Source organism: Cupressus sempervirens, chromosome 5, assembly GCF_028749045.1.
Source record: "Cupressus sempervirens isolate cs-2001-9-10 chromosome 5, ASM2874904v1, whole genome shotgun sequence".
In the NCBI taxonomy this organism is placed as follows: Eukaryota; Viridiplantae; Streptophyta; class Pinopsida; order Cupressales; family Cupressaceae; genus Cupressus; species Cupressus sempervirens.
In genome coordinates, this window is record NC_143122.1 from 404,816,854 (window position 1) to 404,888,942 (window position 72,089).

Genomic DNA, 72,089 nt, shown 5'->3' on the forward strand with positions numbered 1-72,089 from the left:
TTGGTTGTATGTTAGGAGCTAGGGTGGAGCCAAGGATCATTATCAGACTCTACTGCAACATCTTTGACCCAATTTGGAGGAAGGGTCTTGAACAAGCTGTCAAAAACATAGATGACAAGCTGTGTATTCCTCTCTTAGAGAAGTACATGGATCTCCCTCCAGGGTCTCCAGACTTGGAGGTAGCCTTTCATCGGCCCTCACTTGTAATCTATGAAAATTTAGCCTTTTATCGAGAATGACCCAAGATGGAGGCTAGTATTCAATTCCTCCTTTGGTAGAGGGGAATAGTTGAGGTGGAGAACAGAGCATGGCTAACCAACTACCTTAATGTGTTCAAAGCATACATTTATCCTGGGGTGGTCTTCAACAATCTTGAAGCCCTAAACTTCTACACTTTAAATATGGAGAAAACCTAACAAGGTAAAGTTTGATTTTGAATTCCCACCCAACTTTCATTTGGAGAATCAAAATGATATTTTTGAAGTCATTATGGTTTATTGGAAGTAAGTAGCCCTTTGGTGTTTGGTTGGGTAGTTTTCTTTTGATCTTAGGAAATTGAATAGGTTGCTTTCAGTATTAGGGCTATGTCCATTGATATGGTAGTTTCATGATGTGCCCTGCTATGGGCCTATGTAATGTTCATCTATTTATAGTTGCTCGTTGCATTTTGGTAGTAGTTCTGTATTTTTGGGTCTTCCTTGTTTGTGACTCTTATTAGATATAGTCGTATGGAGGTTTTTGGATGCATCTTCTATTTTGTATATATGCTTCTCTCCACTAATATAGATAATGCAATAAACTTTGTTATATTTACTTTTCTCATGGATGCTATGGCTTTGGAGGCCTTCGTGGCCTATCCTCTCCCCCCCCCTTTTTGCTGTTATAATTAAAGATGTTATATCTGTCTATATCTAGTTCATTTGGTGGATGTAAACTAATTTTGGTAGGCTTGCAACATTTTCCTATTTTTGGATGGGTAGGAATTTCATAGACACATGACTTTCAGGAACTTATGGTTATCTATTAGGTTTCAAGCTGCATCTCTTCTTTTTATGATAAAAGTGAGTGCCTTAAGTTTTGCTACCTAATACCATGGACATGTTATTATCATGATTATCTGTGAGTTGATCTCTATATTAAGATTCTACTTAAGTCTTTTATTATCTTTCCAAATAATATTATGGTTCGGGTTTCTCCTGTCCTCTTTTGGTTCCTTTTCGTCTCTCAAATAATATTCAAGATTTCTTAGTTCTTTCCTTTCTTGATAATCAATCATTTTATAGTTAAAATTAATTATTGACATCGTTATGATATATTCTCTTAAGGCTATCTAAAATGTTTATCATGATTGTGGACATATCAGATTATTTTTATATATTTCTAAATTGATATCTTGTTCTCCTCCTTATTTTATTTGATCTAAGTAATATTTTTAGTTTCTCCGAGTTTAGCTAGGTAGGGGATGCGAAGTTAACCTTTCTTTCAAGGATGGTAGATTAATTATTAATTTGAAGTAATTACATTAAATCAATGATAGGAGGTTGACTTCTCAAAGTATTTACTAAAATAGTTGAGTAGTACATTAGTAATTTTTAAACTTAAGAAATATTACTTAATTTCAGCTCAGGGCACCTGTCTCATTTTATCATTCCATTTTGGCTTTCCCCCTCCTTGTTTAGATTAACTACTAACTTATTGGTGTGGCTAGGTTGTGGTGTTTCTCTTTTTTTTGGCTCACAAGTTTCCATTCATCAAGCTCAAATTCACACATCAAAATTTGGAAGGGTTGCCTTCTTTTAAATTAGTTTCTCTATATACGGAGGAAATTATGTAAATTTTTTGAGATTCTTACTAGGGTATGCCCCTTTTATTTCTATATAATATAGGACTTTGGTCTTGGGTCAGATTGGAGGTTTTCTTCTTCGTTCTTTCCTACTAGTGCCCACCATGACAGAGATCATTGTATATTCTTATTTTTTTTAGTCTATTTTAAACAAATCATTAACTTTTAAATATATATATATTTTTACAACATGATTGTATTGTCATCCACATTAATGATAAGATTAAATATGAAACATGCAAATATAAATATTTTGAAACATGCAAATATAAAACTATTATGAAACATAAAAGTCTAAAACATGAAAACTAAAACCATTTTGAAATATGGAAATCTAAAACTAATTTGAAACATACAAATCTAAAACTATTTTAAAACATGCATATTAAGAACATGCAAATGAAAAGTATTATCAAACATATAAATCAAATAGATTTTGAATGCAATTCTAAATCTAAATGAAACTAATTGAAATTGAAATCTAAATCAAAGTAGAACATCAAAATTAATTTTAAAACTTAATCTACATCTACATCTAAATACACAACTGAATCTAAATCTAAATAAACAAATAAATCTAAATGAAAAACTAAATAAAAAATAAAAAATAAAAATTTCAAATCTCACTTGCAAAAAACTTTCTTCAAAACTTCAATCTACTCCTCTTCAAAACTCTCCATCTCTTCTTCCCTGGAAAAACACAAAATAAAATTAAGAGCTTCTATTTTATAACTTGTGAGGCTCCTCATATCCCCCAATGGATGTCTCTTGACATTTCATGAAGTTGTTTCAAATTTTCCCACTCTATACAAAAAAATAAGCATGAATTTGCATGCAAAATGTATTTTATAAAGAAAAAAAAGTTTCATATTTGATTTTTTTTTTATAAAAATGATTTTGAGTCCCAACCTTATTATTTCAGCTCCTATTCTTCAGGCCATATTATTTCACCCTATTTCTTGGGCCCTATTTTTTAGGCCTTATTATTTTGACCCTATTGTTTCAAGCCTATTATTTTGGTTTTGCCATTTGGCTTCCTATTATTTTGACCAACTATTATCTCAGGAATGTTCTTTTATTTTATGATTTTATACATTTGTATTGAATTAAATTGTTTATAGCCACTCACTTTTTTTAATTGATGGAGAATATTTTTTAGCATATTTTTGTGGTTGGATTTGGATTTGTGCTTTGATTATATAGAATGCCTCTCGGTGTAACAAAGAAAAAAAGTTACATATTCAAAAAAATTCAAAATAATAATTTCGAGCACTATTTTTCTAGGTCCTATTATTTTAGACCCTATTTGTTTGGCCCTATTTTTTTGGGCCTAGTATTTTGGCCTTGCCATTTGGTTTCCTTTTATTTCGACCAAGTATTATTTTGGAATTTTTTTGTATTTTATGATTTTGTAAATTTATATTGAATCAAATTGTTTGTAACTGCTCACGTTTCTTTTCTATTGACAGAGAATCTTTTTGACATATTATTGTACTTAGATTTGAATTTGTGTTGTGATTGCATATAACACCTCTTAGTGTAATTAAGAAATAAAAGTAAAACTAAAAACAAACTCAATTAAGAAAAATATTTTTTAAGAAGATAAATATAGTTATTAAAAAAAAATCTAAAGAAAATACCACTCCCTGTAAATAAAATTGGTAAGGGAAAAAATATTACCTTGTCATTATTTAAACAACATGAATCATATTGAAATAAACCTTTTCTACTTTGAACTTCTTTTAAAATTATATAAATGCAAGGTATTCAATTTTAGAAAAAAGAATATAATAATAAGTAGTTTAAAAAAAAAAATCAATTACAAATATCATTAAATGGTCTTGAATATATTTCATTTTATGTAAGCCCTACAACTATTAATTAAATATTGTTTTATACTTTTATTCAAGCCTTTGTACATGTTTAGCTAGAAGCAGTCGAACAATCACACTAAAAGTGAAACATGTTATATATTACAGGTGTCATACACTTGTCCATTTGGGCAATTTTTTAGATTTGGCTTTATACTTGTCAAATGCATCCCTTTAATATCACATAGAAATGCATCAATTTTTTAGAGTTGGTAACAATAATTAATATCAAAGATTTCTAAAATTATCTGAATGATGCAAGTGACAAAATTATATATTTATGAATTTAACTATGATATCAAGTGACAATATCACAAATTTCTAATTTTGACTAGTATTTATGTGTTGTAAGTGTGAATAGAGTTTTAAGATGTTTGAATTTGTCTGGAATAGAAGAAAATTTTAATGTTTTTTCAATCTTTATTGTTGAACAATTTTGTAGCTAATCATAATTACATTGATCATTTAATTGTGTGAAGGCGATGAGTTGTGAAATTATCCATGATAGCTAATATATTGGGGTTGAAAATGAATGTAGATTGATATCCATTTTATCAACGAGCATCAAGATTGCAATGAGCATGGTGTAAATTACTTAGAAGGGAAATTGTTATGCTTTCTAAGTGGTCTCTTGGTCATTTGTGACCTAGGACTCATTTCTTTTGCAACATCATTGGGAGAAACTGACCTCTTCATATTGCTCACAACTTTCTCAATTTACTCACTCTATAAAATGTTACAACATTTGAAGCTTTAATCCTTTAACCTACTCAAACCATTTCACACATTCTTTCATATACCATTAAGGAAGTTTGCAAAATGGGGTATTTTTGAGAGATCTATCTTTGCTTGGTTCTAAAATGAGTTATAGATTTTCTTTCTGCACATTTGTACAAACTCTTCCAAAGATTCCAATGTGTACTATTCTTGTTTGTGTATTTCAAAATCAAAATGTAATGCTCTGAAACAAAGTTTCTAATTTCTATTTGGTCATTGGTATTCTGTGTTTTAAATTTACCAAATTTTGATATACACAAAATTAACATTTTTCTTATAAGAAAACTACCTGTATATGCACTCTGAACACATTTGTAGTCTTTTAGAACTAAATTAGATTTAGCTTCGTTGCATATTGATATAAAATTTACATAGGATATATGGGTTCATTTAAGTAAATTGAGTGGCCATGTTACCTTTCAAGAGAGGCTTGATATCATAGCACAATTAGATGCCAAGAAATTTTGAACACTTTAGTTAGCATACTTATTATTAAAAAAGCACCTATTAAAAAAATAGGTATTGGTTTTAAATTTTTCAATTCAAAGAAGTTACTTATTAACACCAATCATTTTTTCCCCCAAGCACTCTGCAACGGTCTTCCCACCTAGTTTTTTTTTTCAACTTTGATGGCTACTTTCGAGAAGGATCTTTCCTCCCCCACAACCCCTATAGGCCATGCTACCTCTTCCCCTTCTACAAAAACTACTATCATTGAGGTGGTCTAGGTTCCTTTTGGGGAGCTTGTCAATATCGTCGATATTGATGTGACTAAATTGAATGGGGTGTGTGTTGGTACTATAGAACAAAATCACACAAAAAATGGCTAGAAGTTAGCTCTTGTGGGAGCCTCTAAAAATATACTTGAATCCATCCTGGTTGACATTACCACAATGGAAGAAGGAACGAGGATTGGACTCCCAGACTTTATAGTTGATAGAACTATGGTGGACCTCAATCTTTCCCTTGTTGGAAGATTTTTGAAATTTAGACCTTCTATGGATATGGGAGAAAGTGGACATTCGGCAAATGGAAGATGAAGGTAGGTGTCTCTACATTGGCTATGATAGGTGGCCTCTTCCTATTTTGTTTTATGGTAGTTGAGTACCTCTCATTGGCTCTTTTGTGTCTTGGTTGTATGGAAAACACCCCTTCACATTGACAAAATGGAAACTAGGGTTAATCAAACCTACTAATGACCTAATATACATGGCTCTAGTTTGGGTTAGGTTGTAGGGGCTCCCCCTTGAATTTTGGGATGAGCAGATCTACCAATGGACATGAGATTCATTTGGTAGCTACATAACCACTAACTTGATGACCCACTCCAATTCTAGATTGGTGTTTGAAAGGTTTTTTGTCAATGTGGCCATTAATAAAACCCTTCTAAATTTTTCATCCTATAATCTAGGTTTGGAAAATACACTAAGATGCTTGCTTTTGAGAATACTACTATGCATTATCAATAGTTTTGGAATAGGGGCCACACCAGTTATACTTGCCAGTTGAACATGATGAAGGAACATAAAGATAAGGAGAAAAATTACTCCCCTAAGGTCTCTATCATCACCAATGGTGAATTATCTAATCCCTATCCCCTTAGCAACATAAGCACCCTCACCTCAACTAGGAGTGGTACCATTATAACTACAAACATGGAACTGGAGGATGGAGAGATTCCATAATTGTCCATGGTGAAAGGTTATGAGGTGGTTTTCCTAGGTTGTAATGCAGATATTAAATCTTTGACCTTGGAAAAGGATACTAAGGTGGTGAGTCTAGGATCTTTTTTTATCTTAGGCCAAAAAAATCCTATTGTCAAGTGCTCTCTATGAAATTCAGAAGCTTTGGTGAACAATATAGTGGACTTGGTTTGTGGTGAAGACATCTTGTGGTCTTCTTCTCTCAACTCCCAAGGAGAAGGGTTACCTCAAAACATGACAGTTGTACAATGTATTATGAATACTACAACCAAATCACAAGGTGTTTTTTTGGCTGGGGTTGATTGGGGAGACTGGAAAACCCAAAAGAAAAAGAACAAAAAAAGAAACCTAAGAAGCAAGATGTATAACTTGGTTCAACAATTGGCTGACCCTTAGAGAGAATCTGAAGATAGAAAGTTATTGCAAGGGAAATTGTGATAGGAAGAGAACTCACTCTAGATACTAACCACAAAGGTAAGAAATGATTTTTCTTTCATAGAATATAAGAGGGCTCAATTGCCTAAGGAAATAGTATTCTATTAGATAGTGTAATGTCCCTGCTATTAGATTAAGTCAAACCTACAAAAACAATAATTAGAATCTTAACAATAATAAATCCTATTATACTTTTTTACCCTCTATCTTAAATCCAAACCTTAAAGATGTCTCTAGATCGGGTTCCCTAAGCCTTACTTATTTCATCATCTTTTCTAGAGTGCTCTCTTTAAGGCTCACATATGCATATGTTGACACCATTAGATATTCTTACCATTACACTTCCTCAGGCATGTTGGTCAAATGGAGATAAATCTCACATGCCAACATTATAGAGGTTGTATTCCTTTAATATGTGTTTTAGCCAAACAAGCATTAAACCCATCTTTGATACCAACACTTTACATATCCTTCCTTATGAAGTTAGCCAAATGGGTAGTTAGGCCCATCTCTGATACTATGATGGGGACACAACCCACACAAAATTCTTGATGGGGACACAACCCACATAGAATGGACACAATAGAAAAGGGGAAATTATATTAACTGAGAAAATAAGCTAGTACAAACAGTACAGAGAAAATAAACTTCAAAACATGCCCTAAGGGCTTACAATAGCATAAATCTGGAAATAATTTCTCCTTTCAGTACCTCCTCTCAAACTCGACCCTGAACTGCCTTTACAATGCCAGAAATATCCTTAAATAGACTCCGAAGGGTTAAGGACTAGGATTACATTCTAGAAAGTTCTAGTAGGCATCCACGACCAAATAGAAGGCTCCAAAAGCTGCGTTAGAAGTCAGCGCAAATCTAGAAGAATCCAAAAATGGTAATCGAACTTTTGAGAGGCATAACTTTTGAACCGTAGCTTGAATTGATGAACCATTTACATTTTCGAAAAGCTCTTGAAGCGCTCTATAGTCCTATGAACAACTTCGCTTGTCCCCCTTTTTTTGGCCCTTTTCAAGGTCAGTTAATGCCCCTAACCTGACTTTGAAGCATTCTTAGGAGGTCTCCAAAACCCAAAAAACTGCAATAACTTTCAAACCGTGGGGCCTTTTGACCTGATTCTTTTTCTGGAATGCTCTAAATCATAATTACATTCATCTAGCCAATTTACACCTCCTAGTTTACCAAAATGATGGCCCAATTGCATACTCCTATTTTTTCGAGATTTTTTAGCACACTGATAGTGGAACTGTGAGAGTTGGAACAGAAACTAAGTCTAAGTACATTTTTTTGGGTGACACAGGATTTCCCTTATACCTCTAGATGCTCCTGCATTAGACACCCAGGGTAGATTGAAAAGTGACCCTGTCACTTTATGAATGGTATAGGAAATCCCAAATGGGAAACCTCAGCTGCTAAAATCCAAGTTGAGTCCTCAATCGGTCGTCCTTTCCACTTCACCAAATACTCTTCATACTGCCTATTTCTGGTACTCCTACCCACACGATGATCTAGAATGTCTTCTATCTCCTCCTTCTTAGAAGCAAGAATTGGACATGGCTCTAACACCAGCTCCTCATCTGCATCATCATCATGATACTCTGTTAAGTCTGCAATGTTGAAAATAGGAGAAATGTGAATACCATCTGGCAGCTCCACCTCATATGCATTTCCTGAGTCTTGTTTCTTCAAAATTTTGCAGGGGCCAAATTTCTTTATTTTCAGCTTGTTGTAAGTACCAGCTGGAAATCTTTCTTTTCGTAAGTGCACCATGACTAAATCTCCTACTTGGAATTCCTTATGTCTTCTCCTTTGATCAGCCCTAGCTTTATACTCTTGATTCATCTTGGTAATGTGTGCTTGAACCTCCTCATGTAGATGCTTGATATGTTCAGAAAATTCCACAGCTTTAGCACTTGTCCTCTCCCCTTGTTCTATCTTCCTCAGCTCTGGTGCAGTCCTTGGGCTACTCCCATATACAATTTGGAATGGTGATTTTCCAGTACTCCTATTTACAGAGTTATTATAAGCAAACTCTGCCTGTGGTAGAATCAAATCCCATCCCTTGGGCTTATCCCCAACTAAACATCTCAGCAAATTGCCCAGACTTCTATTTACCACTTCTGTTTGGCCGTCAGTTTGTGGGTGATGCATGGAACTGAATTTCAAGTCTGTTCTCAACTTTTTCCACAATGTCCTCCAGAAATATCCCACAAATTTAGTATCTCTGTCAGAAACTATACTCCTTGGAAGACCATGTAGTCTTACCACCTCTTTGAAAAACAAGTCTGCAATATAGACAACATCATGAGTTTTGTGGCATGGAATGAAATGTGCCATTTTGGAGAACCTATCAACCACCACGAATACTGAGTCACTACCCCTTTGTGTCCTTGGCAATCCAAGAACAAAATCCATACTTATGTCCTCCCATGGCCTTGATGGAACATGCAATGGCTGATATAGGCCAATATTGTGACTAAACCCCTTGGCAACTTGACAAACCTGGCAACTCTGTACAAACTTCTTTACATCCTATAAAATTTGAGGCCAAAAATAATGTTCTCTAAGAATGGCAATGGTCTTATCTTGACCAAAATGTCCTGCCATCCCTCCACTGTGTTTCTCCTTAATTAGATTTTCCCTCATGGAACTCCTTGGAATGCACAATTGACTACCCTTGAACAACATGCCATCCTGAATCAAATAGTCTAACCACTTGGTTCTATCTACAACAATAGGTTCTTTACAAGCTTTCCATGCTTTAGCAAAATCAAGATCCTCGGGGTACAAATTCTTGAGTTCATCAAACCCAACTACTTCAACCTGCATTACTATAAGAAACAACTGTCTCCTACTTAGTGCATCTGCAACCCTATTAGATTTTCCACTTCTATGCTTCAACACAAATGTATAGCTCTGCAAGAACTCTACCCACTTCATATGCCTCTGATTCAGTTTACCTTGGCTATTTAGGTACTGTAATGCCTGATGATCAGTATACAAAACAAATTCCTTTGGCAATAAATAATGCCTCCATTTCTTTAAGGCCTGAACTATTGCATAGAACTCTTGATCATAAACAGAATACTTCTTCTTTGCATCATTCAAATTTTCACTAAAATATGCAATAGGCTTACCTTCTTGGCTTAATATAGCCCCAATAGTGCTACCACTAGCATCACAATCCACCTGGAAAACATTTCTAAAATCTGGAAGTGCCAACACAGGTTGTTCTATTACCTTCTTCTTCAGCAATTCAAAACTTCTCGTAGCTGCTGCAGTCCATCTGAACTCTTTTCTATCGCCTCTTATTGTATCAATTAGGGGTGCACATATGCCACTGAAATTCTTAATAAACTTCCTGTAAAAACTAACCAGACCATGAAATGATCTTACCTTAGTAGCAGACCTTGGAGTAGGGCATTCCAAGATGGCTTTTACCTTCTTTGGATCCATTTTGAGACCTTCAGGTGATATAACAAACCCCAAATAGACTAACTCCCCTTTTGCAAAGATACACTTCTTCAGATTAATTAACAGTTTCTCTTCCTTAGCCTTTCAAAGACACTACGAATATGCAATAAATGTTCTTCCAAAGTCTTGCTGAAAATTAAAATATCATCCAAATAAACAATAACAAATTTTCCCAAGAACTTCTTAAGTACCTCATTCATGAGCCGCATGAAGGTGCTTGGGGTGTTCGTCAATCCAAAGGGCATGACTAACCACTCATAAAGACCCTCCTTGGTCTTGAAGGCTATTTTCCACTCATCTCCTTCTCGAATCCGTATCTGATGATAACCACTCTTGAGATCTATCTTTGTGAAGTACTGAGCTCCACTCAAGCAGTCCATAAAATCATCCATCCTTGGCAAAGGAAACCGGTACTTGATGGTTATCCTATTTATAGCTCGAGAATCTGTACACATCCTCCATTCTCCATCCTTCTTTGGTGTGAGGACTGTAGGTACTGCACATGGAATTAGGCTCTCTCGAATCAAGCCCTTCCTCAACAGCTCCTGAATCTGTCTATTTAGCTCATCTGTTTCAGTAGGAGTCATCCTGTGAGCAGCCTTGTTAGGCAAACTAGTTCCTAGAATCAGATCTATCTGATGACTGATTTTCCTTACTGGTGGCAATCCATCTGGAACATTTTCAGAGATAATATCTTGAAACTCCCCTAGTAAATCTGAAACTTCAAGTGGTATTTCACTACTACCTTCTTTATCTTTACTAGGATTCAAAGCATAGCACATATGCTGATGTTTCATGCCATCTAAAAACTTCCTTCCATCAACAAGAAAAATCCTAGCACTACTACATACCTTTTCACCTTCCTTTTTCATGGGTTTCAATTTATGGCGAACTCCATCCTTTGTTAGTGAGTATGTGTTTGCATGACCATTATGTATTGCATGCCTATCAAACTACCATGGTCTACCCAACAATAGATGGAAAACATCCATCAGAATAACATCACAGAGAACTTCACCATGGTAACTCCCAATTTTGAATTTTACTAAACATTGTTCACTTACTAGGACCTTATGATCATCTTTTACCCAAGCAATCCAATAGGGCTGGGGATGTTTCTCCCTCTTGAGCTTTAGCTTAGAGACCATCTCTTCTGATACCAAGTTATCAGTGCTACCACCATCAATGATCACGTCACAACATTTATCCTCACACTTGCATCTGGTACAAAATAAACTCCTCCGTTGTCTTGGTTCAATCTCACCATTTAGTAGGACTCTTTCATTTACCAAGGTCTCTCCTCTTTCTACTTCCTCTGAATGTGATGATTGTGCATCCTCATCCACATGAGCAACCCTAGCTTGGCCCTCAGCTCTCCTATCTGTCCTTCCTTGCCGTTGAGGGCATTCAAAGGCACGATGACCTTCTTCATTGCAATGGAAAAAAGTACCACAGAGCCTCCTCTTCCTTGTCCATGTCCTCTACCTCTTCCTCTTTGATTTCCAAATTCTTGATCATGGGAGCGGTTGAAACCCTCATTCCTCTGGTTCCTGCTAGTACCCACATCTTCATTTTTCTTTTGGGTTTCATTGCGTCCTCCAGATGATCTACCACTTCCCCTTCCTCCTTGACCATGCCCTCTTTGTCTTCCTTCAAACCTTTTATTCAACTTCTGTTCAACTCATAGGGAAAACTGGTATGCCTCTTCAATGCTAGTCATTCTTACCAAACTTAATTCCTCCTGGATGCTAGGTCGCAATCTATTGATATAATGAGCAACCTTCTCCTTATTTTCTTCTGCATGCCCTTCTCTAATCAAGAGTCGGTAAAAATCCTCTATATATTCTTGGACTGATCTTCTTGCTTGCTTTAACCCATGCATCATCTTAAACAAATCAAGCTCATAGTCCACAGGAATGAACTGCTTCTTCAATTTGTCCACCATACGATCCCATCTTGTGATCTTCTCCTTTCCTCTTCTATTTCTTTCCAATTGAACCTTTTGCCACCAGATTTTGGCATGACCTTTTAGTTTGGCCTTTGCAAACTTAACCCTATCTGGGTCCCTGATATCCTCATACTCAAAGTATTCTTCTAGTTCATTGATCCAATCGATCAACTCATCTAGTTTCAGATTTCCTGAAAATACACCCACTTCAATTGTAGGTCTTTTCCCAAACTTAGTATTGGCCCTAAAAAGCCTTTCCTCTACATGATTCGGAACTTCCCCATCAAATTCCCCTTCTGGTCCCATTTCTTCTTCTTCATTGTCATCCTCACTGTCGTCACCTGCGGCAACATTTGCTCCTCTACAGAACTCCTCTTGCAATGCCTGTACCTACCTTTGGAGGACTCTAACCTCCTCAGGATTAATAGCTCTAGCCCTTCCACCATGCTCTCTTCATGGACGCATCTTCTAACTCGAACCCACAACCACACAGTCCTGGTGCAAACTGGCTCACAGTCGGCGCTCTGTCTACACACTCAGGAAAACCATCTCTGATACCACTTGATGGGGACACAACCCACACAAAATTCTTGATGGGGACACAACCCACATAGAATGGACACAACAAAAAAGGGGAAATTAATTTTAACTAAGAAAATAAGCTAGTACAAATAGTACAAATAAAATAAACTTCAAAACATGCCCTAAGGGCTTACAATAGCATAAATCTGGAGATAATTTCTCCTTTCAGTACCTCCTCTCAAACTCCACCCCGAACTGCCTTTACAATGCTAGAAATCTCCTTAAATAGACTCCAAAGGGTTAAGGACTAGGAGTACATTCTAGAAAGTTCTAGTAGGCATCCACTGACCAAATAGAAGGCTCCAGAAGCTACGTTAGAAGTCGATGCAAATCTAGAAGAATCTAGAAATGGTAACCAAACTTCCGGGAGGCATAACTTTTGAACCGTAGCTCCGATTGATGAACCGTTTAAATTTTTGGAAAGCTCTCGAAGCACTCTATATCCCTATGGACAAGCTTTGCTCATCCCCCATTTTTGGCCCCTTTTGAGGTCATTTAATGCCCCTAACCTGACTTTGAAGCATTCTTAGGAGGTCTCCAAAACCTGAAAAACTGCAATAAATTTCAAACCACGGGGCCTTTTGACTTGATTCTTTTTTTGGAATGCTCTAAATCACAATTACATTCATCTAGCCAATTTACACATCCTAGTTTACCAAAATGATGGCCCAATTACATGCTCCTATTTTTTCAAGATTTTCTAGCACACTGATAGTGGAACTATGAGAGTTGGAACCTTTATTTGACCCAAATGGGTGTCCAAAAATGAAAACACATGAAACAGAAACTAAGTCTAAGTACATTTTTTTGGGTGACACAGATTGCCCTTATACCTCTAGATGCTCTTGCATCATACTAACACTAGAGTTGTTATTTATTGCATCAGTCAAATTGGAGTGTTCCTATCTCTAATATTGATACAAGAAATCATACTCTTCCCTTTTACAATGTACTTATTAATTCTCCTTAAACATTATATTCTTATAGCCTTCCTTCTATAATAAACTTATTTCTTATTTCAAGAAACATTATATTCTTAATAGCACTCTTAATGGTTGATTTATTTAATAAGCATTATTTTCTCAATACTTAATATAAAGTGTGAATAAAATAATAACACAATGTTTCTTAATACTAAATAAAGTGTAAAGAAAATAATAACAAAATGCTTGAAGTATTTCATAGGAAATGCACTTTTAACAATAATAATAAATACCATGCTTTTGTAATTGCCAATGCTTTTTCTCGCCATACTAAACGTGATTTCATGATGTGGCCTCCATACTTCCACTATCTTCTAGTCCTCATGTCCCATCAATATTTACTCCTTTTTCTCCCCATGTCACCACTACTTTGTTTGAAATACTTTGTTTGCACATCAGGTTTAAATATTATGAATATTAAAGACCAAAACTAATTCGATACCCTTTTCATCCTATTGGATGGTTCTTAAGTATGTGTGATACTTGTTTTTGGAGTGATGTGACCCATGACCACATCACTTTGCATGTATGATTTAGTTTATTTTGAACTAATTTATATTCACCACTTTAGTTAAAATATTAGTTCCCTTTCTTAATTTAAGAGTAGTTATTAGATAAAATTGATATTGGATATTGATACTGAACATCAATATTATATATTGAATTAACATAGTTTGATAAAATTATATCAAAAAATTATTGCCAACAAATAAGATTGTCAATATATATTATTTATCCCAAGTGACATCTACTTGTAGTAGATTCTTCCATTTGATTAGGAATTTTGTAATAGTCATGTTCCTTAATTTATTTTTTCGAGTGTCCAAAATAACCTCTGGTATTAGGGTGAGTTGTCCTTCATCATCTAGGGGTTGTAAGTCTTCACAAGGAGTTATTTTTTGTCCTAGAACCTTCTTGAGTCTAGAGACATGGAATACATTATGAACCCTACTTTCTTTGGGAAGTTTGAGCTCATAAGCTACTTCTTCAATCTTCTTCAATACCTTATCCATTCCATAGAAATGAGGCTCGAGATTCTCTATACCATTTCTCTTAATCGAGGATTTCTTGTATGGTTGTAGACACAAAAATACTAAGTCCCCAACTACAAAGGTCCTTTGTATCCACTTCTTTTCTGCATAGATCTTCTGCTAATTCTCTGCTTGACATATATATTCTCTTTTAATGTTTTGATAATATATGTACTTTTCTTTACAAAGTCTTGTGCCCCTGGTACTTTACTTTCTTGAGGTATTATACTTCAAAACGATGGGGCTTCATTACCATAGATTTCCTTGAATGGGCTTATTCCTATTGACATATGATGAGGGGTATTGTAGTAGTAATCTCCAAAATGTAACCACATAATCCAAGTTTTTTGTTGTCCTAAAACATAGTTCCTTGGATATCCTTCTAACCACTTATTAACCACTTTTGTTTTCCCATCTTTTTGATGGTGATAACTTGTACTAGAAGTCAAAGTTGTTCCTACAAGACGAAAAAGTTCTTGCCAAAATTTGCTAAGGAATTTGTTTTCTCTATCATTTATGATGTTTTGCGGGAGTCCATGAAGACAAAAGATTTCCCTAAAAACCAACTCTGCTACTTGATGTGTTGTGTACATTGTGGAGATGGCAAAGAAGTAAGCATATTTTGTAAGTCTATCTACTACCACAAATATATTGTCCTTCTCTTGTACCTTTGGAAAATCAGTTATGAAATCCATGGATATACTTTCCCACTTTTGGTTTGGAATAAGTAAGGGTCGTAGCATTCATGCTAGGTGTGTTAGCTTAGATTTATTTTGTTGACAAATCATGCATTCACTTACATATTTTAGTACATCATTTTTTAAACCCTTTGAAGAATATTTCTCTCTAATGTTCTTATAGGTCTTATAGTATCCCCGATGTCCTACTAGTGGAGTACTTTTCTTTAGCCCTAGATTGAGGGGTTAAGAATACTCTTCCTTTGTAAAGGATGATATTTTCCCAAAATATAAAATCTTCATTATGTAAATTTCCTTCCAATATTTCCCTAGTTTGGGTATCTTGTATATATTCTGTTGTGATTTCTTCTTTCCAATATTTTGAGATGCTTGTGATAATGTTGATGTAAGGCTTCCTTGAGAGGGGGTCAATGACTCCATTATTGATTCCTTTAACATATTCTATATCAAAATCATATGCTTGGATCTGACTTACCCAATTTTGTTGTCAATCATTAAGATCTTTTTGATTTAGGAAGAATTGCAAGCTATTATGATCAGTCTTCACAATAAATTTCCTACAAACCAAGTATTGACAAAATTCTAGTAAGGCATGCATTATAGCCAACATTTTCTTATCATATATAGAGTAGTGTTTTTCTATATCCGTGAGCTTGTGACTTTCAAAGGCTACTGGAAGCAAAGATCTTAGGTACAATGGTTAAAGGAAGGGGATCACAACACATCATTCTTCTATTGATCTATGGCCAATCATAGAAGAAGGAATACAATGGACTCTCTACAAAATGAAAGGGAGAAAATGATAAATGACAAGATATAGCTTGGCCCTCTTATTACTGTAGACACCTAAATCTGATCACATAAATTCATAATCAAATTTACTCATTTTCTAAAGTATATTTTAATTAAATATTAAATATTAAATCATTTTAGCGCTATCCCTAATTAATTAATTATATCCCAATTTATAAATTAACAGACAATCAATAGTCTAATTTATTAATAAAACTCTCCTCCCTCTATTAAATTAAATAAATGCAAAACCCATTTAATTTAATCTCCAAAACCCCTCTCTATTTAATTAATTAAATCCCTACAACCACAAACTCATTCTCTAAACCAACAGTTACCTAAACTCAACTCATGCACCAATAATTTTTGTTTTAATTAAATAATTCATTTATTTAATTACATCTCATGCACCAATAATTTCTATTTTAATTAAATAATCTATTTATTTAATTAAATCTCAAGCACCAATAATTCCCCTTTTAATTAAATAATTGATTTATTTAATTAAGCTCACCCACCAACCTTGTTTCTAACAAAACCGTCCACCTCCCTATCATCCAATCAACTAAGCCATCTCACCCACCTTAAATGAAACACATCACCTCCTCTTTCATGTCTAAAACCTCTCTCTAGATCACTTGCATAAATTAAGACACGATTTATTGCCTCTAACTCAAGCCCAAGTCCACTCTCTTGCCACATCACCATCTTCCACCTCTAAATACAAAAGTCCATCTCTTGCACCTATCCTAGTCAACTCAAGGCTATCTCAGACCTCATTCAATTAAGTATCCATCAAAAATTCCTATCTCCTCCTTACCCAATTTCCTATAATTGTCTTCTCTTGATTTTGACGATATATAAAATTGCTATATTTGCCCATCAGAAACACCTAGAATCCCATTTTGAAAAATATTTCCTTGTTGTGACTCTCTGTAGTCTGCACTTCTATTTTTCAAAAACTTAAAAATTCCTAAACTTTGGGTTATATCCTTTTGAATTTAAAAATTTTGTGTATGTGCCTTTTGAGAAAATATACTTTTAAAAGCATTTTTGAAACACTTTGATTTTTTTCCCTATCCATGGATCTGAGTCAACCTATTTTAAACTTTTTTCTACCACATTGTAGCACACCATTGGTCAACATCTACCACATCACCATCCACCCAGGCACCACATGGAACCCTCTGATTGATTGACATGTCATTGTCATGTGTCTACTCCTCATTCACTCTTTGATTGCCACTAGACTGCCATGTCACCATGCTGATCGAAGCACCATGCCACCTCTAACTGGGGCACACTATGATGTGGCAACCAGGTGCTTCCTTGCATTGCTTATCTTCCATGCATCTTCATAATGTGGTGTAGCACCAGCCGTTGGATCTCGCCACGTGGCAAGATCTGGATCATCAGATTTGGGATTGCCATGTAATCAACTTTCCTTGGAATATGTGCCACGTGCCATGCAATGATTCATCCTTATATCTACCATGTGTCAATTTTAGACTCATTTGGAATCCACATCATTGTGTGATGTCATTATACTTATTCAAAATTTACTTCATGTTGCATGGTTGGCCTGGCCCCACCATATCCTCATAGCTTCCAAAAGCATCCAATTACTTTGACATTTGAAAGTGGCACCATTTTGGTATAAGAACACATTGAAAATCTAATGCTTAGTGAATGTGGGATTAAACCAAGTGAGTCACCTATTGCTCCTACACCTTCTTGTGAAATGAAAAATACATGTCTACCATTGCTCAACATCTTGTGGTCTACTCTTGTTGAAGATTCTTCAACCTTCATGTACAGAGTGCTTGGCCAAAGAAAGGGATCAAAATCCTATAACAATGGACTGCTTAATCTAGGATTGGACATCCCAATTGTTTCTAACCCAACTCATTTGGACTCATTTAGTTTATTAATCAGGGACATAAACTTGAAATGGTGTTTGCAAAGTATATGCTTCAAACTTCTCTCAACTTAAGAATTACTCTATGGAAATTCAAATACTTATGCTATAGGAAATCTACACTAAAGCTGAGAATTAAATCTATTTCAATAAAGCATGAAAATATAGCTCAGAACTACTTCAACTGCCTATGCTATAGGAACATCCCACTAACTCTGCTATTAATGGCTGTAGGAACAACATAGTCTACTCTAGTTCTACGAACTAAAGCTAAATCCTATACTAATTAATTAGTTCACTCTCTCTGTGTGGGCCCCCACAAAGAAGTGAAGTAGAATGACTTAAAGATGGAAACCTAAAATGATCTTCTTATTCATAACAATAGTAAATGTACATACTGATAAATAAAAAGATTATATTTAGTACTAAAAAATGCAGAAACTTCTTCTTTCTACTAAAAACAACTAATTAACCAAATAGTTCCCTTGGAACACAGACTTCCATATGTTTAAGCACAAACTAGGAACAAAATTCCTAGATTTTAGACTCCATCAACTACCAAAACAAATGATGGCATTGAATATTACTAACAAATGATGGCATTGAATATTACTATAGATGAATTAACTCTGGTGCTAAATGGAACAAAAATTTAGGACTAAATAGTGTTCTTTGCATAGTAGTTGATGTAGGCTATAAGATTTTCAAGAAAGATCATACCTATGATCTTGCAGAACTCCATATGCAATAGATAATGGAGAATCTAGGAGCAATAAGAAAGTCAAAAAGTGCTCAATGTAAGTTTGGTTCAATACTGGTATGCATATTTTTCTATGTGCAAAATGAGTTCCCATCTTTTGGAAAAATAGGATGGAAGACAATTAGGTCAGTTGTAGTTCAAATTAATGAATATATTGAATAAATGGGAGAAAATTTTGAATTAGTAATGACAAGCTACTTTGAAGACTTCAAGAAATCCATGAAACAAAGGTTAAGAATTCTTGTTTCCTTAGTTGAGAAACACTAAAATGATATTCATTTCCTTGTAGACATTGACTACACTTTTATCTAGGTTGTAGTACCTAGAGTTAGATGGTTAAGGCCTCTAGGATATCAAATAAATATTGATGAAGCCTCAACTACTATTAGAAATTGAAAAAAGTGCCAATTTTTTTGGTAATTATGATATTGTAAAGCCAAAGGTTGAGATGGAATTGAAGACAACCTCAAATTTGAAAAAGAAAGAAAAAATGTTGAGGAAATTAAAAGCTAAGTTTGGAGAAGGTGCAAGAGATAATGATGAAGAAGATGAAGAGGACGAAGAGGTGCAAGGTCAAAAACCTCTTGCTTTAACCTAAGACATGGGTGAAGATTAGGAAGAAGAAGGTGCCAAGGGAAAATAAGCTAAGGAAGCACCAACAAAGCCCAAACCAAAGAAGAGGAAAGCTAAGGTACAACCTGCAACCAAACCAAAAGCAAAAAGGGCTGTGAAACCAAGTGCAAAAAATCCTACAACTCCAACAACAAGAGCCAATACAAGGGCAACTACTCAAAAAGCCAAGGAGCAAGAAAAATAGAAAATAAAGGCTACTCAAACAGAAGGGTCCAGTGTAGAAGAAACCAAGAAGAAAATACATAGCACAATTAGAGATAGATGATGAGAAGATAGAGTCTGAGGACACAAGTCAGTTTAGAGTAGTAAGTAATGCTTCTAAATCTGATATTGAAAACACTTGTGATAATGTTAGGGATAATGCATATCTTACAAGAATGAAAAAAATTGAATTTGGAAAACTTGGTAGAGAAGACCAAAACATGATAGAAGATTCAGTGTATGCCACGATGGAAAAATTGAAAAACACTCCTCTTGAATTGGATAACATAATGCCAAAGGAATTAATACAATTGTTAAGAATAAGTGGCATTATTTCCTAAACATGGAGAAATAAATAAGGGAATCAAAATTAGCACAAGTGATGCTAGAGTTATCAAGGGGACAAATTTCCAAGGCAAACAAGACATATGGAAATCAATTTGCACCAAAATATAGGGCATTCAACATTCTGCAGAACAAAATTGAGGATGTTATCACAAAATTCAACCAAATGTGGAAATTGATATATGGCTTGACTATAGTCAAAGAAGGAGAAGAAGATCCCTTTGAGGGAAGAAATAATGAGGAAGATGAGGAAAAGGAAGAAGAAAAAGAAAAAGAAGACATCACTGTGGAGGAGACACCAAGGAAGTCAGATGAAATGGTAACATTTGAAGAGTAGAAAATAGAATAGAGTGTGCAAGACACACAAATGCCAGCCATGAGCCCTCCACATGACACAAACACAACTGAGTGAAAGATGTTCTTGATAGCTCACCTCAGAACACCAATCCATTAATTGCAGAGGATTTGAAAAAGATACTTGAGCAATCCACATTGCAAGCAAGATTATGTGAGAATCCTATGTTGGTCAATGTAGATGCAGTTCAAAAAGTAGTAGCTGATATAACAAGGGACAAGGTGAATACACAAGAACCACCTTTTGTCATCCCTTCAGCTACTAGTGGTCAACCTCTAGTGCAAATATCAGATGATACATCTACAAAGATTGATACTACCATAAAAGTTTTCATGGTTGAACCACAAACTTAGATTGTAGAAGTAAACAAGCCTACAAAAGAACAAGCATGACAGACAGATGTTTCTGTACCTAATGCACAAACACAAGTTGCACCACAATTAATTTTAATTAATCAAGGTAGATTTGATGAAGACAAGGGCATACCAAAGGAGAAGGAGCAAGAAGCCATACACACATTGGTAAATCTACCAACATCTAGCTCTCCAAAAAAAGTCCTTCAAAGGCTGAGCACTAATGCAATACCATTGTAGATTTCAGCACCAAGCTCTAGCTCATCCAAGGTTGCCAAGGTATTTCACTATGGTGATGCACTTTTAGATGAATAAATAGTGATACCAAAATATGACTATGCAACCATGACATTAAAATGAATGAATGTAATACAAGAAGCATTGGAGAGAAAGAAGAATCAAGAAACACTCAAAAAAGAGTACAAATAGAGGCAAACACTATAGTAGATCAAAGACATATTTTTAGATGCTTTTAGCTTGCAAACACTTGATGAATCTAAGCCTATACTAGAACAACTATAAGAAATTGTTGAACAGGTGAATAATGAAGACCAGGATACTAATGTTAAACTTATGGAATGGTTTGAAAGGAAATTTCAGGGGAAAGTTAATGAGAAAATATCTAGTGAAATAACACTATCACAGGTTGAATTGGCTACTAAAATTGAGAAAGTGAAGAAGGTACTTGAGAACATATTCTCATTGTACACCAAATTGTGTGATCCCACACTCTTCACAATAGAAATAACCCATAGGATTCTGAGTTTGGAAAGAAACTTGAAGGTAATAGGTATGTAATTACCCCAAAACCTAGGTCAAAGTGACAAGCCTTTCCATTCATTGCTTCAAACACAAAACTAACTAGCTGTGTTAATAGTAGAAGAGGCTACCATAAGAGCCAAGTTTATTAATATACAAGCCTCCCTTACCCCTCATATGGAAGTACTCCAACTAGCTTATGCAAAAACAATATTGAAGAAAGATCCCAATCTTTCAACATTAGATGGACTAGTTCACCTTGTAGTAGAGACAACCATCCAAATAAAGTCCTTAGATGTCGCATTAGACAACTGGGATGCTACTCTAAAGATTATAATGCAAGTCCACAATAAATTTTTGAACAAAAATTTATTGTGAACAAAAAAAAATTAGTGTATAGACCCTTTGACATAAGTGTTAAAAAGGGGGAGATAAAAATAAAATGGGGAGATAATAAAGAATAAAGGAGGAGACAAAGAGAAAGAGGGAGATAAAGAGAAAGGGGGAGAACAAAGAAAGGGGGAGCAAACAAAAAAAAGAGTAACAAAAAATAAAGGAGGAGACAAAGAGAAAGAGGGCGATAAAGAGTAAGGGGGAGAACAAACAAAGGGGGAGAAAACAACAAAAGATGAAAAATAGAGTATATAAGATAGATAAAGAGTATCAACAAGAAGAAAATCTCTCTGAGAAGAGAAGAGATTTTGGATACAGAACAAGCACATTAACTTAGGGGGAGTTACAAAATTTTTGAGGTATATACTCTATTATAGAATTTTGAAAATTTTAAAGTTTTATATATGTGCCAAACAACGAATGTCTTATAATCGAGAAGATTAGATTTTTTTTGTATAGTTAAGTGTTTTTCACACTCATGTCAAAGGGGGAGATTGTTGATCTCAGATTGGTTTTGACAATTGAGTGTCACCACACTTAAGATATTTACTAAGTTCATTCTGAGCTAGTAATACATGCCAAGTATAATATCTATAGATGCTGAGTTGCAATGAGTATCTAGTCACTCATGTGCCAAGAAAATAGACCATGCCGAGTGATTCAAGTGCCAATTGAACAATTGATGCTGAACAAGTTCAAGTGCCAAGCAAGATATAATTACAGTAAGTGTCAAGCAAAAGTATTATCAAGTTCCGAGTAGCATAGAATGGACCTAGTTGTTTGTAATGACACAAACAACTATGTGAACCATTTTAATGCTGGCTTTTGGATAGATCTTGAAGCTTTGAAAGATAACATTGAATCTATTTGGTTTTCCTATGTAATCAACATGCAAACAATTAGAAAATTAGAAAGGTTAAATGGCAAAATGTATGAATCTCAGCCGTAGATTTATACCTAACCCTAAGCCACCAAAGTCTTTTTAAGGAAGATGAAGCCCCATAATTCAATATGTATGAAGAGTGATGCAAATGAAGAATAGAAGGAAGGAAAGGGGTGAATTAATTTGAAAGCATTCAAGGGGACTTAACAAAGTAAAAGAATTGCAGAATTAGTTTGTAGAATAGAGGATCAACGATACAAGATTGGAAAATTAGATCAGAAAGGATCAAGATGGATAGAATCGAGATTTGGAATCAGCAAGATAAAGTTGTAAGTTATCAGATAAAATATTCTACTATTACTTTCTAACAACTATATCAATAGATGAAATCCTTTGGACTAAGGTTGACTTAACAGTCATTATGAAATCCTTTAATAGGGTAACATTCCAAGTGAATGTTCTAAAAGTCCTTAAACCAGGTACACTTCTAATAGTGTGTTCAAAATCTTTTAATAGGGTAGGATCTAACAATCCTTTGTAAGCCTTTAATAAGGTAGGCCTTTCATAGGGTAGATCATGAGAATGGTCAAACTATGTAACCTTAACAGGTGACACTTTATTGCTACAATAGTGAAGAATTGTGGGTGTCATCCCCACCCAAGTTTTACCTTCTCATTGGAGGGTTTTTGGGTAATCAATTGAGGTGTCAAGTGTGTGTATGATTGTATGTTTGTTGAATTTTCTTTACATTTCATTTTAGTTTATTACATGCATCTAATGAAGGATAAAATTGGTTTACATGTTAAAGTTTGAACTTATGATTCATCCCCCCTCTCAGAAGTATATGTTTCCCATTTGTAATTCGAACAATTGGTATTAGAGCTAAGTTCTCATTAGGAGAAGCTTTATATCTTAGAGAAAATATCTTGAGATGGAGGTCTACAAATAGAGGAAGATTATAGAGAACCAAAGAATTGGGATCCAACTCATTCTGCATTCATTGGATGAAGCTAGAGAGGAATTGAGGAACTCCTTGAAAAGAAGGAAAGAGATTTCCATTGTAGAAAATGATACACAATACAAAGAAATCATCATCACCGAGTTATTTTCAAGTGGAGACTCAAATGAGTTTGATGCAGTAATTGCACATCTGATGGAGAAGAATAGAACACAAGTAGAAGAAATCAGAAACCTCAAGATTGAGCAAGAATCACAAGCCATGATGTTGTGTAAAGTGACTAAACAAAAGAAAAGAGCCACATAAGACACCATGATTGAAGAAGAAAAGAGAAACCTAGCTAATAGACTAGAAGAGAAGTCAAGTGAGCTTGCTAGAATCTCCAATATGTAATTGGATACCCTAAGTTAGATGATGAATACTCATCATGAGTTGAATGTCAAAGACATTGAAATCAACACACTAAAGTTGTAGAATGAACTGCAAAATGACCTAAGAAGAGAAAGAGAGATTGTTGAAAGCTTCAACAAGCCAAATGAAGCCATCAAGTACTTTGAGAAACTACTGAAATCCACTAGATCCAAAAATGATACATCAGGACTAGGTTATACAAGCACTGAAGAAGGAGAATCATCTAAGACTATTGAAGAAAGAAATGACAAAAGTAAGAACTCCAAACCCACTTGTCATTATTGTGGTAAGAAAGGACATACAACTAATGTTTGCAGGAATAAGAAAACTAGTTAGAATGCTAAGCCAAAGAACATGACTCATTTTCACAAGTGCAATAAACAAGGTCATCAGGCACATGAATGTAAAACCAAAACCATGCATGCACCAAAATTTGAAGGATACTACTACAATTTTTAGAAGTACGGACATAGAGCCTTTGAGTGCAGATCCAAATCCATGTGATCACCAAATAAATTAGCAAAGTCAAGAAGTCATGGATAGTTCTATGATTGGGATTACAATACAAGATATAGCTATCATTATTGTCAAGAGTATGGACACATCCTTGAGAATTTCATAAGAATACACTTCAGTGGTAACTATAACAGATAGTTGAGTAAAACTACATGCTTTAACTATTTGAAGACTGGTCATATTAGCAAGCATTGCCCAACAAGGTCAAAGGTACATAATTTTGAGTTCAACAAAGGAAAAAGAAAGGTAGATGTTGAACACATCAGAGAAGGGATGAACAAAACATGGATGAAGAAAAATGGATGCAACACATCAAATAGAGGGATCACTTCACCTAATAGATCAAGTGGTCACACCTCATCAAACTAAGCAAAAAAAAGAGGTATGTGGAACTGATATTTAAAATGTTTTATCATACACTAGTTCCAAAAGAAGTTAGCACTAAAAAACATATATTAGCATGAAGAAAGATGCAAGACAATGAGGAAAATCCAAGGTCAAATCTTGAAGTTTTCACATTACTGCTGAGTGTGAAAAAGTCCTCTTTAGATGCTAAGTAAAATATCTGTAAGTGCCAAGCTGTCAGCCAAAGTCAGTTGGAGTTGAGTTAGTAGTAGCTTCTGAGTGAGGAAAATTTCTATAAGAGCCGAGTAAAGGTAATTCCAATAGCTACTGAGTGATGGTAAAATCAATGGATGCTGAATAAAAGTAAAATTATATTGAAGCTGAGTTTATAGTTATAAATGCACCATGCAATAAATGCTACATTTTGAAAGGGTATAATGTTGAATTTCACATATTTTTGATCATTAAAAATTTAGAGCAAGAGCAAGCAAGGCAAAGAAGTGATTCACAAGCAAGATCAAAGCATTTGCACATATCATAGTGAAGATCAAGCATCAATTTATTGATTTTAAAGGTATTCTTCATCTGCCAAGCTAAGCAGTTTTATATTTGTTAAACCCTAGTTGGTCAAAATAGAATCTAGTTCAAGAACTATGAAAGAGAAAGAGGCATTCAAAATTCCATTAGTCAATAATGAGGTTAAAGAACTAGATTTCAAGGCTATACCTGAAGTTGCATATAAAAATGACCCAACAGGAATGTTATCTATGATTCTGCCTAAGGTTTTAATGGTACAAGATGTGAGGAAGTGCTATAATTACAAGGTAGGAGGTATTGGAGATATGGAAATAAGACATGCATATGAAAAATTGTGTGAAAATGGGGTGTTGAAGGAAGAATTCAAAATTGTAGAGAGGAAGGGCTTAACCCCTGCCCTAGATTTCCCAACAGTTTTCAAAACTGAGTGCATCAAAATAGTTTTGAGTAGAATACATGATGGATGTATATGGTTAGAGGATGGACCCATTAAAATTTAAAAGAGAATTATCCATAGGGTTACTAGATACCCAACCCTAGATCAGCCCAAGACATTGAGAAGCGATTCCAAAGAGGTAATTGATAAAAACACAAGGGCTAAGTGGAAAAAGTGTGGAATGTCCATTGAAACTATTATAGATCCACTTCTTGATTTTACAATAAGGGTCATATCACATAAATTATACCAATCAAGTAGACTAAATAGTGTTCCCTGCATAGTAGTTGATGTAGGTTATAAGATTGTGAAGAAAGATCATATCTATGATCTAGCAGAACTCCAAATGTAGCAGAAAATGGAGAATCTAGGAGCAATAAGAAAGTCAAAAAGTGTTCAATGTAAGTTTGGTTCAATATTGGTATTCATATTTTTCTATGTGCAAAATGAGTTCCCATCTTTTGGAAAAATAGGATGGAAGATCAATAGGTTAGTTGCAGTTCAAATTAATGAATATATTGAACAAATAGGAGAAAATTTTGAATCAGTAATGAAAAGCTGCTTTGAAGACTTCAAGAAATCCATGAAACAAAGGTTAAGAATTCTTGTTTCCTTAGTTGAGAAACACTATAATGACATTTGTTTCCTTGTAGACATTGACTACACTTTCATCTAGGCTACAGTACCTAGAGTTAGATGGTTAAGGCCTCTAGGATATGAAATTAATATTGATGAAGCCTTAGTTGCTATTAGAAATTGGAAAAAGTGCCAAAATTTTTAGTAATTATGATATTGTGTAGTCAAAGGTTGAGATGGAATTGAAGAAAGCTTCAACTTTGAAAAAGAAAGACAAAATGGTGAGGAAACTAAAAGCTAAGTTTGGAGAAGGTGCATGAGATAATGATGAAGAAGATGAAGAGGAAGAAGAGGTGCAAGGTCAAGAACCTCCTACTTTAAACCAAGGCATGGGTGAAGATCAGGAAGAAGAAGGTGCTAGGGGAAAAGAAGCCGAGGAAGCACCAACAAAGCTTGAACCAAAGAAGAGGAAAGATAAGGTACAACCAACAGCCAAACCAAAAGCAAAAAGGGCTGCCAAACCAAGTGCAAAAAAGCCTATAGCACCAACAAAAAGAGCCAGTACAAGGGAAACTACTCAAAAAGCCAAGGAGCAAGAAAAAGAGAAAACAAAGATTACTGAACAAAAGGGTCCAGTGTAGAAGAAACCAAGAAGAAAATACATAGCATAGCCAAAGACAAATGATGAGAAGACAGAGTCTGAGGACACAAGTTAGTTTAGAGTAGTAAGTCATGCTTCTAAATCTGATATTGAAAACATTTGTGATAATGTTAGGGATAATGCATATATGACAGGATTGAGAAACATTGAATTTGTCAAACTTGGTAGAGAATAAAAAAACATGATAGAAGAATCAGTGTATGTCATGATGGAAAAATTGAAAAACACTCTTTAATTGGATAATACAATACCAAAGGAATTGTATACAATTGTTGAGAATAAGTGGCATTACTACCTAAAAATGGAGAAATAAATAAGGGAATCAACATTAGCACAGGTGATGCTAGAGTTATCAAGGGGAAAATTTACCAAGGCAAACACAAAGTATGTAAATCAATGTGTACCAAAATATAGGGCATTCAACATTCTACAGAACAAAATTGAGGATGTTGTCACAAAATCCACCCAAATGTGGAAATTGATAAATGGATTGACTACAGTCAAAGAAGGAGAAGAAGATCCCTTTGAGGGAAGAAATAATGAGGAAGATGAGGACAAGGAAGAAGAGACAGAAAAATAAAAAGAAGATACCATTGTGAAGGAGACACGAAGGAAGTCAGATGAAATGGTAACAACTAAAGAGTAGCAAACATAACTGAGTGTGCAAGACACAAAAATGCCAGCCATGAGCCCTCCACATGACACAAACACACCTATAAAAACCATAAAAGTGAAATATTTTCCTAATATCTCATCTTAGAACATCAATCCATTAACTATAGAGGATTTGAAAAGGATACTTGAAAAATCCACATTGCACAAAAGATTGTGTGAGTATCCTATGTTGGTCAGTGTGGATGAACTTCAAAAACTAGTAGCTGATATAACAAGGGACAAGGTGAATACACAAGAACCACCTTCTCTCATCCCTTCAGCTACTAGTGGTCAACCTCTATGAAAACATTAGATGATACATCTACAAAGGTTGATACTACCATAAAATTTGTCATGTTTGAAAAAAAAACTCAGACTATAGAAGGAAATAAGCCTACAAAAGAACAAGTAGGATAGACATATGTTTCTGTACCTGATGCATAGACACAAGGTGCACCACAATTAACTATAGTTGATCAAGGCAGATCTGATGAAGACAAGGGCATACCAAAGGAGGAGTAAGAAGCCATAAAAACATTGGTAAATCTACCAACATCTGGCTCTCCAACAAATGTCCTTCAAAGGCCAAGCACTAATACAATACCATTGTAGATTTTAGCACTAGGCTCCAACTCATCCAAGGTTGCCAAGGTATTTCACTATGGTGATGCACTTTTAGATGAAGAAATAGTGATACCCAAATATGACTATGCAACCATGATATCAGAAGAAATAAATATAATACAAGAAGCATTAGAGAGAAAGAAGAGTTAAGAAATACTTATAAAAGAGTACAAATAGAGGAAAACACTACAAGAGATTAAAGACATATTTTTAGATGCTTTTAGCTTGGAAACAACTGATGAATCTAAGCCTATACTAGAACAACTATCAAAAATTGTTGAACAAGTGAATAATGAAGACCAAGACACTAATGTTAAACTTATGGAATGGTTTGAAAGGAAATTTCAAGGGAAAGTTAAAGAGAAAATACCTAGTGAAATAGAACTATCACAAGTTGAATTGGCTACTAAAATTGAGAAGGTGAACCAAATAGAAAAAAGAGAGTAATAAAGAATAAAGGAGGAGACAAAGAGAAAGAGGGAGATAAAGAGTAAGGGGGAGAAAAAAAAAAGGGGGAGCAAACAAAAAAAGAGAAAAAACAAAGTATATAAGATAGATAAAGAGTATCAACAAGAAGCAAATCTACTCTAAGAAGAGAAGATATTTTGGATACAGAACAAGCACATTAACTTAGGGGGAGTTACACAAGTTTTGACGTATATAGTCTATAATAGAATTTTGAAAATTTTGAAGTTTTGAATATATGTCAAACAAAGAATGTATTAAACTCAAGAATATTAGATTTTTTTTGTATAGTTAAGTGTTTTTGACACTCATGTCAAAGGGGGAGATTATTGATCTCAGATTGGTTTTGACAATTGAGTGTCACCACACTTAAGATATTTACTAAGTTCATGCTAAGCTAGTAATACATGCTGAGTATAATATGTATAGATGTTGAGTTGCAATAAGTGCCAAGTCACTCATGTGCTAAGAAAATAGACCATTCCAAGTGATTCAAGTTTCGAGTGAACATTTGATGCCAAGCAAGTTCAAGTGTCGAGCAAGACAAAATTATAGTAAGTGCTGAGCATCAATATTATCAAGTGCCGAGTAACATAGAATGGACCTAGTTGCTTGTAATGGCACAAACAACTATGTAAACCATTTTTATGCCGAATTTTGGATATATATTGAAGCATTAAAAGATAAAATTGAATCTATTTGGTTTTCCTATGCAATTGACATGGAACCAATCAAAAAATTGGAAAGGTTAAATGGAAAAATGCATGAATCTCAACTGCAAATTCATACCTAACCCTAAGCCACCAAAGTCTTTTTAAGGAAGATGAAGCCCCATAATTCAGTATGTATGAAGAGTGATGTGAATGAAGAATAGAAGGAAGGAAAGGGGTGAATTAATTTGAAAGCATTCAAGGTGACTTAGTAGAGTAAATTAATTATAGAATCAGTTTGCAGAATAGAGGATCAGTGATACAACATTGGCAAATTAGATTAGAAAGGATCAAGATGGATAGAATCGAGATCTAAAATTAGCAAGAGAATGTTGTAAGTTATCAGATCAAATATTCTACTATTACTTTCTAACAACTGTATTAGCAAGATGAAATCCTTTGGACTAAGGTTGAATTAATAGTCATTGTGAAATCCTTTAATAGGGTGACATTCCAAGTGAATGTTCTAAAAGCCCTTTAACTAGGCACACTTCTAACAGGGTGTTCAAAATATTTTAATAGGGTAGGATCTAACAATCCTTTGTAAGCCTTTAATAGGGTAGGCCTTTCATAGGGTAGATCATGAGAATGGTCAAACTATGTAACTTTAACAGGTGACACTTTATTACTATAGTAGTGAACAATTATGGGTGTCATCCCCACCCCAATTTTACCTTCTCATTGGAGGGTTTTTGGTTAATCATATTAGGTGTCAAGTGTGTATATGATTGTATGTTTGATGCATTTGATTTATATTTCATTTTAGTTTATTACATGCATCTAATGAATGATAAAATTAGTTTAAGTGTTAAAGTTTGAACTTATGATTCACCCCCCTTCTCAGAAGTATATGTTTCCCATTTGAAATTCTAAAAATTACTATCATAGCTAAGTTCTCATTAGGAGAAGCTTTACAACTTAGAGAAAAGGTTTTGAGATGGATGTCTACAAACTTGAAAGGATTATAGAGAACCAAGGAATTAAGATCTAACTCATGCTACATTCATTGGATGAAGCTAGATAGGAATTTAGGAAGTCCTTGAAAAGAAGGAAAGAGATTGCCATTGCAAAAAATGATACACAATACAAAGAAATTGACACCACCAAGTTATTTTCAAGTGGAGACTCAAATGAGTTTGATGCAACAATTGTAGATCTGATGGAGAAGAATAGAACACAAGTAGAATAAATTAGAAACCCCAAGATTAAGAAAGAATCACAAGCCATGATGCTATGTGAAGTGACTAAACAAAAGAAAAGAGTCATAGAAGACAAGGCCATGATTGAAGAGGACAAGAGAAACCTAGCCAAAAAATTGGAAGAGAAGTCAACTGAGCTTGCTAGAATCTCCAATATGCAATTGGACACGCTAAGTCAGATGATGAATACTCATTATGAGTTGAATGTAAAAGACATTGAAATCACCACACTAAAGTTATAGAATGAAAAACTACAAAATGATCTGAGAAGATAAAGAGAGATTGTTGAAAGCTTCAACAAGCCAAATGAAGCCATCATGTACTTTGAGAAATTGTTGAAATACCCTAGATCCAAAAATGATACATCAGGACTAGGTTATATAAGCACCGAAGAAGGAGAATCATCCAAAACTATTGAAGAAAGGTAAGAGCTCCAAACCCACTTGTCATTATTGTGGTAAGAAAGGACATACAACTAATGTTTGTAGGAACAAGAAAGCTAGTCAAAATGCTACGCCAAAGAACATGACTCATTGTCACAAGTGTAATAAACAAGGTCATCAGGAACATGAATGTAGAACCAAACCATGCATGCACCAAAATTTGAAGGATACTGCTACAATTGTTAGAAGTATGGACATAGAGCCTTTGAGTGTAGATCCAAATCCATGTGGTCACCAAATAAATCAGCAAAGTCAAGAAGTCATGGACACTTCTATGATTGGGATTACAATACAAGATATAGCTGTCATTATTGTCAAGAGTATGGACACATCCCTAAGAATTGCATAGGAACACACTTCAGTGGTAACTACAACAGATGGTTGAGTCAAACTGCATGCTTTAGCTATTTGAAGACTGGTCATATCAACATGCATTGCCCAACAAGGTCAAAGGCACGTAATTTTGAGTTAAACAAAGGAAAAAGAAAGGTAGATGTTGAACACACTAGAGAATAGATGAAGAAAACATGGAAGAAGAAAGATGGATGCAACACATCAAATGGAGGGATCACTTCACCTAACAGGTCAAGTGGTCACACCTCATAAAACTAAGAAAAAAAAAGAGGTACGTGGGACTGATATTTAGAATGTTTTATCATACATCAATTCCAAAAGAAGTTAGTACTGAAAAAGATATACTAGCATGAAGAAAGATGCAAGATAATTAGGCAAAAATCCAAGGTTAAATCTTCAAGTTTTCACATTATTGCTGAGTGTGAAAGAGTCTTCTTCAGATGCCGAGTAAAATACTAGTAAGTGCCAAGCTATTAGCCAAAGCCTATTGAAGCTGAGTTAGTAGTAGTTGCTAAGTGAGGGAAATTTCTATAGGAGCTGAGTAAAGGTAATTCCAATAGCTATCGAGTGATGGTAAAATCAATGGATGTCGAATAAAACAAAAAGCATAGTGAAGCCAAGTTTTATAGTTGTACATGCATCATGTAATAAATGCTATATTTTGAAAGGGTATAAGGTCAAATTTCACATATTCTTCATCATTAAAAATTTTGAGAAAGAGAAATCAGAGTGAAGAAGTAATTCACAAGGGAGATCGAAGCATTTGCACAGATCATAGTGAAGATCAAGCACCAATTCATCAATTTTAAAGGTATTCTTCATCTACCGAGCTACATAATTTCATATTTGTTAAACCCTAGTTGGTAAAAATGGCATCTAGTTCAAGAACTATGAAAGAGAAAGAGGTGTTTGACATTTAATTAGTTAGAAATGAGGTTAAACAACCAGATTTCAAGGCTATACCAGAAGTTGCCTATAAAAATGACCCAATAGGAGTGTTATCTATGATTCCGCTTAAGGTTGTAATGGTACAAGATGTGAGGAAGTTCTATAATTGCAAGGTAGTAGGCATTAGAGACATGGAAATAAGATAGGTGTATGACAAATTGTGTGAATTTGGGGTGTTGAAGGAAGAATTCAAAATTGTAGAGAGGAAGGGCTTAACTCGTGCCCTAGATTTCCCAATAGTTTTCAAAACCAAGTAGATCAAAATAGTTTTGAGTAGAATACATGATGGATGTCTATGGTTCAAGGGTGGAACCATTAAATTTTTGAAGAGAATTATCCATAGGGTTACTAGATACCCAACGCTAGAATGACCCAAGACGTTGAGAAGCAATTCCAAAGAGGTAATTGAGAAAAACACAGGGGCCAAGTGGAACAAACGTGGAATGACCATTGACAATGTTACAGATCCACTTCTTTATTTTGCAATAAGGGTCATATCACTTAAATTCTACCAATCAAGTAGGCTAAATAGTTTTCCCTACATAGCAGTTGATGTAGGTTATAAGATTGTGAAGAAAGGTCATACCTATGATCTTGCAAAACTCCAAATGCAGTAGATAATGGAGAATCTAGGAGCAATAAGAAAGTCAAAAAGTGCTCAATGTAAGTTTGGTTCAATACTAGTATTCATATTTTTCTATGTGCAAAATGAGTTCCCATCTTTTGGAAAAATAGGATGGAAGACCAATAGGTCAGTTGTAGTTCAAATTAATGAATATATTGAACAAATTTGAGAAAATTTTGAATCACTAATGAAAAGCTACTTTGAAGACTTCAAGAAATCCATGAAATAGAGGTTACGAATTCTTGTTTTCTTAGTTGAGCAACACTACAATGACATTTATTTCCTTGTAGAAATTGATTATACTCTCATCTAGGCTATAGTACCTAGAGTTAGAACAGAGGATGTTCCTACTACTACAGGCATACGTTCTACGCTTTCTTCATTTGAACCATCTTCAATGATGATCTTATCCTCATTAGAAGAGAATTGCTCTTTTTCAATAGTTATATTTTCAGACATAGGGGATCAAAATGACACACCCTCATCAAGTTTTATAGATAGTTGGCTCCTTCAAGCTCTACGCTTGAGGGGTACTTTTGCTATCTTTGAAGCTATAGGAAGTTCTAGAGATGTTTCCTATACATTCCCCTTCTTTGTCTTATAAACCCTAGGAACTACAGGAGAGCCAATAGTTGGGGAAAATTTAATTTTCCTTTTACCCTTATTAGATGCTAGACCCAACGTAGAGGCAAGGGCTATAGGAGTGGAAATTGGGGTCCTCTATGACCTCCTAGGTCTGGATGAGGAAGAACCTAGTGCTGGGTTTATAGGATTTTCCTAAGGTTCTTTTTCCTCCTCAATTTGCTCTACAGGCTACTTAACAAGGTTTTGCACATTTTTTGAAATAAAATCATCCCAAGATATTCCAAGTTGTTCCCTAAAGGGTTTTTCTATGATGATCTTAATAAAATAATGGTATGAAACATCTTTTAGGGTTCCTTTTTGCACTACAACAACTCTTTTTAACAAGATGTGACACATAAAATGAGGAACATTTAAAGGGCAGTCATCATGTCTTAAGCAACTCAAAAATTTGAAATGCGTTGCATGCAAACATGAATATCTCCCCTCACAAGTAAAATATCTCACAATATAGACAACACATTGGTTAAATGGTTTTGGTAAAGATGTGGAGATTGTACCTTGTTTCTAGTCTATTTTAAGCCATGGTCTGTGTACACTATAAATTGGGCTTTGGCTGAAACAAGGTCCAATGCATTTGAAATCTCCTCTCCTATGAGAAGCAATTCCATTATCTTAGCTTCAATTTTGGGTAAAAATCGAACCCTTATTCCTCTAAAAATTTCTCTAGGTACTCGAAATCTAGTAAATATGCATTCATATAGAAAATTTGCTACTTTATGATCTCTGGCATGTGTCATAGCTTGTGCTTCAACCCATTTAGTTGCTTAATTAGTACATACTAAGATGTATGATTTTCCATGAGAAGAGGGTTCTACTAGATTGACAAAGTCAATACCCCACTTGTCAAAAGGTGTGAGTACCACTTGTAGCTATAGAGGCCTTTCATCGAATTTAGTGGGCCTTCCCATGCATTGACATCAATTACATCACCTTGTATACTTTGCTGCATCTTTGTGGAGAGTAGGCCAGTAGTATCTAGTTGTCAAAATCTTGTAGGCTATTCTCTTTGTAGCAAAATGACCCCCACATGGTTCATCATGAAATGCCTATAGGATGCCTTCATCTTCCTTCACACACTAGTGAGTTACTTGATCTAGTCCTATGTAGAACATCATCCCAGGTATCCATGAGAAATTGAAACTCTTTTCCACCAAGAGATGATGCTGCTTGGGTGAAAAGTGTGGTGCTGTTCTTCCTATAGCAAGGTAATTTTCTATATTTGTGAACCATGGGTTATAACTTCCTATTGAAAATAGATGCTCATCAAGAAAGTTATCATCTATGGCTATAAGATCATTAGGTACTTGAAGTCATGAAAAAAAAATTGCTACTACATTGGCTCGACTTGGTTTATCTTTTATCTTCACATTAAACTCCTGCATGAGGAGTAGCCAATGTGCTAATGTACCAGAAATAGTAGGTTTGTTCATCAAATATTTTATAGTAGAGTAATCAGTTAGAAAAAAACCTCATTTCTTGTGATATAATGCCAAAATTTATTAAGTGCATAAACAACATCAAGCAATTCTTTTTCAGTGATAGTATAATTCAGCTCAACACCTTGAAAATTCTTACTAATATAGTAAATCACATACTTAACAATACCTTCTTTTTGTCCCAGAACTACTCCTAAAGTAGTATCAGATGCATCAGTATAAATGTGGAAAGGTATCTTCCAATCATTTTCTCTAAGAATAGGTGTTGTAGTCAAAACATCCTTCAATTGTTAGAATGTTGCTTCATAGTCTTCTGTCCACTCAAATTCAGTTGTCTTCTTGAGTAAGTTGTATAAGGGGGCAACAAGCTTACTAAAGTCTTTGATGAACCTCCTATAGTAATCAACATGTCCAAGAAAGCTTTTGACATCTATTTTCTTGGTTGGCATTGTTAGATTAGTAATTACAACAATCTTTGTAGAGTCCACTTGAATTCCAAAAGAGGAAAGGTAGTGGCCAAGAACAACTTCTTCTATCATGAAATAACACTTCTCACTATTAAGTGAAAGGTTGTATTCTTGAAATTTTTTTTAGTACCTTCTCCAAGTTGGCATGAGCTTGTTCAAATGTGTCACCATAAGTAGTGAAATCATCTATATAGATCTCAACATAATCAAAAACTATGTTAGAAAATATGCTAAGTACTACTCGTTGAAAAGTTACAGGTGCATTACATAATCCAAATGGTAAGACAAAGTAAGAAAATGTTCCCCATGGATAGGTGAACATTTACTTATCCTGATCTTTTGGAGAGATCTAGATTTGATTATATCCATTGAAACCATCTAGAAATGAAAAATATCTCTTTCCTGCTAAGTTACCCAATACTTGATCAATTAATGGTAGAGGAAAGTGATCCTTTTGAGTGGCTTTATTAAGCTCCCTATAGTCTACACATAATCTTCATTTTTCTCCCTTCTTTAGAACAATAACTAGAGGTGACACCCACTGGCTATTAGAAATAGGATAGATAAATCCAACACTAAGTTTTTGTAACTCTACTTCGACTATATCTTTTAATGCTTGGTTTACACTCCTCTAGGGTTGTCTCACTGGCTTACATTCTAAGTTGATAAATATACTATGTACAAATACTAGGATCTAAACCCTTCATGTCAGTATAGTCCCATGCAAAGGCTTGTTGACTATCTTGCAATAGTTTAATGAGACTTGTCATCTAAGATGTGGTAAGGTCATTATTGGTATTCAACTATTTTCCTGCAATAATCTTAGCTCTCTTTACCTTGTCCATTATTAAAACCTTTGCTATTGATAGAGATTTAATTTCATGGGGTAATAATATATGAAGGTAATCAGGTGCTACAGGAGATTGAGGTGCATTACATTTAGGCAATAAAGGTTGTAAGGATCTGGTAGGTTTTTCAAAAGTGAACTCCTCAAAATCATATTGATTAGTAAGGATTTCTTCTAGTATATCATCTTCTTCTTGGGATACAAAAAATGGGTTTCTCTAAAGCATCATGAGTTGTTGAACATAATTAACTTCTAAAGGATCATCACCAAGGTTTGGCTAAGAAACTTGGTCAAGATCTAGTTTTGGTTGTGCAAGAGAGTAAAAAGTTAACTTTTTAGTCTTGGCACCATCTAATGCATGCATCTGCAGTGGCCAACCAAGGTCTTCGTAAGATTAATGGATATCCTCCAAGGGTGCCTCTAGGTGACAACACAACAAATTGTAAAGGAAAATCTAGGGAATCCAATGTTACAATGATATCTTCTATCGTACCATCAAGCTTGATAGTTGAGTTGTCTGCTAATTGAAGTATTGTAAGAGTGTTATTTAATCCAATAATGATAAGTCTTAACAAGACTTCTCTATTCATGAGATTAATTGATGCTCCCAAGTCAATCAAGACATTCTAAATTTGGATACCATTTATGTGTATGGTAACCACATGACTATTTGGGTCAAAATACTTCGGTGTCAGGACTTTACTCAACATTAAATCAAAAAGTTGTCCCAACACATGGATAGTAGGAGGATCCTTTTTCTTTCTACCATACTGCTTGATAGATGCTTCCTTTAAAGCTTTATTGTAAAGGGGAATCTCCTTAAGTGCATTCAATTAGGGAATCTGGATAGTCATTTGCTTAAGCTAGTTTAGGAGATCAGTTACTACAAGATTTGATTTCGATGGAGTTGCAGGAACTAATCTTTACAGATATGGAGGATTAGATACCTATATAGATGAGGGATTTGGAGCATCAATTGGTTGACTTGTTGGAACATTTTTTGTATCAGTGACCTTAGTTATTATAGGTCCTTTAGGTGTAGGCAACTTGGTTCTGGGCCTTAGATGAATATCATTTATCTACAAAGAATAAACCTACTACTTATTGTTGGGATTTGGTGCTTGCTGAGTAGGAATTTGTGGTTGCTTTTGTGGGCTAGCATTGGTTGTAGGAGGGAGAGGCATCAAGGCTTGTTGCTAATGTGGTTGGCTAGGCCTCCACTAAGGTGGTTGTTGCTAATTCCCCTGGTGCAAAGGTTGTTAGTTAGGGCCCCACTGAGGATATTGGTTATTTTGTTGAGGCCATTGATTATTTTGCTAGGGATACTGAGGTGGTTGTTGGTAGGCTTGGTTATAATGTAGCTACTAGTTGGGCCAATTATTGTTCCAATTCTATCCTTGAGAGGTAGAATTTGGGGGAATATTGCCTTGCCACTGATTATTATTATAACCAAAATTATTTAGAGGGTCTTGAGGCATACCTTTTCTCTGAGTCCATGGTCATCTTTGAGCAACATAAATCACTTCTCATGTATCCTCATCAATTGCTTTGAACTCAGTGGGCATTGGATGTGCATTCACGATTGCAATGGTCTTGCATGTGTAGTTCTTCTTCCTTTCTTTAGAACGAGAGAAAAATTTAGTTAGCATAACATTAGCTTCTTCCTTTTTCCTTCAGGCTTGCATGGTATCCAATTGAGTAGTGATATCATCAATGATATCTTGCTTGAAGTCAGATAATAGGTTAGATAACTCCATCTTAGATACTCTTGACCCACCATTGGTCTTATGTGTTAGGCTCCTTAGTCCACTACTTTCTTCATAGTAGCTCTTGAATAGTTCTAACATATCTCCTTGATTTCATTCCAATTCCTTTCTATAACATCTCCTCTAGACATTAGGTCCAAGGCTTCCACACTTTCTTCTTGTACACCTCTCAGAAAAAGATGCTTCTTAGATTCTTCATTTAGGTTATGCTGTGTATTCCGCTGTACATTGAAAAAGAATATGGAAACATAGTCTTCCAAGGTTTCACCCTCCTTCTATGACATTTTCAAAATGTCATCCCCCTTCATATCTTGACCACTGCAATATTCTTTATATTTTTGAAGAAACAAATTACTCATTTTAGTCTAGTTTGCTACAACATTTGCACCCAACCTGATGAACCATCTTAGAGTAGCCTCCTTCAGAGTAGAGGGAAAGAACTTCAACTTATGGGCATCAATTGTTTAGTCATAGCTCCTATAAAGAATGTCAAACTCAAAGAGAAAGGTTTCAGGGTCTTCTGTAATAAGGCCATAGAATTTTGGAAGGGTAGTAGTAGGTATGTTCTTCAAATTTTGATTCCCTTGCTAAGGTGGAATAGGAAAAGGAAAGGTAGGCATAGCCATTCTTGGAGGAAGAGGTAGTGTTTGATATATAACAATGGCTAGTGGATTATCTTGATATGCAAGCTCAACAAAATTTTTATTCAAGTGGAGTGATTCTTCTAAAGATGAAGGAGATATTTCAGCTTGAATATCAACAAATAAATTTTCAAAAGGTTCATCTTTGTCATTCTCTTTTTGGGGTTCATCTAGTTCAAGATGAAAATAATTGGATGGTTCTTCTTGATTATCATGAGGAAGGAATCTACTAAGGTGGTCTCTTCATCTATGCATAGCATGCTTCTTTAACACTAAATTATATTCTACAAGGAATAAAAATGCAACTACAAATATTGGTTTGAATTAATACCATCCCTGACAATAGTGCCAAAAATGCTTGGCCAAACAAAGGGATCAAAATCCTACAGCAATGGACTGCTTACTCTAGGATTGGATGTCCTAAGTATTTCTAACCCAACTCATTTGGACTCATTTAGTTTATCAACTAAGGACATAAAATTGAAATGGTGTTTGCAAAGTATATGCTTCAAACTTCTCTTAACCTAAGAATTACTCTACAAAAATTCAAATGCTTATGCTATAGGAAATCTATGTTAAAGCTGAGAATTAAATCTATTTGAACAAAGCATGAAAATGCAACTAAGAACTACTTCAACTGCCTATGCTGGAGGAACAACCCACTAATTCTTCTATTAGTGGCTATAGAAACAACAGAGTCTACTCTAGTTCTATGAACTAAAGGTAAATCCTATACTAACTAATCAGTTCACTCTCTGTGTGGACCCCCACAGAGAAGTGAAGTAGAATGACTCAGAGATGGAAACTTGAAATGATCTTCTTATTCATAACAAAAGTAAATGTACATACTAATAAATAAAAAGATTATATTTAGTACTCAAAAACTCAAAAACTTCTTCTTTCTACTAAAAACAACTAATTAACCAAAAAGCTCCTCACGAACACAGACTTCCAGTTATTTAAGCACAAACTAGGAACATAATTCCTAGATTTTAGACTCCATCAACTACTGAAAAAAATGACACCATTGAATATTACAATAGAAGAATTAACTCTGGCACTAAATGGAACAAGAATTTAGGAGCTTACAACCCCTGGATTTCCTCCGCTTAAGGCTATCAATTAACACAAGCAATTGCTTTGACTCTTGCTTTCTTGTAAATAGGCACTGGCTATTATGGACAAAATGGTTAGCAATATGGAAGGTCAATAGTGAAATCTACCACCATTTTCTTGGGCTGCTAACTCCGGTTAGCTAAGTTAACTTTGCCTTTAAGTCTGCAAAATATTAGTGCCTCCAAAGGAATAACATACATCAAGACTAATTCAAAATATGTCATTTAAAATAGTTTACCCTATGTCACATTGCTATAGGAGAACTACCCAACCTAGCTAAGGAAGAGAAAACACCATTCTCACTATTTTGTAATCAAATGACATATCATTTCATAGCATATTCATTTTAGTCCTGGAAAGTAATTATGCACACATCTGTTTGAAATTATCATAAACATCATGTTCTTAAACATCAAAGTTTTTAGAAAGTTTGTAAATTCAACTAAAAATGAAATGATAAAATAGACCATATTTTGGTCTCATCACAGAGAACAAAAGGAAAATAAAATGTCCTTCATAATCAAATTGCTTCCCCTACATGTTAAGCATGTAGATTCCAACTGAAATGTACCCCATTTCCTTCTAATCATCCTAGATCCTTCACAATCTTTGACTACATATAGATTTCTACCTTGATTTGTTTCAAAGACATCTACTTAGTAATATATTATGTTATCATCCATGCTCAATTTGTCCCTCTATAACCGTGGCTTCAATTTTCTATGTGTACCCTGCAACTGTGGGCTGATTCTTTCTTAGCCATTTTTTAAACTTCAAAATGGGCCTAGAAAGCAAAGGGAGCTCCAAAATCGTGGGGTACTTTAATGCAAAACAAACACCTCCTAGAGAAAACTTCTCCCTCATCATTGGTTTGGATTCTTCTTCATGCCGCTTAAGCTTATTAGCGATTCTCCCTCAACCCTCATCTTGAATCTCAATCCCTCCATCTTCTTGCATATATAAAGGTGTCTTGCAGGAGTGAGCAGGCAAAATGACTGTAGGGCCATGTAAGGTGGTTGGTAGTAGACACAATCAGGCTAAAATTCTCATGTGTTCCAACATATGAAAAAGGAAAACCATTCAACCAGTTGCAACTTCAAGCTTTCAATAGTCCTTCTAATCACAATGACAATCACTTTTATCACTAATATCACTATCCTTACCCTTACACAGATGAGGAGCGCATGGATGGAAGTGGTTGTGTGCGGAAGAGATGAGGAAGTTCCTATGACAGGCATAGTTTCTTTAGGGCAAGCTTTGTAGGAGAAATTAAGGGAGTTCAATGCAGCGATGGAAGAGGTAAGGAGAAGGCATAGTGGGTGGGTAGTAGCTGACGTTAGGCTGCATGAGAAGGTAGGGATTTCAATTATAGATAAGTTGATATTGCTTTACAATTACATTCTTAGTAGATTCAGGGACTAGTTTGAAAGTGATATGTTGATCAAATACATAGCTGAGGAGGTGTGGGATTGCATTTTAGACATCAAACCATTTTGGGAGAGAACTTCAATGATAAATACCAAGATTAGAAATCGAGGCTTCAAACACAATAACATTATATCTTTCAAGAAATGCTATAATTGTGGCACATAACTTCCTTCGTGAGGCTGAAAACCATCTTATTAATGAAACATCATGGCCCTTTTTATATATTTAATTCACTTTTTTCCATTTACTTTTTGTAAAATCTCTCATAATTTTCTTATCTTGAAAAATAACATGCATATGCCAGAGTTCACAATGCTAACAATCAATATAACCCTCTTATTTTGTTTTTCGATCCCCAATATCTTATTTATCTGAGAACATCAGTCGGGCCCCAAAGTCGGTCCAGCTAATTTTTTTTCATTTTAGAACAACTGACATTCCAAAATAATCCATTGAATCCATCATACTAATTAGAATCAAGTTTGACCACTAAAAAATTAATTAAAACTCCTTTTACCCTTTCTTGCCAACTGTTAATTTAGTGCCAAGGGTCTTTTGATTGGCTTTAAAAACTAACCCAAACATTGACCGAGCTTTGAAGATAGGCACATTGATTCTTTGTTCCACATTCTTGCATCCTACCAAATCTCATCTTATGAAAAATTCTCAGTCAAAAGATATTAACTGTCAAAGTTTCCCTCCCTTTCAGAACTACTTGCAAGAAAACAAGTCAGAAAACCATAAAATGCATTAGGATTTGGCTTTGAAAATAGGTCAAATTGATACTTGGGAAAAAAAAAAATAGAGAGATTGTTCACTATCATAAGGAGAATATATTCATGTGATTAGGGCTCATGAAAAATAATAGGACAAAAATGATGAGTGGTCAAAGTGGGCTACTCAAATTTGCAAATTGGAAACACTGGCAGAAAAGTGATTTTAGCAAACGAAATGGACTTGGGAAAGTGTGCAAATAGATTTGTCAAGATTTGAAAATTGGCACACTTGAATTATTTTCAGAGTAGAACACAAAAATACAATCCATTCAATCTCACCTATCACAAATTCAAAGATATGACACCACAAACAGGGATACTGACTAATTTGCATTTACTAATACCAGTAAAATATCATAAATTGCATCTGGAATCACGTCCAAAAATTGATCAAACAGATTCATCAAAAGCTCAAATTAGAAACATAACAAGTCTTTGACCTGTAGAATGTAATGCAAAATGAATTTTATTATGTTGGTCAACTAGATCAAAGTTATGATGACTCAAACAGGGCCTCCTAGAATTCTGAATAATTTGCATCACCATGACAACAATAAATGACCAACTTTGAGGGATTGAAAACCTAGTCAAAACATATTTAAATGACTTGAAATCTGAAATATAGGCTCTTTGACATGGAAACTAAACACTCTAAAATCAATGAGTCATGAAACATAACTGGGTGCGAGATATTCAATTGCAAACATGGCCTCCTATTGCTATTTGACATAGGCAAAAATGCAAATTTGGACATTGCTCTATACGAAACTTCACAGAATGGCTTAGAACGTCAATTCATATTCATGGGAAAGGTGGATATACTTAATAAAAGGTGTTAGAAACATTAAACACCTCTTACACCTCACAAGTACAGTCAGGTACACATGCATCAAAAAGTGCTTATAGGGCTGGGCTTTTAAATGGTACTCAAAATCAGGGCTTCAATTTTGAGTTCCAACAATTTGGATTTGATGTCATTGTATAATCAGTTCATATTTTAGATTAGTCTCATGATGATATGGTTATCAGTGTTTGGTTTGGATATGTATTATGACTTGTTGGCTCTACAAGTTGTGTAGTGTTGCAAGTGGTCTATACTTACAAGTTGCATTTATAGCTTGGATATGGTTTGTGTTTTCTCATTGATCTTTCATTATTGATGCATATTTAGATTGGTGGATTGGATTTGGGTTGTCTATACCCTAATTCACATGATTTACTTATTTTTCTTCATTTAGAAGGGATGAGATGTTGTTACCATGTACAGTCATGGTGGAGGATTGTGGTTGACTATGCTGACAGGTTAGACATCTTGAGATTTAGTTTCTTGGTTCATGGATGTGATCAGGGTGTCATGAGTTTTGGCATGAAATGATTGGATAAATAGGTACATCCTTGATGTTCATTGGTTTGGATTCCTAATGTGGTTATGGTGGTATATCTTCTTGGTTGAGGATCATGGTTATTTGGTTTATTTTGAGGAGCTCATGATGTGCACTTTGAGTTCTTTGATGGTTTGATGCCTTGGTTGATTCTCATGGTTAGAGGATGGTTTTTTCATCATGATGTAATGGATAGCTTGGATACATGGTTTAGTGGGATCTTGTGGCAGTGATGTAGTGACAGTGTAGGATTAGTTCCTGGTTTGATTTATATCTTCTTGGTTTGGAGATCTTGGTTTCACTTGGTACTGACACTTTGGTTATGTGTATTGATGTGGAGGATCTTCATGTATCAGATGGATTTTATGATGCCATAGGTAACATGGTACCATATTTGAGTGGGATTTTTTTGGCATTGATATATATATTTATTGAGTGTTTGCAAATGTTGGAGATTGGTCTTAGATCCTGTTGCTGCAGAAGCATCTTTGACATTTGCATGGTGCACTTGTTATCTTCATGGGGCTCTTGGTTATCTTAATGGTGTGTGGAGATGATTCTTCAAGGTATGTGGAGATGGTTTTCTTCATGGTGTGTGGAGATGGTTGCATCTTGAGGACTTTTGAAGTTCTCGGTAAAGGTGTGGTTTATGTTTTCATTTGACATGTTATCCTTGGTGTGACGATGGTTTCATTACTATGTCCTGGTATACTCTTCATACATGTTTAGAATTTTGACATGAGGAGGTCTTTATTTTAGTTTTTAGAAGATTAAATTGTAGGTTTGAGTATGCTCCATACAGGATATTAATAACATGTGATTGGAAATCTACAAGTGATGGAGAAACATGAAAGGCACAGGTCAAAGGATTGATCCACCAAAGTTTCAATTTTGAACCATACAATAATATGTTGAGATAATGGGTGTTGCACACATTGCATAATATTGTTATATTGTATTATTTTATTTTATTAGGTAATGTTGCACCTAGATGGATGTGCAACATGTAAAGATTCCCATGGGACATACTGGATGAGTTGTATTATAACATTGTGATAATATTTCATGTAATTATTTAATATTGGGGAAAAGAATAAAATTTCCAATATTAAATGTAGGGTCAATGGGTTAGATAACACATGGTTTTAGCACATAGTTGATGTAATACCACTCGGTGGTTTTGTTGGACTTGCTACTATATAAGCAGCCACAAGGGTAGTTGTTGGTATGAGAAGACAAAAGGAAAAAAGAGAAACAGTCGAGCGAGACAAGGCTTGACAGGTTAGCCAAGGGAGCATTTGTGAAGGTTGGAAGCATGGCATGGGATGTGTGAATTCATGTTTGTTCACATGGATTGCTTTGTAGTGGCTATGACTTTGAAGGCTTCCATGGTTATATTGTAATGGTGTTTTTGCTGAATAATAGATGGTGATGGATGCTTTTGGAGGTTGGGTTTTTCCCTCAATGAGGGTTTCCTAGGGTATATCCTATGTCACATTTTTTGTGGATATGTTGTCTATTCACTTGTATGTGGATTTTAATTGCATATTTATTTCATTTCTATTATGGGTTATGTGGAAATGGTTATATTCTTTGTTGCAAGTTTCCTTACGTAATGAATACTATATATTGCTCATGGCTTCCAATAGAAAATTGGTGAAGCAAGAGACTTTGAATAGGTCATAGTACAAAATATGATGCCACCATGGAATTTCCTCTTAGATGTTGCCATAAATACATTGGAACATGTTAATGTTTTGACCTTCATGGCTCACTTGTCCTTAGAGAAATATAGTATATGAGTGGTAATGTCCTCATGTCAAAGATGCTTTCAAGATGATCAGACTATGTAGACAGTGTACCATGTGGGATGCCAAAGAAAAAACAAAATTTTCAAATGACTATAGTAGTCTCGAAAGCTGCCTCTTATCATCTTCCACCCAAAATAAGGTTTCCTTATTGCAAGAAGAAGTGGCACTCTTATGTGGTAGAAGTAGTCTAGTTCACATGTTTTTTCTCACTTTCACAAGCATCCACCTAGCAGGACTGATCACAAAGGAGGGAATATAAATGCTCATGCAGTTTATCTAGTTGGAAGTCGAATGGTAGATCTGCATCTTGCATTTGCAGCTAGTATGAATGACATTAATATCATAAAGGAAAGCATAGAGTGGATAGTACTCTTTCCTTCAACATGAGGTCATTCCAGACATTTTAAAGAGCCTCAAGATGGACTCTTCTTGGAATGATGCCATGAGGTTGCAAAGAGATACCTTGAAATTAAAGTATAGTGAGGTAATGTTGGTCTAGAGAAAGCTATTTTTGAGCAAGGAGCATCTACTGAGAATGTGTGAAATAAAAAATTATAGTGGCAAAGCCATTAAGGAGTAGTAAAAATAACACACACTTGGGCCATGGTGGAGGCATCGATGTCATGGTTGAAGGCACAGGCAAAAGGAAACAAGCTTTTCATTTATCCCACATTGAGTGGTCAGAGGTTGTTTTTACTTTTTAAATATAAAAGCTCTCTCTTGCTAAGTATCTTTAAGACATGACTCTTTTGGTAAGCCAAGGCTCACATGGTGGGTCCCAACTAACTGGAGAAAGACTTAAACAAATTTTGAACAACATGCATGATGACGAGGATGATGATGTGGCCTAAGTCTAATGATGTGGAATTTTGGACCTACTAGAAAATCACAAGTGGAAACTCAAGGATGAACCATGGAGTGACATGTGGAAGATCATTTAGAGTTTGGCACAAAAATTGAGGTAATGATATGGTGATGAAGGACACATGTTGTGACATTGCTATATCTCGATGATGTGGCAAGGTGCTGAGGTGTCTATGACATAGTGACAAGCTGCCACATGGTGGAGGCCAGTGACATGGAATTGATGATGTGGCATGGATGACAAAGTGGTGACATGGAAAAAGGTGCCATGTGTCATGACATCACTATGTCACGATGTTGTGGTGACCATGTTGATGAGGATAGTGACATGGAGACACAATTAGGGAGTGACACATGGCACCCGAGTGGTAGACCTACACAGAGGATGCTAACAAGGTAGTACGAAAAAATAGTAGTGTGATACATGGCGATCAAGGCTGAGGTGGAAGTTACAGGACATAAACACTAGATTGTGCCATGTGGCACAAGATCAATGGCTGTCACTATGTTGCCAAGATAAGATGCAAGGAGGTTAAGCATGGCAACATGGTGACCCAATCAGAGGCTGCCATGTGGTAGTGGACCTAGTCGTATATGGTAGTTTGTGGAATAATGGGGTGGTGCCACATGGCACCTAGGTGGTGAAGGTACTAATAGATCAGATGAAAAGGAAGGAACATGCCAATCATATCATGACATGTGTCACCCAAAAAGTCAAATAGGTTTGACCTGAATGAGAATTTGGAAGGAAAACACACAGGCATGAAATTTTTTTTAAAATTATTTTTTTAGTTTTTGAATGTACACAGTATTTTAAATTGTGTTATATTCTAAAGTTTTAACTTTAAGAGAGAATTAAATATTTGCAAAATTCAAAGACTTTAGAGCCATGATAGGAACCTGTTTGTCAAATTGATCTTCTGGGCATCTTTGATAAGCGAACATAGGACTATCATATACCATCGAAAAGCTCTGGGAGCAAAATTTCCAGATTTGAGGTTTTTTTTGCACAAGAAGTACTATATTTGAGTTATTTAGGGTTTTGTACCAGGTGCCTATTTTTCAACTGCATTCTGTTAGTGTAGTTCAAATTTTTCAAAGTGCTTCCTACCTCTTCATCCAAGTCAGCTAATATTTGTTCCAAGACATAAGTTCTCTTTAGCTCCTCTTCATATTTGTTTCTAGAATTAAAGGATATGTTGTATGTTTGATACAACTATTCTTCCAACATATCCATTTTTCTCTTCCCCATGAGTGATGTTGTGTTCATCAAGTTATGTATCTAGTTACTAGAAAAAGTGGTGACATTCTAGAATATAACATTTCCTTGGGAAGAGTCTTTTATCTCCATAAGGTTTGGTTTGTTTCCCTTAGGATCCATGCTCCATGCTACCATTTTCTTGCTATCAATGTTAAAACCAAACCCTTGTAACTCACCAACAATATTTGTCTCTTCACAAGAGACTAGTATGTCCTGCCTTATTATTTGATCGAGCATGAAAGGTGAATTGAGCTCCCACCCTAGGAAAATAAGCATCCCACTTCTCTTTACTAGCTCTCTAGCTTCTTCCATAGTGAGGATCTCACTATTTGGGTCATACTCCTACAAAATTTGCACTAATTCTCTAGTCTTCTCTAGGGAATTTCCTAGTTGCAGTTGCAAGGTAAGCTCATTTTGCTTAAGCCTATATAAGAATTATTTGAATTCATATGATTTTATGAATTCATCATCCTTTATAAATTATTTAGCTTGAATTATTTGCTCATCTAACATTTGAATTTGTAGCTCAGTTTTCTTATGGATTTTCTCATTCTCCCCAGCTTGCTTTAAAAGGAAATTATGCCTGTTTGTATCAAAATATTGAGATCCTCTAGGAAAAATTTGTAGTGCCTTCCCTCTGACCTTATCAACGATCTCAATCATCTTTTGTCTTTTTCTCCCTTAAGCCCATGAAGATCTCTCTAGCTGATCATCATCTACATCAATATTTATAACATTCTCTTGCTAAGGGGCTTGAGGCTCTGCTATATCTTTGATTTTAGTAGGTACTTGTGCCATTATTAGATCACAATTATCAAGACACTTATTGTACTTATCAAAGTATCTTGTTTCATGGTATAAACCCAGGAAATATGGATATGTTGCCTTCATGGCTTCTTCTATCCTCATTATCTCTCTCCGTTTACAAGTTCTATCCCTGCAAACCTCTATGTCTAAACAATTCTTTATACAATCTTCCTCCCAATTTGGCTTGTTGTTAGGAGAGGTATATTTTCTCATCTTCTTGAGAGCATGCCTCACCAAATCATTTGGATCATAGGTTCTGGCAGGGGCTGTAGGAAGCATAAATTTAGCAATGTATTTGTCTATTTCTTCTATTGCTTCTTTTCCTATCAAAAAATCCCCTATTTTGGTATTCCTGGCTACAAAAGAGCCTTTCTTAACAACATGCCATAAATAATCCTTAGTCATCATAGGTAATTGCTAGAAAAAATATAGTTGATCTAATCTCTCTAGGACATATTTAGGTAGTACATGAGGGGGTCAAGGACACCCAAAAACCCTTATTATTGAAAAGTTTACAAAAAGAAAAAGACTAGCTCAATCATGACTCATTACTTTATCCCCATGTGGAAAAGCATATGGTCTTATCAACATTCTTATTCCTCTAGGTATTCTTTCTATTATATCAGCTACCATATTCAAAATTAGAAAAACAAAATCATTATAAAATGCAACAACACTAGCATAAGGATAAAACCTTTGCCAAAAATGAGTCCACAACTATATAGGAAAGTTCTCTCCATTATCCTTAGTGGCTTCAATGAAATCCAAACTAACATGCCCTATGTTATTATAAAGAATAATGTGCATCATCAATAAGTAATGGAAAAAAATACAATTTCCCAATTCTCCCTTTTTAGCTACCACAATCTCATCATGAATCCTGCTTATAATATATTCAACAAAATCATATCCAACATTATGAACTAGGCACTAGATATCTAGATACATAATGTATATATACTTAGGGGCATTCATGGTTGCATCTACTCCCACCAGTTTGTTGATCCCAAATATGGTATATCTAAAGTATTTGTAGAAGAATTCAAGTGGCATAAGAACTCTTTCCTTCTTTGGTAGTTTTCCCATTTCCTTCTTTTCTTTGGGGATGTGTCTTTTCATAACCCTTCCAATAAAGAAATTTTTTCGGCTCTTGAATGTTTCATTCATTTTTTCTTTCTCAATTGGCCTTGTCATAGGTCCTCCTAGGTCAAACACTTCAGTAAAAGTCTCCCTATCCAGCCTGCATAGGATACCCATATCCTTCTTATGAAATTCTTTAGTAGTAGGATTATATGATTTGATTAATGCCTTCATCAAATCAACATCTATTATTAGCTCTAACATTATCAATTTTTCCATGTTCTTGATCCAAGGGTTGTAGATTAGCAATTTCTCAAACCTATTGTTATAAAAAATACCAAAAAAGATCATTCTCATTGATGTTAGACACAATAGCATCTCTACATAAATAGTATACATCTTTGAATATATGAGAATTCATGGTTTGAGCATGGGAAGATCCTAGAAGTACACCCATTCCTCTGAACATAAACTTGCCAACTTTGGTTTGACCTGTTCAGTGGCTTGCGAAGATTCTTCCACATCAACTTGGGCTATAATTTTTTCCTTCTTGTGTCATGATTCTACAATCAACTCTTCAAACAATATCTGTCAATATCATCTCAGAAAACTTTGAATGTCTTTGCAAACTCTAGAAAATTCTTAGCGCTCAAACTTCTATCTCTAGATTTTGCAAAATACTATAACTTAGAAAACTGTTATGTCAACTTATTAAGTAGAGAAATGAGCAATAGAGAAGCATTTATGTGTCTTTATGTCAACGTATGTGAAAATTCTCAAATTCTATAAAAGTGCCAAAATCAACTTATACTGCTAGCCTTTCAAATATTTTTATGCATGTTTTGATAGGACATCACCTTTTAATCATGATGAGGCTCTTAACAATCATTTTTTTCTTTAGAAAATCATGCTTGCGACCTAACTACTCCTTTTAATCATCATTCCACTATCAGTTTCTACCTTAACATATAAAACTAGTGACTAGGTGATCATATCTTCACACCTTCATCGCCTCTTCATAGTCTAGTTAATGTTTTGGATAGTTAACTATGTGACTGAGTGGCTCAAGGATTTAAGCCCTTTTATAACTTTAATCATGTGGTCACTCCATCTTATTAACATTTGTACTTACTATTTGCGATTGTGGGAATGCCTTTAATAGTCATGAAGTCATAGCTTCACACACTTTTTCCACTTTTGGACCTTCCTAGCTACAATGACATGATTACCTCTTGCTTATAATTTATTCAAGACTTCATAGGGTTGTGGCTTTACTTATCTCATAAAAAACTTGCCTTGCCACTGTGTGAGAAAAGTATTCTTCATGCACTCTTAACCCAATCACTACTTCATGAATTTTCCTTACTGAAACCTCTTTAAGAACATGATTGCACTGCTTACTATGTTCTACTTTCATTCTGGCTATATTGCCTAGTTGCGGTCTAAACACTACTTATAATCCTTAACTGTGTGACCATGTGAACATGCATCTTTAGTTGGTTTCACCATATCACAAGATGTTTTGATTAATTTCCTCTTACCCCTATAATAGTGCAATCACATAAATTCTTCCTTCAATCTAACTGCATCATCAAGTCACTAGCTTTACAACTCTTTTTCTCTTCAACTGCGCGACCAAACAAAAAAATAAATTCGTGCATCTTGCAACTATATTTGCCAGGTCACAACTTAGCTTTCCTATTATGACCTAACTATCTCAACCATGTGACTGAAGGTAATCCTAGATGTTTTAACCCTGTCATTGCTTCATGGTTAAACCTCTTGATTATGTATTTACCCCTAAAATCAAGTGAGAACAAATTTCCTTAAGCACTTCTGACCACTTTCGCCCAGTTGGGTCATCTCAAACTCTTTAGTTTTTAAGATTCTGACCGTGTGAACACAATAGTTCACACATTCACTATTAAAATTCATGGTATCCCTTCAACTTAGCTAACTGTGTGACTAAGGCTAGATTGATTATTTCTCTTAGTCATAATACAAGAAAAATTTAAGTGCTTAACTATCACGACTCTATGATCAAAGGAAACTTTGCTGCTTCACTATGTTGCACCATAAGATGTTGTAGTCTGATGAAGAGCCTCGATTGTACGATCAACTTGGTCGCATGGTTGCACATTTAAAAAATTTTTGAGCTCACATTAAAACACAAATATATGCTAAGACAAAGATTGAACCAATTGATTTTTTCAAAATTTCAAAAGTTCAAAAAAGGGCATGGATTAAAACCAAGGGTTTTCTAGGGAAAAATAATTTTTATGAAATTCAAGGGAAAACTTATCAGGTTTAGGGTTTTCACCAAAAGATGGATAACAAAATATAACAAAACACTAGTTGCACAACACAATTCAAGTCATTTTCATAGTAAAATTTTCAAAATTTAGGCATAGTGAAAATAAGGACTATCAGTGGCTCTAGTTGGGGATGATGATAGCTTGTATTCATGCAAGAATTCATAGTTTTTGGGTTAAGAAGACCACACACATGACAACACATTTTGACAAATCTGGAAACACACACATAACAAAAATAACAAATATATATAGAAGGCTAGACATATGCACAAGAATTTACACAATGTAGAGAAGACCCTAGACTACTGTTCATGGAAAGTTAAGTATTCTAACAAAAATAACTATTCAAGAATTGTCTATGAATTGGCAACTCAAGAATATAACTTGAAAACTCCTTTATAATATAAGAATCTTTGCCCCATGTAGAATCAACTAGATAGGATCAAATTTACCATGTTTACCATTATCCTCAATTCTTGCATTCCACATTAAAACTAGATTTTCATGTTCAAATTTCCTTGCCACTACTTTCTTGTCATATAAAAGCTTAGCTTGTAACTGTAGTTTTACATTCCTAGTAGAGGCTTCTTTTCTAGTTTCTATTAGTCCTATCAACTCATCCATTCTCTCCTGCATGTCATCAATAACATCATCATCATACATGTAGATGTAGTTATATAGGCCAATCAAATTATTTTGAGGCATCCTTGCTTGGATTCCATATACTAGGTCAAAAGGTGAAACACCTATTGCCTTCTTTACTATCACTCTATCAGCTGAGACTACCAACTACAACTTAGAATCCCATGCCTTCTTATTATCGTCCAAAGTCCTCTTAATGACTTTCAACAAGCTCTTATTCGTAGATTCAACTTGTCCATTTTCCTATGGATGATATGGGGATGATGTTGATCTTATAATACCATATTTGTCACAAAACTTGATAAATTCTTCTGATTTGAAATACATGGCATTATCAGTCACAATTCTTTGAAGACATCAAAATCTTGTTATGATGTTGTTTAACAAAAAGTTGTTCACTGCCTTAGTAGTAGTATTCTGAGTAGGAAAAACTTCTACCCATTTTGTAAAGTAGTCAATTGCTATGAGTATCCATGAATAACCACTACTAGATTTGGTAGAGATTTCACCTATGAAGTCCATTCCCCATTGCTGAAAGGGTGCTTGTACCTCTACTAATTTTAGAAGAGTGTACCCATAAAATATCTATTTTCCTACAAAACTTTGGCATGAGTCACACTTTTTGACCAAAATTTGTGCATCTTTGAATAAGTTGGGACACCCAAAACTAGCTCTCATTATCTTGTGGGTAGTAGTCTTGACCATATAATGACCCCCACATACCCCTAAATGCATATCATTTAATACATTTTTAGATTCTTTGTGATTAATGCATTTCAAGAGTATCACTTCAAAATTCCTCTGCCATAGACTTGCATTAACAATAGCATACCTAATGGCATGTAGCTTAATAGTTATCCTTTCATTGATTGATTTGGAGGATATTTTCATCAAAAATTGAAGTATCTCTAGATCTTCCATAATTAGAACCATGTCAAAGTTCTCAGAATTCTAAATCTAACACAACTCAAATGGGAAAAAGAGGAGTCCATATACTCAATTTATGGCTAGTCAAAGTTGGGTCAAATCTTGGACCAGAGGCCATAAAAAAGCTAAAATTTGGAACACTCCAAAACTAGTCAAGGTCAACACCAATTCGAAGATCTCGTTGAGAGGTTTTTAGAAATGTTTGTTTCATTGAAAATGAAGCTTGGATGCAAAAGTTATGCTTGGTCAAAGTCTTGGTCAAATAGTCATATCAGGGGTTGACCAAAAATAGGCATGAAATTTTGACCATATTCAAATTAGTTGAAAATGGCACCAAGTTGAAGGTCTTGTCGCCACAATTCCAATGCCATTTATTTCGTCAAAAATGAAGTTCATATGCAGGAGTTATAGGTGGTCAAATTTGCTAGGTTCACTAGTGATGTGGCAACTCTATATGATGACATCATCATAGGATCAACCAGCCATTTAGGTGATGACACATGTCACTGATGTGGCATAACATGGCAAAAATTTGTGGTGCCACATGAATGGCAAGGAAGCCACGTGGCACCATAGTGTTAGCTTGGCAAGCTGACGTGGTAGCCTCATCAGCATCCACATGTGGTTTGCAAGTTGATCAATAGGCAGCGGATGTGGCGGCAAAACTATTGGCAGTATTGGTGGCTAGCCAGGGTCAAACCCCTAACCAACGACCCCCAAAAATTTCAATGGTGGCCGTTAGGCCATGAATGGCTTTTAAAATATATGAGCGGGCAATGCTATTTAAAGCTTAACTACCACAATTTTTAGGAAAAGACAACTGATAGGATTTGAACCTACGACTGGCAAGTTCAGACAGAAGCTCCTTAGTCATTTCACCAAGTTTGGTGCTTAGTATGTAGATGGCAGAGTTTTTATTTATGTTTAGTTGAGAAAATTACCAACCTTATAAAATAAGGTTTTTTGGTTAAGTTGTTAACAACTATGACCTCAAAATTGTTAAATGCCAAAATGTAAAAATGATAAAAGAGGCATTTTGAGGATAGAGTTTGTTTAAGGGCCTAATATGGTTTGGCATATTTTTGGTCAATTTTATGTATAAAAGAGGCTGATGTTAAGCCTTTAGGGGCATTATTCCTAGGCATTCCTGGGGATTTTCTAGAGCCATTTTCCAAGAGCCATTCCAAAGAGGGCATTCTGAATGCGTTGTGCATTTTAATTTGTCAGATGCCAAGAAGAACATGAGTGTTTCTCTAGTCAAGTTGAATTCTTGTAAGAGGAATAAGGAGAATGAGATATAATGATGTTCTATTTTTGTAGTAACACCTTTTCATGCAAAGTCTTCTCTACTCTTCAATAACTAGTCTTGCACCTTGAGAGCTTGTATGCAAGGTGGTTCGAGTCAGGATTTGTATCATGACTTTACAAATGACTACAGTATGTTGTAATTAACTTTTGGAGCATCAATTATATATCAGTCACTCAGTTGAGATAGAACCAGAGATGTAGTCCGCTTAGATCAGATGAACTCCAAAATTAAATTGGTTCTTCTCTCTTCCTTCTCTATATCTAGTGATATAAATTCTCTTTGTTTATGGTTATGTCATTTTTAACATTTGATGTCTTTTAAATTATACATTAGACATTAAGTATTAGTACACCTTTATGCATTTTCACTAGTATATAATTGCCTAGATCATAATTAGATCAAGTGGTATCAGAGCTAGTTTAGCAAGTTGTATATGAAGTGATTGCAGGTGTACTTTCCATAATGACATCAAAAAAGGGGGAATCATCTAAGATGGAATTGACTCCACCCATGGTAACAAGCATCCACTCTATCATAGAGAAAGTGGAACTACTCATCTAGGACTATCAAGAAGAAGATAAGAGAGTCTAGAAATTGGAAGAAGCTAATCACCAACTTTGATTGGAGAATGCAAATCTTCGAAGGATTCTAGAAGAGGCTAATAGGGAGAAGCAAAGCTTGCATGAGATGTTCCAAAAAGTGTTCCTCTTTTTTCAGAAATTGTTGGCATGTGGGCATTGAGCCCATGATTAGAAGGAACTTCTTCATACTCTCCACTCACCCCACCTAGAAGTATGAATGCTTCATTAGCTATGAAGTCTTTTCCAAAGCAAGGATTCCCTTGTGGCCATGGAAAATGGGCTAATTATGGATCAAAGGAGAATGCAAGCCATTTTTATTTTTGCAAACAAATGGAGTACTTGCAACAGTTCCAAACCCCTACCAACCATAGTGGTTGGATAGAAGTGTCTTCTACATTAGAACATGAGTATGAAACTGAACACCACTTTATTGGGAGCTTTGAGAAGCACACTAAGGGCATCAATAAGAAACTAATGTCCAAAATGGGGTATAGAAGTAAAGGCCTAGGCATCCATGAGCAAGGCATGACCCATCCTATTGAGGCAAAGTAGAGGCCTCGAAAGCAAGGATTGGGATATGGAGGAATTGATAAGAACTTTGAGGCCTTGTTGAAGGAAAATTCCTTGGATAATGTTGAGGCTGAGTCTCCTCTGAAGAAGAAGGTCAAGACACATGAAAGGATCCAAAACTTTTGCAACCATTTTTAGATAATTGGTCATTGGATTGAGAAGTGTTGGAAGTTGCACCCAAAACTTCGACGCTCTCCTAAGTTCATTATAGAATCTAGTCAGGCCAAAGTAGACAAGGAAAGATTCAAGATGGTACCTTACACCACCATGCAAGAGACCAAGGCACAAGCAATGCCAGTAGTTTCCACCACTCCTGAGGCAATCCTAGTGGAAATGCAATAGAGTAGATAGAAACCCAAGGAAGAAGGTTCCTTTGAACAATTTTGTAGGAGTTGGAAACAACACTTAGCAAAATAGCATTTTCAGCTTTGTGGCTATTACCTTTTTAGTAGGGTAATTGTTGATAGGAAGCTAGTTGGTTTATGAGTATATGACTCTAAATAAATTTGTATGTAATGAAGTTCTATAATCCTAGGGATGAGATGTTTGTATGACTATTTAAAGCCATGTCTCTTATAATCCAAAAAGGAGAATAATTTGAACTTCTTATTGTAGACTTTGTTTGGTGTGAGGCTCTCTACTAGAAGCACCTATTATAGCTAATGTAATTTAGAGTTGCAGAGAACAACTAGCTAATGCCTTAAAGTTCTTCACTTTATGACTTAGTTAAAAATGGTCAGTTGATGACCGATGTTCCTATAGGTCTTTATCATGACCTTGATGCATATGCAAATATTTGGAGCTTTCTGGTGATGCCTTTTAGTTAGCCATTCCGAAGTACAAAGGTGAAGGAATGTTTCAAGCTGAGGCTTTGTTACCATCGCTCATGTAGTCTGCAAGAAAGAAGGAGCAACAAAAGTGACTAGGCTAGAATGTAGACATAAACTACCATAATAAGAAGCACTGAGTGACAGGTTTATCATGCTCAGTTTTTCTTCTTGCTTTATGGTTTTTCAAGTTTCGTTTGAATTGCATCCCTTTCTTTAAAAATCCTAGTGTGACTCAAGTATGAGTCCCCCTATAAAAAAAAAATGACATGAATGCTTTCATGATATTGTCAAAATGTAAGACCCTAAGAGGGAAAAATGGATAGTATCAAGGCACAGGTGTATTTGACCAAGACCAAAGGCTAATTCAAGCATTATAGTGGAGTTTCAAAAATGGCAACAAAATTGAGATCAGTAACAAGGGAGCTAAAGGTTCTACTATATACACTTTTGGAGGACCAAAAGCCTTTTTAGTGGGGAGCTTTGATCCAGAGGATTATTTCAACAAAAATTGAAGTATGTCCAAATCTTCCATAATCATCACCATGTTGAAGTTCTCAAAATTCTGAATCTGACACAACTCAAACGAGCAAAAAAGGAGTCCATATGCTTGAGTTATGGCTAGTCAAAGTTGGGTCAAACCTTGGACTAGAGGCCATAAAAAAGGTGAAATTTTGAACTCTCCAAAATTGGTCTAGGTCAACACCAATTTGAAGATCTCGTTGAGAGGTTTCCAAAAATGTTCGTTTCATCTAAAATAGAGCTTGGACGCAAAAGTTATGCTTGGTCAAAGTCTTGGTCAAATAGGCATATCAAGGGTTGACCAAAAATAGGCATTAAATTTTGACCATCTCCAATTTTGTTGAAAATGGCACCAAGTAAAAGGTCTCATCTCCATGATTCCAACGTCATTCATTTTTTCGAAAAGTATGTAGGAGTTATGGGCGGTCAAAGTTGCTAGGTTGACCAGTGATGTGGTAGCTCTGTATGATGACATCATCATGGTGTCAACCAGCCATTCAAGTGATGACACATGTCACTGACATGGCATAACATGGAAAAAAATTGTGGTGTCACATGTATGGCAAGGAAGCCATATGGAACCATATTGTTAGGTTGGCAGGCTGACATGGCAACCTCATCAGCATTCACGTGGCAGTTGGCAAGTTGATCAGCAAGTAGCGGATGTGGCAAAAAAACTATTGGTGGTACCAGTGGCTGGCTAGGGTTGAACCCCCAACCACCAGCCCCCAAAACTTTTGGCAGTGGCTGTTAGGCCACGAATGGCTTTTAAAATATATGAGCGGGTAGTGCTATTTAAAGCTTAACTACCACAATTTTTAGAAAAAAGATTGCCAGTGGGATTTGAACCCATGACTGACGAGTTCAGGAAAAAGGTCCTTAGCTGCCATGCCAAGTTTGGCACTTAGTATATAGATGGCAAAGTTTTTATTTATGTTTAGTTGAGAAAATTTCCAACCTTATCAAATAAGGTTTTTTGGTTAAGTTGTTAATAACTATGACCTCAAAATTGTTAAATGTCAAAATGTAAAAATGATAAAAGAGGAATTTTGAGGATAGAGTTTTTTTAAGGGCCTAATATGGTTTGGCCTATTTTTGGTCAATTTTATGTATAAAAGAGGCTGATGTTAAGCCTTTAGGGGCATTATTCCTAGGCATTTCTGGGGATTTTCCAGAGCCATTTTCCAAGAGCCATTCTAGAGAGGGAATTCTGAATGCATTGTGTATTTTAATTTGTTAGATGCCAAGAAGAATGTGAGTCTTTCTCTAGTCAAGATGAATTCTTGTAAGAGGAATAAGGAGAATGAGATATAATGATGTTTTATGTTTGTAAGTAACACCTTTTTAGGCAAAGTCTTCTTTGCTCTTTAGTAACCAGTCTTGCACCTTGAGAGCTTGTATGCAAGGTAGTTCAATTTAGGATTTGTATCATGAATTTGTAGATGGACTACAATATGTTGTAATTGACTTTTGGAGCATCAATTATATATCAATCACTCAGTTGAGATAGACCTAGAGATGTAGTCCGCTTAGATTGGATGAACTTCAAAATCAAATTGGCTCTTCTTTCTTCCTTCTCTATATCTAGTGATATAAATTCTCTCTATTTATGGTTATGTCATTTTTAACATTCGATGTCTTTTCAATTATACATTAGACATTAATTATTAGTACACCTTTATGCATTTTCACTAATATATAATTGCCTAGATCATAATCAGATCATTGACTATCAAGTGGGATTGGGCTTCTATGTGCTACAAGTAATATATCACATTTGTATACCAATCACAATGATTTATATCATAGGTGTTTGATTTAAGGTCTTCACACATAATATTTATTTGGTTGGCATCTAAATTTGACTAAGCCATCAATTTTTCTAACTCTTGGTCTCTCACTAACTTAGTGATCTGGATGTCCATATTGAATTCCTGAATCCTATTTATCCATCTGCACCTTCTACCAGATGCCTCATATTGAGGGAAAATATCCTTGACTACTACACTTGGCACATATGTAATAATGGTAACACCAACCAAATAACCTCCAAAATCTTTTGCAACTTTGACTAAAGTAGAAGCCTACTTTTCATTGATTTCATACTTCAGTTCTACAAGTTGGAGGGATTTATTGAAAAATGAAATTGGTTGCTCATATCCCTCTTCATTTTTCATCAACAAAACTACTACAACAGTGTGGAAAGATGCGAAAGAAAAAATATGCATTGGCTTTGCATAATTTGGTGTCCTAAGAACTCGTGCATTTTTAATAGCACTCTTGATTTTTTAAAAAGCTACTATAGGCTCACCTTCCCAACTAATGGTTGCTCCTTTCTTGAGCATCTTGGAGATTGGTCTACTAATCTTTGCAAAGTTAGTTACAAATCTCCTTAAAAAATTTACTTGTCCAATGAAAGACTAGATTCCTTTGATACTTTTGGGCTTGGGTAATTTATTAATTGCTGCCACTCTTTTAGGGTCAATCTTGACTCCTTCTTTAGATACTATATGACCAAGCAATTTCCTCTCTGCCACTCCAAAAGTGTATTTCCTTGTGTTTAAAGAAACACTATACTCCAAAGCTTTGATGAAAATATTTTCTAAATGTCTGTAATGGTCCTCAACCTTTTTTGAGAATGCAGTCAGATCATCCTAGTATACAACCATGAATTTATCAATATACTCCTTAAATGCAACATCCACAACTCTTTGGAATGTTGCTCCTACATTTATTATTCCAAAAGGCATCCTTACATACACATAAGTCCCCCAAGGAGTAGTAAAAGCTGTTTTAAAAATTGTTCTTTTTCATCAACAAGGACCTAGTTATATCCTGAGAAACCATCCATCATAAACATTAACTCTGAGTTAGTAACTTGCTGCAACATGGCCTCCATATTAGGCAGTCCATAATTATCCTCTAAAGATGCAATATTTAGGTTCCTAAAGTGAACACATAGCCTAATATCCCCATCCTTTTTCCTAACTGGTACTCAGTTTGACATCCATGAAGAGTGTCTGATTGGTTTGATAATTCCCGTATCCCTTAGCTTTATGAGTTCTTCCTATATTTTGGGATGCTAACGTAGGATTTATAGGTCTCTAATTTTGTGTAAATGGCTTGACATCTTCTTTGAGGGGTATTGCATGCTAAAAAAAATTCTACCTATAAGCCTTAAGTCATCATATGACCATGCAAAAACATGCTTGAATTTTCTAAGTAGATCAATCAAAGACTTTGTAATTGCAGGGGATAAAGTCTTACCAATATATACCTTTTTAGGAGTCTCAACAGTGCCAAGATTGATCTCTTCAAGTTCTCGTGGCTTCTGATCTTTGACTTCTAAATGTACTCTACTTGGTTATAAAACACACTTTCTAAGACCACCAGTCCTTTAGGTACTTTAGTTGTCTTTGATTGTAGAATTTCCTAGCCAAGAATTGTTTCCTTTCCATCTACTATTTCAACCAAAGCACTAAAGTCCAACTCTTGGCCATGATACTTATCCTTATTTAGGAGGAAATTCAACATGTCTTTGTCATCTTTAAATACTTGCCAACTTTCCACATTATCAAGAATAGATGGCCTATTCTGGATTTCAATCTTAGACACACTAGCAAATGATATGTCATCTAGCTTGATTTCTACATTAGCCAATAGGTCAGCCATCTTTTTGTTACTTCTATCCATCCAAGAAATGCCAAAGGCATCAAATACTTCTATTTGGTCCCAAACAACATTCCTATACTATTTTAGCCTTTGGTTCTTGGAAGCATATGTCTCCTTAACTTGAGACACAACTAGCTCTAATATTCCATAACTTAATGCTACTTTTAATCCTAGTAAAAGTTCTTCATATTTTGCAATGTTATTGGTTCATGTAAAATTTAAGGTAAATAAATACCTAAAAGTGTTTTTCTCTAGAGATATAAATAGTACCCCAAATCCTGATCCTTCCTTAGAATTTTCTCCATCAAAATACATAGTCCATAAGTTTTGAGGATCCATACAACTGGTTACCTCTTGTGCAATTGGTGGGGGTGATTTTTCAATTTCTTGAATGACAAGTTCATGTCTAAAATAATTAACCTCAGTATCCAGAAAACATGTAGCATCTTTATCAACATTATCTTCAAACATATGAGTGACCCTTGGTTGTCTATCAATTTTGATAGCTTTATCTTCTATATGGAAAGTGGCCTATGACAAGTCACACTATAGGCTACCTCCCATTACAACACTCCATTTTCTAGAGAGTAACATTCCATAATGGGCAGGGATATCAACTACAAGTATAGTCATAGTGAATTCAACATTAAAGTAGGAAGCCAATCTAAAAGGTAAGGCATTGATTGTACCTATGATAGGCCCTTACCTTGCATCCATTTTTCTACACCTACCATGTTTGGTATCTACTTCTAAGCCAAGGGCTTCCATAAATTTGAAAGGCATAACAATGTTTGATGCTCCTAAATAAATCATGCAATTTTTAAAAATTTTTCCATTTACAACTAGACTAAGAAAGAAAGGATCAATGTCTTGTATGCAAGCTGTAGATGAATTGTCCAAATACATTTGGGGTATTTGGGACATGATTCCTTTTTCTTCTATTATGAGTAGTGTTTTCTGCATGACTGTGGTTTTTTGTTCAACAACATTACTATTTCCTATCCCACCTAACCAAGACAAAGCATTATTTTTGTGTTCCTCTATTCTAAACATTTTAGACAAGGGAACTTTGACAGTAATTTGAGACAACATTGAAATCATGTAAACAATAGGTTTAATTAAATTACCTGTAGCTATTGATACTTGAATGGTGGGCTCTACCACTTTCTTGATGACATCATAATTGGTTTTATGCTCTTGTGCATTTTCCTTGACTATTTCAACTCCTTGAAACTATACTTTCTTTTTGGGCTCCCACTTTTTGTTCTTGCTATCCTTAACCTTACCTATCACTAAATTGTCCTTTTTATTTTCATCATTCATTTTATGAGTAATGTCTTTAATGAAAATACCATTTGACTTAACAACATCATTGTTAAGAGTTCTACTTCTTAGATTATAAGTACTATGCACTTGGGCTATCATTTTTGTAGTGATCTTGTCAACCTCTTCTTTTCATGATTTTCTCAAATTCATGTGATCTACACATGATGATGTATTGCATATCTTGTCTTCATCTTGGTCTTCATCATATGAAAACACTTGTTGATGGTGCAACTGATGTACATTCCTTTGATTTACAACACCATTTTCAAAATCCTCTAGGTCAGATTCCTCACCATTATTACACAAATTTATCATATTGCATCCTACATCCTCATGACTCTTTTCCTCCTCTCCTTCTTCATTTTGTGCATGCTGGTTTGCAAAAAAGGACTGAGCAATTGCACAATAGTCAAGAGAATGAGGGGACTGATACTCAATACACCAAGATACACCATCAATCATGTTCACAAAATTTCTTTGTAGTGGATCTAGGTACCCTTTTATTTATTGCCTTGATCAAGATCAGAAATAGGTTTTCCATCTTTCCACTATGTAGTATAAGGATAGTTCTACATTCTAGGATGTCTATTGTAGTGGGTATCAAACTGAGCTTTATCACCAGTAATTTTCTTAGTGGCATGATTTACTGATGGTTTTATGTTCTTTAGTAGGTTTAAAACTTGACCCATTTTATTCTCTTTAGGTTTCTTAGCTATAGTAGACTTGTCACCTTGTTTCTTATTTCCCCTTGGATTAAACAATTTTGGGTCATCTCTTATTCCCAACTTACCAAAGGCCTTTCTATTGTTCTCAATATTTACAACCATCTTATAAGCATCCCTCAAGGTCTTAGGATCCTTATCTCTTAATATATATGCCATCTTGCTATCAAAAGCATTGAAGTAGGTAGTAAGACATATATCTTCACCAAGCCTCATCACTTGGAACAACTTATACATCCCTTTTTGAAATCTCACATTGAAATCAAAGGTGGATTCATTTTTTATGTTTTTGAATTCATTCAACATAAAACCAATATTTGTGTTGTCATCATACTACTCTTTGAAAATCTTTTCTAAATCACTCCATGAGCTGATACTGTCATCAAGCAACCTCCTAAACCAATCCTTTCCATCTTCAGTCAATGAATGTACAAATAACTTCATTACTACATCCTCATGTTCTACTTCACAATCATTGAGCATGTCAATAAACTTCCTAATGTGCTCTTCACCAATTATGGCATTATTGCCTAAGAATTTTATGACCTTATCTCTCAGATAATTTTAATTAGGATGGGGAAAACTAGGAATACCTACAAATGACATCTTCTTATATTTTTCCATATAAATAGGTCTTCTCTAAAAACTAGCAACGTTTTATGTGCTTGGTCCAACTCCTTGAGTTTGTAGAGGTATTTAAGTTTGCTAAACTTGTTGATTAACATGTATTTGACTAATTGTAGTATAAGATGTGGTAGGGGCTGACTGAGATTTATTTTGGCTAATCATAGCTGGTCCACAAGTAGGGATAGAGGGCATAATTTGCAGTGATAGGTTTGGTCAAGATGTTAAGGCAGAATTGGATCTAATAAACTATATTTTCCTTCTTATTTCAGTAGCTTGGGCTTCATTTTCAACCTTCTCTAGTTCTTTGGCTAGATCTTCTCTTTCTTTCTTGGCCTTTTCTAAATCTAAATCAAGTTTTGACATGACAAGACTTGCAGATTTATTAGGAAGGACTTGGGGCTCATTGATTTGTATTCCTACAACTTTTCGCTTCCCTTTATCAGGGTATTTTATAGTTAAGTTTATGAGTTCAGGTTCAATAGGCTTATAAGATTGAACTTGGGAGATAACAGGCCCCTCCTTATCTTTAAGAAGGTGCTCTTTCTTTTAAATTTTTGATCTTAGCTCATAATTGTCCCCAAAAACATCTGGGTGCAACTTAGAAGATTTCTATTGTAAGTGTTTATTATGCTTTTGCAAGGCAACCATTCTTCTTAGCATGTCATCTCTCTCAATAAGTCTATTCATGGTAACTTCTTCTTTCGCTTTCTCCAAATGTATATGTTTGGCTTCTTCCTTAGCAATCCTTTTCTTAAGTACTTCAATCTCTGAGGATAATTCTTCTGGGTTTGTAGAAGTGGCCTCTAAATCTGGTGGGTCATCTAGATCTATAAGGTTTCTTTCCACATATGGAACTTGTCTAGGATTGAAATCAATATTCAAAGGATTCCTATATCCCCACCTATGGTTCATTTCCTTCACCACATTTGGTTTAAAAGAAATATGCCCTATAGAAGACACATTCTTACCATGATAAACTCTTTCTTCTTGTAATGGGGTTGTGGACATCTCTCCCAAGAGTTTGGTGGTTTCTAATTCAAAATTTAAGGAAGAAGACTCTCTCTCTCTCTCTCTCTCTCTCTCTCTCTCTCTCTCTCTCTCTCTCTCTCTCTCTCTCTCTCTCTCTCTCTCTACCACAAGTTGGTATTGAGAAAGCACTGACACACTACCTCTAGGCTTGCAAGTAGGATTAGCATCTATTTTCTTTTTTGCTTGGTTTTTCCCACCTCTATGAGGTAAAATTGTCTATAATGGTACATTTGGATTAGCTTTTTAAAATGCTTGTGTACTCTTCCTCTTGTATGTCATTTATCACTTTAATATGAGCATTAGTTAACAAAACCTAAGACTGAGTTCCCCCCCACTAGGGGAAAAAACTTTATGTAATGGCTAAAGGATAAAAAATACATAGGAAAATCACTTTTCAAAATAGATCTGACAAAAGGCCCCAACCCTAATGACTTTAATATTATATTTTTGATGAATGTAAACTCTATATGGCCAATAAGGAACTATGCAAGCCCAGAATGCGTCATATAGTTTCCATGGTATTGGGATATTTACAAAGTATCAAGGTTTGTTGCTCAAAAGCAACCAATCCCAAAACATGGGTTGATAAGATAAGAACTATATGATTGTAGATATGGACTTACAAAAGAGATTCCAGCACTTTAGAGTTTATTTCTTTCATAGGGTCCCCAATGGAGTCACCATTTTATTGGTGTTTTAAAACTACCAGGTTGCAAAAACCCAATACCCAGATGTAGAAGACCAAAAAAATGCCTAAGGACTAGCTAGATCCCATGTTCAACATGATTAATCTCAGATTTGGACCAACATTAATAGAGACTCTTTACACTTTAGGCTCTATAGGACCAAGGGGAGTGCGCCTTAGGGATGTAAATGAATTGATATTTTGATATTCTTCTTCAAAAATACTTCACTCACAATATTTGCTTTAGATCTATCCCCTATAGTAGAAAATGGTCAACAATTCTTCTTAAATTTGCAATGAATCCTTGATTACAATAACTAGCTATAATTTAAAGAAATACTATTACAAATAAGTAATGACTAGCAGTTTGGTTCTTCATTATAGATAAATAAATATTGATTTGATTTTAAATGTGCTTTGTGCAACCACATGAACTTTTTAATTTGCATTTGAATTGATGATAAGTGCCTTATCCATTTCTATACAAAGTTAGTGATTACATTTAATTATATAGTAACTTTTCTCATATCTGACTCAATTCTAAACATAAAATCAATCATATCATATACAGTTGTTACATCTATCTCATTATTGCAATAAGCAACAAATCATGGATGGCTCAAAATATCCTCAAAAGAGGAAGACCATTCCTACCAATCTTTTATGACTCCATTACTATCTAATATAGTAGGAATAAAATTGGTAATCCCCATAGCAATTATCTTCATTCTACCTTGTATCGATTGCATTTTACCTCAGAAATATTCATTGAATTCCTTTATCTTGTTTATCATCTTCTTGACATTGATAATTATCCCCTTGGTCAATTCTTTCTTTTGAGTCAGCATAGGGACCAAGCTATCAAAAAACTATGTGTATGGCCCCCATGTTGCAAATAAAAGGGGATAGCAAAACTAATGCCTCTAGTCATTGACATTTAGCTCCTTGCATAGAGATATAGTTGCTGTGCACATTTTTTGAAATAATTTGCAAGGCACCTATCTTGTGCATTATCAGGCTCTAAATTATCTTGATTTCCACCTCCTTTTCACCATCCCACTCAATGATATCCATTTGCTATCTCTCTCCTACATTTGTTGTATCAACTTCTATCTAGGCTTCTTGGTTTTTCACCTCTGTGATGGGCCTAGCCACATTTCTAAGGCTTCTTACCTCTTCATCTAAGACAACTAATCTTTTTTCCAAGAAATAAGTTCTCTTTAGCTCCTCTTCATATTTCTTTCTAGCATCAATAGATATGCCGTATGTTTGAAACAACTATTCTTCCAAAATATCTATTTTTCTCTTCCCCATGAGTGATGTTGTGTTCATCAAGTTATGTATCTAGTCACTAGACACTGCAGTGACATTCTAGAATATAACATTTCCTTAGGGAGAGTCTTTTATCTCAATAAGGGTTGGTTTTTTTTTTTTAGGAGCCATGCTCCATACTACCATTTTCTTGCTATCAATGTTGAAACTAAACCCCTGCAACCCACTAGCAATGTTTGTCTCTTCAAAAGAGATTAATTTGTCCTACCTTCTTATTTGATCAAGTAGGAAAGATGAACTAAGCTCCCATCCTAGGAAAAGAAGCATCCCACTTCTCTTTACCATCTCTCTAGCTTCTTCCATAGTGAGGATCTCACTAATTTTGTAGCCTTCTCTGGGGAATCTCTTGGTTGCAGTTGCAAGGTAAGCTCATTTCGCTTGACCTTGTATAAAAATGATTTGAATTCATCTGATATTATGAATTTATCATCCTTTATAAATTCTTTAGGATGAATTATTCATTCATCCAAAATCTAAATTTGTGGCTTAGTTTTATTAGGGATTTTCTCATTCTCCCCAACTTGCTTTAACAAGAAATTATGCCTAATTGTATCAAAATATTGAGATCCTCTAGGAAAAATTTGTAGTGCCTTCCCTCTGACCTTATCAAGGATCTCAATCATCTTTTTTCTTTTTCTCCCTTGAGCCCATGAAGAGCCGTCTAGCTGATCATCATCTACATCAATAGTTATAACATCCTTCTACTGAGGGGCTTGATGCTCTACTCTATCTCTAATTTCAATAGGTACTTGTGGCATTATTTGATCAAAATTAAAAGGCACTTATTGTACCTATATAAGTATCTTGTTTCATGGTAACAATCCTCTAAAGATGGATCTTCTACCTTTATGGCTTTTTCTATCCTCATTATCTCTCTCCATTTATAGGTTCTATCCCTACATACCTCTGTGTCCAAATAATTCATTATACAATCTTCCTCCCAATTTGGCTTGTTGTTAGGGAGGGTATATTTTCTCATCTGCTTGAGAGCATGTCTCACCAAATCATTTGGATAATAGGTCCTAGCAGGGGCTATAGAAAGCATAAATTCAGCAGTGCATTTGTCTATTTCTTCTATTGCATCTTTTCCTATCAAAAAATCTCTTATTTTGGTATTCTTGGCTACAAAAGATTCTTTCTTAACAATAGGGCCTAAATACTCCTTGTTAATCATAAGTAATTTCCAAAAAAATTCTAATTGACCTAATCTCTCTTGGACATATTTAGGTCTACATGAGGGGGTTGAGGACATCCAAAAACCCTTATTATTGAAAAGTTTCCAAAAAGAAAAAGACTAGCCCAATCATGGCTTATTAACTTATCCCCATTTGAACAAGCATATGGTCTTATCAACATTCTTACTCCTTTAGGTATTCTTTTAGTTATATCACCTAGCATATTTGAAATTGGAAAAAAAAATCATTATAAAAAGCAATATCACAAGCATAAGGATAAAACCTTTGTCAAAAATGAGTCCAGAGCTGTATGAGTAGGTGCTCTCCATTCTCCTTAGTAGTTACAATGAAATATCGAATGACATACCCTATGTTCTTATAAAGAATAATGTGCATCAACAATGAGTAATGGAAAAACCTAAAATTTTCCAATTCTCCCTTCTGAGTTGCCACAATCTCATCATGCATCCTTCGTATAATATATTCAACAAAATTATATCCAAGATTATGAATTGAGTCCTAGACATCTAGATACATAATGTATATATACCTAGGGGCATTCATGGTGCCATCTTCTCCCACTAGTTTGTTGATCCCAAATATGGTATATCTAAAGTATTTGTAGAAGAATTCAAGTGGCATAAGAACTCCTAACTTCTTTGGTAGTTCTCCCTTTTTCTTCTGTTCTTTGGGGATGTGTCTTCTCACAACCCTTCAGTAAATAAACTTTTTTGGCTCTTAAATATTTTATTCATTTTTTCTTTCTCAATTGGCCTTGTCATAGGTCCTCCTAGGTCAAAAAATTTAGTAGAAGTCTCCCTATCTAGCCTATAAAAGATACTCATATCCTTTTTATGAAATCATTTAGTAAGGTATGTGCAAGATCATGGTGTGCCAAAAAGTGGCGATCTGAAAAATATGTAGTTCTGAAATGCCTGAAAGAATTTCAAAATCTATTCCAACTTTTTTCCCACCCGTCCTAATACTAAATGAAAACAATTAATACCTTTATAATTCCTACTATATCTTTTGATACCAAATTTATATGGCCATCTTTAAAACTTCCCGAAAATGTGTTTTTAGCATGTTCTTATGTGTTTTTTACTTCAAGCATGTAGCTGATGACTTTTTTAAAACCAAAATTTGATGTAATGAAAAGGGTTTCTTAAGAATGTTCTTAGCTTTTCATAAATGTAAGTTTTGTCAAATTACAAGTTTAGTAAGTAATTATTACTTATTTTCTAATGGAGTTAGCTACAAAGTGTTGATTGACATACTGGTTGAAAAATAGCTATAACTTTCAAACCATATAAGATTTGTGAAATCCAAAAGATGTGTCATATTCTATGCTTCGACTAGTATAAGAAAAAAAAGGAAAAACTTAATTTTGATTTTTTTTGAACTAGTTAAGGTGGTCAGACACGGGAGTTTTTTAATTCTAAAAGTAGTATAGTAGAAAATTCATAATTAATTATTTATTTGGAATAAAAATTCCCAAAAATATGCGTCACATCCAGCCATGAGTCTACTTTTTATATCTAAATTTATATTTAAAAATATTATCATTTGATTATGATTAAGGTGGTCAAACATACGCCTACTTTTTATTTTTGCCCTGAAATTTTTGTAGTACTGCATTAAAATCCAAACTTTTGACCAATCAAACAATTTTTTCTCTAGATAAGGCCTTGTATTTTAGAAACTAGATTCAATTAACTACAGATTATTTTCTTACAAATTTTTGATATAAAGTCCAAAACCACTTTAAAATTATGTGTCAAGTTGACATAACCCTGATTTCTTGGTTTTTCACTGCCTTCATTAGATCCACATCTATTATTATCTCTGGCATTATCAATTTTTTGATGTTCTTGATCCAAGGGTTGTAGATTAACAATTTCTCAAACTTATTATTATAATAATACCAAAAAAGCTCATTCCCATTAGTGTCAGGCACAATAGCATATCTATAGAAAGAGTATACAACTTTGAATATATGAGAATTCATGGTTTGAGCATGGGAAGATCTTGGAAGGAAGTACACCCATTCCTCTGCATATAAACTCACCAACTTTGGTTTGGCCTGTTCAGTGGCTTGCGAGGATTCTTCCATGTCAACTTGGGCTATAATTTTGCCTTCTTCTCGTGCCACGATTCTATAATCAACTCTTCAAACAATCTCTGTCAATATCATCTCAAAAAACTTTGAATGTCTCTACAAACTCTAGAAAATTCTTAGGGCTCAAACTTCTATCTTTGGATTGTGTAGAACACTGTAACTTATAAAATTGTTATGTCAACTTATTAAGTAGATAAATGAGCAACAAAGAAGAAATTATGTGTCTTTATGTCAATGCATGTGAAAATTCTCAAATTCTATAAAAGTGCTAAAATCAACTTGTATTTCCAACCTTTCAAATCTTTTTATGCACTTTTTGATAGGACATCACCTTTTAATCATGACGAGGCTTTTAAAAGTCATTTTTTTTCTTTCAAAACTCATGCTTGCAACCTGTTGACTCCTTTTAATTATCATTCCATGGTCATTTTCTACCTTAACATTTAAAACCGACAACCAAATGATCACATCTTCACACCTTTATCGCCACTTTGTAGTCTAGTTAATGTTTTGGATAGTTAATTGTGCAACTAGGCACCTTAAGGATTTAACCCCCTTTAAAACTTCAATCATGTGGTCACTCTATCTTATTAACATTTGTACTTATTGTTTGTGACTATACGGATGCCTCTAATAGTCATGAAGTTGCAGCTTCAAACACTTTTTTTAATTTTGGACCTTGGTGTGACCACATGATCACCTCTTTCTTATAATTTATTTAAGACTTCATAGGGTCACGGCTTTACTTATCTCATAACAAACTTCCCTTGCAACCATTTAAGAAAAAGGAGTCTTCCTACACTCTTAACCCAATTGCTTCTTCACAGATCATCCTTATTGACACCTCTTTAACAATGCAACTGTGCTACTTACTATGTTATGCTTTCATTCTAGCTATATCGCTTGGTCATGGTCTAAATACTGCTTATAATCCTTAACCATGGGACCATGCGAACCAACATCTTTAGTTGGTTTCACCATGTCACAACTTGTTTTGATTAATTTCCTCTTATCCCTATGATAGTGCGATCACATATTATTTTCCTTCGAACTGACTGTGTCATTGAGTCACTGGATTTACAACTCTTATTCTCTTCAACCATGTGATCGAGTGAACAAATAATTTCATGCATCTTGCAGCTATATTTACTAGGTTGCTAAACTTTCTTATTATGACCTAACTGCCTTGATCATGTGACTGAAGGTAATCCTAGATGTTTTAACCCTATCACTACTTCATAGTTAAACCTCTTGATTATGTGTTTACTCCTATGACTGTGTAACCAAATGTTTCCTTAAGTGCTTGTGACCACTTTTTCCTAGTCACGATCATCTCAAACTCTTTAGTTTTTAAGATACTAACCTTGTGAACACAACAGTTCGTGCATTTTTTGTTAAAATTCATTATATCCCTTCCACTTAGATAACTTTGTGACTAAGGCCAAACTAATTGTTTTTCTTAGTTGCAATACAAGAAACATTTAAGTGCTTAACTGCCATGACTCAATGATTAAAGGCAACTTAGCTGCTTTGTTGGGTTGCACCATAAGATGCTGTAGTTTGATGAAGAGCCTTGATTGTGCAATCAACTTGGTCACATGGTCACACACTTAAATTTTTTTGTGAGCTCACATTAAAACACAAAAATATGCTAAGACAAAGATTGAACCAATTGATTTTTTTTGAAATCTCAAAAGTTCAAAAAAGGGTGCATATTAAAACCAAGTGTTTACTAGGAATTTTTTTTTTTATGAAATTCAAGGGAAAAATAAAAGCCAAGAATGGGAAAATTTATCAGGTTTAGGGTTTTCACCAAAAGATGGATAACAAAATATAACATAACCCTAGTTGCACAACACAATTCAAGGTATTTTCATAGTAAAATTTTTAGAATTTAGGCATAGTGAAAATGAGGACTATCAGAATCCTTGTTAGGAGACTTTTAATCCTTATTAGAAAATTCCAAATCTATTAGAGTTGTGCCAACTTTGTTAGGAGTTGAATAGAATACAAATGAACTTACTATCCAAATAGCCTCAAAATAGTCTTCACTAGACAATATTTTGGATAAGCATATCCAAGATTTGAACTGAATAAATAACCACTCATTTTTCAATACAATTCCTTTGGAGCTCACACTACATCATTAAGATATTATAATATATGTTACA